At 40.4% G+C, this 72,089-nt stretch overlaps 1 protein-coding gene and 2 long non-coding RNA genes across 10 annotated transcripts; 2 read left to right on the top strand and 1 right to left on the bottom strand.

The window, feature by feature from the left end:
• Positions 1-31,523: 31,523 nt before the first annotated feature.
• Positions 31,524-70,180, bottom strand: phactr4a (phosphatase and actin regulator 4a). Of its 8 annotated transcripts, none has more exons than XM_008421319.2 (15): positions 69,809-70,180; positions 61,136-61,177; positions 50,161-50,328; positions 49,998-50,078; positions 48,790-49,896; positions 47,751-48,353; positions 41,383-41,517; positions 40,469-40,988; positions 39,478-39,710; positions 36,676-36,847; positions 36,437-36,492; positions 34,536-34,597; positions 34,315-34,452; positions 33,180-33,256; positions 31,524-32,213 (listed from the first exon to the last, which is right to left on the bottom strand). In XM_008421319.2, exons 2-15 carry the CDS (start codon positions 61,146-61,148, stop codon positions 32,198-32,200), a joined length of 3,381 nt encoding a protein of 1,126 aa, XP_008419541.2. In that variant the 5' UTR covers positions 61,149-61,177; positions 69,809-70,180; the 3' UTR covers positions 31,524-32,197. The 8 variants fall into 8 exon arrangements, with proteins under 8 accessions (XP_008419541.2, XP_008419543.2, XP_008419542.2 ...); XM_008421321.2 differs by having other exon boundaries at positions 69,825-70,180; XM_008421320.2 differs by lacking the exon at positions 69,809-70,180 and adding an exon at positions 68,791-68,878.
• Positions 36,960-38,923, top strand: LOC145553607 (uncharacterized). The gene is made up of 3 exons (XR_014089662.1): positions 36,960-37,160; positions 37,470-37,640; positions 38,171-38,923. It is a non-coding gene; the product is annotated as an uncharacterized LOC145553607 (long non-coding RNA).
• Positions 40,950-45,305, top strand: LOC103471984 (uncharacterized). The gene is made up of 2 exons (XR_534779.3): positions 40,950-41,087; positions 45,066-45,305. It is a non-coding gene; the product is annotated as an uncharacterized LOC103471984 (long non-coding RNA).
• Positions 70,181-72,089: the final 1,909 nt, after the last annotated feature.

Below are 72,089 nucleotides of genomic sequence, written 5' to 3'. Positions count from 1 at the left end.
AAAGGTTGAAAAAGGTTATTATTTTGGAGAAAATCTCATCGACATCAATATTTCCACTAAATAAGAGGCAAAAAAAAATAGTTTGGTAAAGGAAAAGCCTCTCAGACTCTGAGCCCGACAGCACCACACTATTTTTTTATATTAGATAATTAATTTAATTTCACATAATTATCACAGTAAAAGCCATTTGTTTGTTAAATACTTAATGAAACATATTTACCATGTTTGATGTTTGTTGAATAATGACTTAGACTCACAAAGAACGAGGAAATTAGTCCAAGTTTGTCGTTTATTGAACGTTCAGAAATTACAACGGCTGTGATGCACCAAGACAAAGGGAAAAAAAAGGTAAAACAGCCCGAACAGGTGATCAACTCAAAACTCCATCCCAATTTACTCTAGCTCTCTTTCATTTAAGCACACCCGTTGCCATGGCAACCTCACACGACAGACATCCACACACACGACAAAACATTACGGGGAAGCATTTCACCGCTACGCATGCTTCCTCAGAGATCGCGTCACAAGGTAACCTTTGAAGCGATCTGAAGCTAAGTTCCGTGTTAGCTACCGTATTTTCCGCACTATAAGTCGCACCTAAAAACCTTCAACTTCCTCAAAAGCCGACAGTGCGTCTTATAATCCGGTGCGCTTTATATATGGACCAGTACTGAGGTCTAGCAACTACGCTAAGCAGCCGCCGATTTCATTTTCCCCGTAGAAGAAGAAGCGCGCAGTGCATGCTGGGATAGTTGTCAAAAAACTGGTTTGTTAATAAAGTTTGACTGACCTATCTACCTACAGACATGATAATCAGGTCTCTGCAGGTCATGTAGCACCACGTTCTCCACGAACATGCTGTGCGCGAACTGTCACCATCGTCTGGCCACGCCCCGGCCCAGTCACCGAAGGCTCTCCTCGCCGACCGGAGTCGGACTGTTTTGTTGACATTCTTTATGTCAACAAAGTAGCTTTAGACATTCATCCGGGTGCTTCGACCAGGGTTACAAAGAGACCAGCCCCTATACATTACCAGATTGTTTTACACCAGCTGTTAAATCTTGTCAAAATGGTCAAAAGGTTAAACAGACACACAGAGAAACTAGCTGTGTTCTAAATTATAGAGAACTACAAGCTAAGTTATTTTAATTCAACTGAGTGTATAATGTTTTCAATAGAAATATCCTAGATAAGATTACGCTAATTGGACCATGGATATAATTTGAAGTGAATTTCCTTATTTGAAACACCATTAATTTGACCTAATATTGAACATATGGTTTTTACAACTAGCTTATTTTAAATATATTTTCTTAACAACACGTTTTGTTGATTTTTGTTGTTCTTTCATAAAGTTATGAACGTTTTGTCAGAGGAGGATGTGCTGGTCTCAGCGTCTGGCTGCGTTCAGTTTGTCACCTAATGCCGAGATCGACTCAAAACCTTCGACGATCAACATGGTGCACCGCTGCTCTAGCAAAGCACAAAGAGTTCAGAAACAATATGAAATGGGGAAAAAGTTATTTATTAACTGATTAAGTTGTGTTTTAGATCGTTCTTGAAAAACTAATCAGTCGTGACTGATTAGTGGGTGAACTCACGGCTGCACAGGGAACCCATTGATGTTTTACAGCCGCTCCCCTCTCTGGCAGGTACTGCGTACCCCCGCTAAATCTTTTAGGGGTACGCAGTACCCTACCCTACCCCTTACTGTCACCCCTGTATATTATATATAGCCTATATACTTTTTTTAGTCACGAGTAATCTAACGCGTTGCTATTTCCAATCCAGCAGTCAGACTACAGTTCGAAATCACTTTGCGTTACTATTTCTTTTGTAATTGAATGTTATTTCCTCTACTCGTCTTGTCGAGTGATCGCCGTTTCTATGCGGCAGTATCAGCAGCAACAGAAATGTAAACAATGGGGGGACTAGGGAGATGTGCATTTTGTTGGTGGAAAAACAGGAACTATTTTGAGTTTCTGTCACCAAGTCCGATTATTATAAACGGCTTTGGGCTTATTTTGTTTCTAAAGTCGCTTGCAAATTAATGAGTCGCGGTTGTGCTTTTTGGGCTCGTTTGTGAACGTGAAGGTGCTCATTTGGGCTTGGAATAAGCAGATACACTCAGAATTTGTCTGTCATCCAGGACGTTTACGTCAGACTCTCCCTGTCCATCATTTCCCGGATGGTTATGTGTATTTGTTGTATGTTACATTGTGATCTTTATTGTTGTGTGTATAAAGTTATGGCCTTCCCTGTCTGGCTCTGCCGACTCCCGCTCACATGTGATAGCCCTGTCATGTGGGCGGGGGTCAGGGGAGCAGCAGGACAAGACCGGAAGAGGAGGGAGTTTGGGGGTGTTAGCAGGAAGCTAGTTCAGGGGAGCGCAACGGTTTGTTGGAGGTGTGAGCTGCGGCCTCAGAAATAGCGGCTCGTTTCTAATTACTAATAAACCCATTTGGCGGGACTACATCTGTGGTGTGCTGGCGTCATTACAATATAATTCCTTTGAACAACGTCGAGCTTCGCGTTGCGCTCCAGAAAAATGCAAACATCGAGAATAATATGAATAAAACAATAAAACGGCCACGAATGGAAGAGTCCGTAAAGTTGTCAACTAAATTAATTATATATTAATATTAAGATAAGTGTCACAAATCTGTGCAGAAGGATATCCGAGTTGTGGAGCGGCAGGAGCTCTGTGCGCTGCGCTCTGACAACAAATGCAGAACCTGGAGGCTGGGCAGGGGGTGCGGCCTTTAAAATCCTCTTAGAGTTTCCAGACAATAGTGGTACACACAAATTACAAACAAATGTTTACTTTTGTAACCATTAAACAATCTCCATTCAGTTCAGACTATAAGTGAGACACATATAGTTGATAAAATAACCTGCAATTAAGTTTGGAAAAGCTCAAAGTAATTTTCACAGATGGTGGATCGTTTTAGCAGCTGCTGAAAGTAACTAAAAACGTTACTTTAATGTAACTTAGATACTTTCCAAATCAAGTAATCAAGTTACTTTTTAAAGGAATATCAGTAATCCGATAAAGTTACTTTTTTTCAAAGTATCTATGCCATCACTATACATACATACATACATACATAAAAGGATGTAAACACACACGCACACACACACACACACACACACACACACACACACACATATATATATAAAGCCGTAAGGAAGGAGGCAGAGGACTAGTGAGTGTGAGAGTCACTGTCCATGATGAAACATCCACGATCCATAAATACATCAAGGACAAAGCCTCTAGGATGAGTGCTCAGCGAATGTCTCAGGCAATGGGGAACAGAGGACGAGGTGCTGGAGGTACATCATGGGAGGACAAGCCCCTACATGGTTGTACCACCGACAAATAACTGAAGGGCTGATATCAGGAAATCCTACCAATGGCTGGAAAAAGCTGGACTCAAGGACAACACAGAGGCTCTCATTCTAGCTGCACAGGAACAGGCCCTAAACACCAGAGCAATAGAGGCTCAGATCTACCACACCAGACAAGACCCAAGTGTAGGTTGGCAAGAGGCCCCTGAGACAGTCCAGCACACAACACAGGGTGCAAGATGCTGGCAGGGAAAGCAAACATGGAACGACATAACCAAGTGGCAGCATAGTGTACAGAACATCTGCAGAATATGGACTAGAACCCGAGATCGAAGTGGGAACACCCCCAAAGGTAGAAAACGACCGAGCTAAGATCCTGTGGACTTCCAGATCCAGACAGACAGGAAGGTAATAGCGAACCAACCGGACATGTGGTGGTGGATAAAGAACAGAGGAAAGCCGTTGTGGTGGATGTACAATACCAAGTGATTACAACATCAGGAAAAAGGAGCAAGAGAAACTGGAGAAAGACCAGGGCCTCAGAGAGGAACTGGAAAAGACCTGGAAGGTGAAGACCACAGTGGTGCCTGTGGTCATCGGGGCCCTCGGGGCAGTCACCCCCAAACTGGAGCAGTGGCTAAAACAGATCCCAGGAACAACATCAGACATCTCAGTCCAGAAATGTGCAGTTCTAGGCACATGCAAGATACTGGAGGAGAACCTGAAGCTCCCAGGCCTCTGGTAGAGGACCTGAGCTCAGAGGATGTAAGAAACCACCCGCGGAGGGTGAGAAGGGATTTATATATATATATACACACACACACACACACACACACTCCTGATCAAAATCAAAAAAGTGCAAGAATTTGCATTTTGCACTATTGGATCTTAAGAAGGTTCTAAGTAGAGCTTCACAATGTTAAAAGAGAAATCAGCATAAGGAACAAATACTTTTGAGCGGGGAATTAATTAAAAACTGCATTTACATTCAAACATGATTTTTTTCAGCTGATCAAAAGTTTAAGACCATAGCTCAAAAAAAAAACCCAAACCCCCAAAACAGAACTCAAAGTGTCAAACAAAAGGACTCAGTAAGGAGTAGCTCCACCATTCTTGTTGATGACTTCAAACAATCGTCTAGGCTTGATGTTTGAGCAAAAAGTTTGAGCACCCCTGTTCTAGTATATTTTCCCAATACAATTTATAAGTTATTGTAGATACACTGATAATATTTTGACAGTACATGTTTTACACAATATATTCATGTTATATATTGAAATATATTTCAAATATACGAATGAGTCACACTTTCCATATGTTGTAATATATATAGCAATATATAGCTTTTTTGGACATATGTTGGGAATCGGAATTCAGTATAACAAAAGTAGTGTGTACCAACCTCATGGTAAAGTGCTAGTGTGAACGACTGGAAAGTGGACTGAATATAACTCCAGTCCACTTGCAGATTTAGTTCCAGAGATTAGAAAACCTAAACTGATGTGATGATCAGGACTTCCCTTTGATTTATTCCATATTAGAGAGAAGAGTCATACTAGTGTCAGAGTTGACACCATGCGGCCTCAGGGATTCTCTGAGATGTCTCTGACAACGCAGCAGTTTTATGCTGAAGACAAGAAATCCCAGACATTGGAAACTGTCTGGCTCCCATGCACTGCAGAAAACAACACCTTGTCAGTGTGTATGCCAAACAGGTTCAATTAATGCACTTACAATAAAGACATAACATAGCATGGCTAGCAGATGTTACCTTATAATAACATTTCCATCACGGAGATTTTTTAAAAAAAACTTTAGGTGAACCATTTAATCTCCAACTTAATAATTAAGTTGGGTTTACTACATAGAACATCATGTTTCTCAAAAAAGAAAAGGAAATCTAGCCTTGACAGAACAGGAATTGAACATTTCCAGTAATGAATAAGGTCATTTCATACCTCAAAGTCAAGAACGATTGATTATCAGAGCCAGGACTTCATTTTGACATAAGTGGGGGTTTTTCACTTTAACCCAAATATTACCAATGCCTGGTACCTGTACAGAATGTACTAATAAATGACAGTTCCATCCAGACACGCTCAAGAATGCCAGACCATCACCATTAAAATGTAGACTGGTGTCTAAGGCAGTGGTGTTTAAAGCTGGTCCTCAAGGGTCGCCATCCTGCATGTTCTAGTTCTCTGCCTGATGGTAGTAAAAAAACTCCTTGCAACTCTATGTTTTCTTAGGGCTTCTAATGAGCTATGTGATCCAGGTGTGTTAACCAGGGAGAGAACTAAAACATGCAGGGTGCCTGGTGTCCAAAGGCGATCAACTTTGGATGTCTTGTTGAGTTCGGGACACGGCATTGCATTTAAAACACTCATACAGAAAAATACAGAAAAGACCCATCCTGGCCTTAAACACAGAGACACAGGGAAACACCTTCACACCTAATGGATGCCTCTGCGGTTATTAGTTCAAGGTAAAAGTTCTACTTTTTCGTGAACGGAACATTACTTCTAAAGATAGCAATTTTTCCAATCTGAAACTGAAGTGGCGATCTTTCAATATTACCTTTCATGCCCATGGCTTTCATATGCTGTTGGTGGATATATAAAGACACATACAGCCCACTTTGCTTGAATCAAACTGTAGATGCTGCAGTTATGTGATCTGATTCTAAACATACCAATGCACCTGTTTCAAGCCTCTTAAAGAGGATGCTCCTCTGTGGATTTAGCCCGTCTCATTGTCTTTCTCCTCTGTCACTTCCCATCAAGCTATAATACCGTATGATAAGAGGCTGTTTATTCTGTAGCTGGTTTTTAATCACGCGTGTTGCTATGGAATTCGGTATGTCGTAGTGTCAAAAAAAAAATACAAGATCGTGAATAAAATTCCTGGAAAGTTATATTTTTTCCAATAAGTTAAATAATTGCCAGTGGAACTAGTACTTTTCATCAATATATGCTTAAAACTATCTCCTGGATCCTGTTGAAAAGATACTTGGAAATGAGTTTTGTCTTATTATGCAAATATCTTAGTACACTAAGATATAGAAACTAGATCAATTATACTTGGTAAAATTTTGTGTTTTTGCAACCTCCGTCAATATCACCACCAGAATTATTTTCTATAGAGAATCTATGGATGCTGTGCAGTGAATTGATTGTAGATTATGTTTCATTGTTTATGTCTTTACAATCATCAAAAGCATGCAAGAAAAGTATGTGGACAATCCCTGGCTTGCTGATTATACCATACGAAACACAAAACCATTATAAATGTTTCATTAAGATAAACCAGAACTCAAAGAAAAGAAATGGAAAGGACATTAAAAATGCAGCTATAGTTGTGGTAGTTAGTTACTCTGTCTCGGTTTAGGAGATTTTGTCAGGTCATTGGTTCCATCTATCCCTGTCTCTGTTCCTCATGTAGTTCTTTTTTTTTCAATAACAAAAAATGTAATATATTCATCCAAAAGTTCTACAAGAATAGAAGTATAAAATCAGACACACGAACAAGGAATGTATGTACTTTACACTTCTTTCATACTAGAATAATTTTTTACTCGAATTTTAGTAAAAATAACCATAAAAAATTACTTAAGTATAAAAAAGTATTTCATTAGATACATATTCATGTGCTGATTAACAGTGAATATACTTATACCTGCTTATCGATGCATCGTACCATTGCGGGGCTGATGCCCATCTTTAGTAGTCACTGGACGAGAGGTGGCATACATCCTGGACAGGTCACCATATTTGTTCTTTCTTTAGGTGAGCAAACTCCAGGTGGGTAGAGTAGCCAGAATTTTAACTGAAGCTAGAGAAGCATTGCTTCAAAACAATATTACCAAGAACTATAAAGCTTGGTCTGCAGGATCAGGCCCAATCGAATGCATTATACCTACAATTTTGGTCGGCTAATGTGTGGTCTCTCAGGTTTTGAAAATCATCCGACCATCTAAAATTGTTTAGTGTGAACTGCTGTCGATCACTGCTCTCCAGTCACCATGGAAACCCTTGACACTTCAAATTGGGCAGGTGGGGGAAACAAATGTGTCCACTATAACACATTTTATTGGCTGAGAGGTTGCCAGGAGACGGTGCTTTTTTGTGCCAAGCTTGAGCACAAGTGTGCAGAGAGGATTTAGAACAGTTGTCAAAGGTTACCATAGCACGACAATCCTATGATGTCACAATACATGTTGTGATGTCACCACAGAACTTCACTTAAAGTTCAGTTGACTAGTTCTTTAGCTTGTCAGAAAGCACAAGGTCGAGTGGAGACTGCTTCTTCAGAAAACACTGTTATCAATTTTCAGCATATTTCCGAAACGGATATTGAGAGAAATGGAGACTCAGACAAAGGAAATCTTTGAGCAAGAGACCCATTGCCAAGAAGATGGACAGAAGAACAAGGAAAATCAGGATGCCTGGATTCAAGATACCCAAAGCGGAAAGTCTTTGGAGGAGGAAATTAATAGATTAAAGACTCTTTTGGACGAAGAACGAGCCAAATTCAACAAGGAACATGATAGAGCAAATAATTTGGAAGAAGAACTGCTCAAACTCAAGCTGGAAAAATGTGAGTTTAATCAAAATGACATTCGCCTCTGCAGTGAGGCAAAAAAAGGATGGAATACCAGTGAAGACATGGAAAATAAAGCCCTCCAAGATCAACTAAGAACTTCTCAAGATAAAGCGGCACTTTTACAACAAGAGATCCAGGATAATACGGCTTTGTACCAAGAAGTTCTGGCTAAGCTCCAAAATGATGTTGTCAATCTCTCAGAACAGGTGGCAACATTGCAAGAAGAGCTGGAGATGGAAAGATCAGCCAATTCTCAAAATGCAAACAAAATGTTTTGTCAGATCAGAAGAGGTGACAGCACAGCTCAGATTACAGAGCTGAAGAAAGAAATTACGTTGCTGAGAAAGACGACTTCAGAGAAGGAGAGGCAGCTACAGGAAGAGCTGCACAAGATGACAGAGTCCTCTCAAGATCTAAAGAGAAATTATGAAACTTCTGTTAATGTTCTGGTGCAGCAAACAGAGACATTAAAGAAAAAGCTCAGAGACAATGAAAAAGCTCATTCTGAAATGCTGACGATGAACCAGGTACTTCAAGCCGGTCTGGAAGCTGAGAACGAGGCTCTTAGACAACAACTGACATCCCAGCAAAACGCCACCATACAGACCGAGACACGTCTCCAGAGTGAGCTGGAACAAATCAAAGAGGTGAGTCTGGAAATGGTCCAGAAATATGAAGCTGATATTTTGGCCCTCAGGGAAGAAATACAAACGATGGAGCAGGAGCACAGAGACGAAAGATATCGACATGCAGAGATTGAGATACGTAATGGAAAGAGAGCCAAATTCCTTCATGCTGAGAAAAACATGTTGCAGAAGGAACTGGACGAAGTGAAACGGAAACTCTTTTTAGATGAAGTAGAGCATAAAAAAGAGATGGATTCTTTGACAGCTGAAATGGAACGTCAACTTCAATGTAATTATAAGCTCTCTGAGGAGCTAAAACAGAAAGAACAGGAGAATGACGAAGCAAAGGCTCCCCTACCAGAAAAGAAGCCTTTACTAAAAAACTCCGACATGCGCTAGGTTTGAGGAAACCAGAAAGATGGAAGAAAAGGGAGGTTGAAGAAAATGAGTAATGCTTGATTTATGCTAAGGGCCAAGACAATGAAACTACTCACTATAATGAATGGATGAAGATTTGCAATTCACTACCAAGGACCACATCATAAAGGTAAAAGTTTAAAGATTTATTGAAGAAGGGATGAAGGATGAGAGAATGAGGGGATGAAGGGATGAAGGGAAGTGAAAAGGTGAAGACTCAGTGTTAGGAGGGAGGGGGGGGGCGGGGGGTATTTGGGAAAATAACTCCTCTTTATTTTCCTGAGCCCGCAGAGGCGAAACGTAACGGACGTAACGGGGGGGGGGGGGGGGGGCGGGGGGTATTTGGGAAAATAACTCCTCTTTATTTCCTGAGCCCGCAGAGGCGAAACGTAACGGACTGAGAAGAAAGAGTGAGCCAAGTACTCACTGGAAAATTAGAGGTGTGGTCTGGATGTGGTCCTGCTCCTGAACTTAAGTCAACATATTGACTCCATTTCACTAGAACTAGAAGATATAAGTTTAAAGATTTTAAAAAAGAAGGCGTGATGCACATGTTGTGGGTTCTCTCCGGGTACTCCGGCTTCCTCCCACAGTCCAAAAATATGACTGTCAGGTTAATTGGATTCTCTAAATTCTCCTTAAGTCTGTGTTTATATGAGTGTTTGTCTTTGTTTGAGGGACTGGTGACCTGTCCTGGGTGTACCCTGCCTCTCGCCCGTTGACCACTAGAGATGGACACCAGCACAGATCTCAATGGGATAAGAGTGTAAAAAAATGGATGGATGGGACAAAGGGATGAAATTAGATAAATATATTTAATTAGAGGTCTGGATGTGGTCCTGCTCTTGAACGTAAGTTAACATATTAACTTAATTTCTCTAGAACTAGAACTAGGAGATATAAGTTTAAAGATTTTAAAAAAGAAGGCATGATGCACAGTGGTGCAGTTGGTAGAACTGTGGAAGGTCCTGTGTTCAATTCCAGGGCTTTTTCTGCATGGAGTTTGCATGTTCTCCCTGTGCATGGTGGGTTCTCTCCGGGTACTCCGGCTTCCTCCCACAATCCAAAAACATGACTGTCAGGTTAATTTGTCTCTAAATTCTCCTTAGGTCTGTGTGTGTGAGTGTGTGTGTGCTGTGTGTCTCTGTGTTGCCCTGCGATGGACTGACGACATGTCCAGGGTGACCCCGCCTCTCGCCTGTTGACAGCTGGAGATAGGCACCAGAAGGATGGATGGGATAAAGGGATTAGGGAATGAAGGGATGAGGGGATGAAAGAATGAAGGGATGAAGGGAATAAAGGGATGAGGAGATGAAAGGATGAAGGGATGAAGGGATTGATGGAATAAAGGGATGAGGGGATGAAAGGATGAAGGGATGCAGGGATGAAGGGATTAGGGAATGAAGGGATGAGGGGATGAAAGGATGAAAGGATGCAGGGATGAAGGGATTGAGGGATAAGGGCATGAAGGGATGAGGGAATAAAGGCATGAGGGGATGAAAGGATGAAGGGATGAAGGGAATAAAGGAATGAGGGGATGAAAGGATGAAGGGATGCAGGGATGAAGGGATTAGGGAATGAAGGGATGAGGGGATGAAAGGATGAAGGGATGAATGGATTGAGGGATAAGGGCATGAAGGGACGAGGGAATAAAGGGATGAGGGGATGAAAGGATGAAGGGATGAAGGGAATAAAGGGATGAGAGGATGAAGGGAAGAAGGGATGAAGGGATTGAGGGAATAAAGGGATGAGGGGATGAAAGGATGAAGGGATGAAGGAAATAAAGGGATGAGGGGATGAAAGGATGAAGAGAATAAAGGGATGAAGGGATGAAAGGATGAAGGGATGAATGGATTGAGGGAATAAAGGGATGGGGGATGAAAGGATGAAGGGAATAAAGGGATGAGGGAATGAAAGGATGAAGGGAATAAAGGGATGAGGGAATGAAAGGATGAAGGGATGAACGGAATAAAGGGATGAGGGAATGAAAGGATGAAGGGATGAAGGGAATAAAGGGATGAGGGGATGAAAGGATGAAGGGATGAATGGATTGAGGGAATAAAAGGATGGGGGGATGAAAGGATGAAGGGAATAAAGGGATGAGGGAATGAAAGGATGAAGGGATGAAGGGAATAAAGGGATGAGGGGATGAAAGGATGAAGGGATGAAGGTACGATCTAAACCAGTGGTGTCCAAAGTGGGTCCTTGAGGGCCGGCATCCTGCATGATTTAGTTCTCTCCCTGTTGGTAGTAACAACCTCCTCAGCAAATCAATGTTCTTCTTAGGCCTCTAATGAGCCATCATTTGATGCAGGTGTGTTAAACCAGGGAGAGAACTAAAACATGCAGGATGCCGGCCCTCCAGGACCCACTTTGGACACCACTGATCTAAATCCTAGTGGTGTTCTGCTGGTGGACCTCTGTGCTCATCATGGATTCTCCATAAAGAACATCGTGTTCAGTCATAATGGTTGAACATGATGTCATATGTGCTCTTGACAACAGGACACCCCAGGCTGCAGGTGGATGACTGACATTTTTATGTTTTCATCTGACCTGTGGCCACAAGTCTTGGACAATTGGAGCATTGCAAAACAGAAATTAAGGACTCTTTAACAGTCCATAAAGCAATTGTACTAACTTTAAATATATCACCAAAACAAATAAAGAGAGGTGAATATGATTTAATAGCTAACCTAACTTCATGGTGTTTTTCAGGAATCCCAACATAATTTTATGGTTGGAAGCGATACAGTTGATAATATAACACTTGTCTCACTGCTCAGATTAAATATCAGAAAATAGTTTCATTCTCTTTCTTGACTTCCATGACGTTTTTCATTCACTTGATCAGGGGCCTTCAACTCCAGGACACAAGACCTGATATTCTGCAACCAGGGGTGAAAGTAGTTTTAAATTATTGGGGGTACAATGACAAATAAAAAATAAAAAAATAAAAAAAATAAATATGCTTTGGAGTTTCTGTGCTGATTAATTTTTTTGCGAAGCGGTAAAAGCTGGGTAGCTCTTGAATTGCTACAAAATAAAACTGCATTTCCTTCAGCCCACTGGCTGCAATGTTGACTCCTTGAGATGCCATGAGACCTAAATTCTGAACATCATGGTATGGAGTCATCTCAGTTTTTCATGTCTGGCATATAACCATTCATTTTAGCTTTTAAACTGGTTATATTGTTCCTGTGTCCAGACAGAGGGATGATCAGTAGCCCAGCATCATGAACTGTTTGTTCTGAAGATCCTGCAGCTTCCACTTCTCTTCCTAACATGGCGCCTCCTCACCCTGACTCTCATACTGACAGGAGGAACCACAGAGCTCTGTTAGGTTAAAGCTCATCTTCTGAAGTTGGGATATTTTTCCTCCAACAGGTTCCAGAGGAATCACCTCAAACCAGATGTTGGACTGGATTTTATTTCACTGTCAATGTTAGAGCCTGTGAATGTTAGAGCCTCATTTTAAACAGTGGAGCTATAAAGGTTGAAAAAGGTTATTATTTTGGAGAAAATCTCATCAACATCAATATTTCCACTAAATAAGAGGCAAAAAAAATAGTTTGGTAAAGGAAAAGCCTCTCAGACTCTGAGCCCGACAGCACCACACTATTTTTTTTATATTAGATAATTAATTTAATTTTACATAATTATCACAGTAAAAGCCATTTGTTTGTTAAATACTTAATGAAATATATTTACCATGTTTGATGTTTGTTGTAAATGACTTAGACTCACAAAGAACGAGGAAATTAGTCCAAGTTTGTCGTTTATTGAACGTTCAGAAATTACAACGGCTGTGATGCACCAAGACAAAGGGAAAAAAAAGGTAAAACAGCCCGAACAGGTGATCAACTCAAAACTCCACCCCAATTTACTCTAGCTCTCTTTCATTTAAGCACACCCGTTGCCATGGCAACCTCACACGACAGACATCCACACACACGACAAAACATTACGGGGAAGCATTTCACCGCTACGCATGCTTCCTCAGAGATCGCGTCACAAGGTAACCTTTGAAGCGATCTGAAGCTAAGTTCCGTGTTAGCTACCGTATTTTCCGCTTTATAAGTCGCACCTAAAAACCTTCAATTTCCTCAAAAGCCGACAGTGCGTCTTATAATCCGGTGCGCTTTATATATGGACCAGTACTGAGGTCTAGCAACTACGCTAAGCAGCCGCCGATTTCATTTTCCCCGTAGAAGAAGAAGCGCGCAGTGCATGCTGGGATAGTTGTCAAAAAACTGGTTTGTTAATAAAGTTTGACTGACCTATCTACCTACAGACATGATAATCAGGTCTCTGCAGGTCATGTAGCACCACGTTCTCCACGAACATGCTGTGCGCGAACTGTCACCATCGTCTGGCCACGCCCCGGCCCAGTCACCGAAGGCTCTCCTCGCCGACCGGAGTCGGACTGTTTTGTTGACATTCTTTATGTCAACAAAGTAGCTTTAGACATTCATCCGGGGTGCTTCGACCAGGGTTACAAAGAGACCAGCCCCTATACATTACCAGATTGTTTTACACCAGCTGTTAAATCTTGTCAAAATGGTCAAAAGGTTAAACAGACACACAGAGAAACTAGCTGTGTTCTAAATTATAGAGAACTACAAGCTAAGTTATTTTAATTCAACTGAGTGTATAATGTTTTCAATAGAAATATCCTAGATAAGATTACGCTAATTGGACCATGGATATAATTTGAAGTGAATTTCCTTATTTGAAACACCATTAATTTGACCTAATATTGAACATATGGTTTTTACAACTAGCTTATTTTAAATATATTTTCTTAACAACACGTTTTGTTGATTTTTGTTGTTCTTTCATAAAGTTATGAACGTTTTGTCAGAGGAGGATGTGCTGGTCTCAGCGTCTGGCTGCGTTCAGTTTGTCACCTAATGCCGAGATCGACTCAAAACCTTCGACGATCAACATGGTGCACCGCTGCTCTAGCAAAGCACAAAGAGTTCAGAAACAATATGAAATGGGGAAAAAGTTATTTATTAACTGATTAAGTTGTGTTTTAGATCGTTCTTGAAAAACTAATCAGTCGTGACTGATTAGTGGGTGAACTCACGGCTGCACAGGGAACCCATTGATGTTTTACAGCCGCTCCCCTCTCTGGCAGGTACTGCGTACCCCCGCTAAATCTTTTAGGGGTACGCAGTACCCTACCCTACCCCTTACTGTCACCCCTGTATATTTATATATAGCCTATATACTTTTTTTAGTCACGAGTAATCTAACGCGTTGCTATTTCCAATCCAGCAGTCAGACTACAGTTCGAAATCACTTTGCGTTACTATTTTCTTTTGTAATTGAATGTTATTTCCTCTACTCGTCTTGTCGAGTGATCGCCGTTTCTATGCGACAGTATCAGCAGCGACAGAAATGTAAACAATGGAGGGAGAAGCGAGATGAGCATTTCGTTGCTGGAAAAACAGGAACTATTTTGAGTTTCTGACGCCAAGTCCGATGATTATAAGCGGCTTTGGGCTTATTTTGTTTCTAAAGTCGCTTGCAAATTTAATGAGTCGCGGGTTGTGCTTTTTGGGGCTCGTTTGTGAACGTGAAGGTGCTCATTTGGGCTTGGAAATAAGCAGATACACTCAGAATTTGTCTGTCATCCAGGACGTTTACGTCAGACTCTCCCTGTCCATCATTTCCCGGATGGTTATGTGTATTTGTTGTATGTTACATTGTGATCTTTATTGTTGTGTGTATAAAGTTATGGCCTTCCCCTGTCTGGCTCTGCCGACTCCCGCTCACATGTGATAGCCCTGTCATGTGGGCGGGGGGTCAGGGGAGCAGCAGGACAAGACCGGAAGAGGAGGGAGTTCGGGGGTGTTAGCAGGAAGCTAGTTCAGGGGAGCGCAACGGTTTGTTGGAGGTGTGAGCTGCGGCCTCAGAAATAGCGGCTCGTTTCTAATTACTAATAAACCCATTTGGCGGGACTACATCTGTGGTGTGCTGGCGTCATTACAATATAATTCCTTTGAACAACGTCGAGCTTCGCGTTGCGCTCCAGAAAAATGCAAACATCGAGAATAATATGAATAAAACAATAAAACGGCCACGAATGGAAGAGTCCGTAAAGTTGTGCAACTAAATGTAATTATAATAATTAATATTAAGATAAGTGTCACAAATCTGTGCAGAAGGATATCCGAGTTGTGGAGCGGCAGGAGCTCTGTGCGCTGCGCTCTGACAACAAATGCAGAACCTGGAGGCTGGGGCAGGGGGGTGCGGCCTTTAAAATCCTTCTTAGAGTTTTCCAGACAATAGTGGTACACACAAATTACAAACAAATGTTTTACTTTTGTAACCATTAAACAATCTCCCATTCAGTTCAGACTTATAAGTGGAGACACATATAGTTGATAAAATAACCTGCAATTAAGTTTTGGAAAAGCTCAAAGTAATTTTCACAGATGGTGGATCGTTTTTAGCAGCTGCTGAAAGTAACTAAAAACGTTACTTTTAATGTAACTTAGATACTTTTCCAAATCAAGTAATCAAGTTACTTTTTAAAGGAATAATCAGTAATCCGATTAAAGTTACTTTTTTTCAAAGTATCTATGCCATCACTATACATACATACATACATAAGAAGGATGTAAACACACAAGCACACACACACGCACACACACACACACACACACACACATATATATATAAAGCCGTAAGGAAGGAGGCAGAGGACTAGTGAGTGTGAGAGTCACTGTCCATGATGAAACATCCACGATCCATAAATACATCAAGGACAAAGCCTCTAAGGATGATGTGCTCAGCGAATGTCTCAGGCAATGGGGAACAGAGGACGAGGTGCTGGAGGTACCATCATGGGAGGACAAGCCCCTACATGGGTTGTACCACCGACAAATAACTGAAGGGGCTGATATCAGGAAATCCTACCAATGGCTGGAAAAAGCTGGACTCAAGGACAACACAGAGGCTCTCATCCTGGCTGCACAGGAACAAGCCCTAAACACCAGAGCAATAGAGGCTCAGATCTACCACACCAGACAAGACCCAAGGTGTAGGTTGTGCAAGGAGGCCCCTGAGACAGTCCAGCACACAACAGCAGGGTGCAAGATGCTGGCAGGGAAAGCAAACATGGAACGACATAACCAAGTGGCAGGCATAGTGTACAGGAACATCTGCAGAATATGGACTAGAAGCCCCGAGATCGAAGTGGGGAACACCCCCAAAGGTGGTAGAAAACGACCGAGCTAAGATCCTGTGGGACTTCCAGATCCAGACAGACAGGAAGGTAATAGCGAACCAACCGGACATTGTGGTGGTGGATAAAGAACAGAGGAAAGCCGTTGTGGTGGATGTAGCAATACCAAGTGATTACAACATCAGGAAAAAGGAGCAAGAGAAACTGGAGAAAGACCAGGGCCTCAGAGAGGAACTGGAAAAGACCTGGAAGGTGAAGACCACAGTGGTGCCTGTGGTCATCGGGGCCCTCGGGGCAGTCACCCCCAAACTGGAGCAGTGGCTAAAACAGATCCCAGGAACAACATCAGACATCTCAGTCCAGAAATGTGCAGTTCTAGGCACATGCAAGATACTGGAGGAGAACCTGAAGCTCCCAGGCCTCTGGTAGAGGACCTGAGCTCAGAGGATGTAAGAAACCACCCGCGGAGGGTGAGAAGGGATTTATATATATATATACACACACACACACACACACACACTCCTGATCAAAATCAAAAAAGTGCAAGAATTTGCATTTTGCACTATTGGATCTTAAGAAGGTTCTAAGTAGAGCTTCACAATGTTAAAAGAAGAAATCAGCATAAGGAACAAATACTTTTGAGCGGGGAATTAATTAAAAACTGCATTTACATTCAAACATGATTTTTTTCAGCTGATCAAAAGTTTAAGACCATAGCTCAAAAAAAAAACCCAAACCCCCCAAAACAGAAATCAAAGTGTCAAAAAAAAGGACTCAGTAATGAGTAGCTCCACCATTCTTGTTGATGACTTCAAACAATCGTCTAGGCTTGATGTTTGAGCAAAAAGTTTGAGCACCCCTGTTCTAGTATATTTTTTCCCAATACAATTTATAAGTTATTGTAGATACACTGAGTAATATTTTGACAGTACATGTTTTACACAATATATATTCATGTTATATATTGAAATATATTTCAAAATATACGAATGAGTCACACTTTCCATATGTTGTAATATATATAGCAATATATAGCTTTTTTTGGACATATGTTGGGAATCGGAATTCAGTATAACAAAAGTAGTGTGTACCAACCTCACTGGTAAAGTGCTAGTGTGAACGACTGGAAAGTGGACTGAATATAACTCCAGTCCACTTGCAGATTTAGTTCCCAGAGATTAGAAAACCTAAACCGATGTGATGATCAGGACTTCCCTTTGATTTATTCCATATTAGAGTGAAGAGTCATACTAGTGTCAGAGTTGACACCATGCGGCCTCAGGGATTCTCTGAGATGTCTCTGACAACGCAGCAGTTTTATGCTGAAGACAAGAAATCCCAGACATTGGAAACAGTCTGGCTCCCATGCAGCTGCAGAAAACAACACCTTGTCAGTGTGTATGCCAAACAGGTTCAATTAATGCACTTACAATAAAGACATAACATAGCATGGCTAGCAGATGTTACCTTATAATAACATTTTCCATCACAGGAGATTTTTTAAAAAAAACTTTAGGTGAACCATTTAATCTCCAACTTAATAATTAAAGTTGGGTTTACTACATAGAACATCATGTTTCTCAAAAAAGAAAAGGAAATCTAGCCTTGACAGAACAGGAATTGAAACATTTCCAGTAATGAATAAGGTCATTTCATACCTCAAAGTCAAGAACGTATTGATTATCAGAGCCAGGACTTCATTTTGACATAAGTGGGGGGTTTTTTCACTTTAACCCAAATATTACCAATGCCTGGTACCTGTACAGAATGTACTAATAAATGACAGTTCCATCCAGATACGCTCAAGAATGCCAGGACCATCACCATTAAAATGTAGACTGGTGTCTAAGGCAGCGGTGTTTAAAGCTGGTCCTCAAGGGTCGCCATCCTGCATGTTCTAGTTCTCTGCCTGATGGTAGTAAAAAAACTCCTTAGCAACTCTATGTTTTTCTTAGGGCTTCTAATGAGCTATGTGATCCAGGTGTGTTAAACCAGGGAGAGAACTAAAACATGCAGGGTGCCTGGTGTCCAAAGGCGATCAACTTTGGATGTCTTGTTGAGTTCGGGACACGGCATTGCATTTAAAACACTCATACAGAAAAAATACAGAAAAGACCCATCCTGGCCTTTAACACAGAGACACAGGGAAACACCTTCACACCTAATGGATGCCTCTGCGGTTTATTAAGTTCAAGGTAAAAGTTCTACTTTTTCGTGAACGGAACATTACTTTCTAAAGATAGCAATTTTTCCAATCTGAAACTGAAGTGGCGATTCTTTCAATATTACCTTTCATGCCCATGGCTTTCATATGCTGTTGGTGGGATATATATAAGACACATACAGCCCACTTTGCTTGAATCAAACTGTAGACGCTGCAGTTATGTGATCTGATTCTAAACATACCAATGCACCTGTTTCAAGCCTCTTAAAGAGGATGCTCCTCTGTGGATTTAGCCCGTCTCATTGTCTTTCTCCTCTGTCACTTCCCATCAAAGCTATAATACCGTATGATAAGAGGCTGTTTATGCTGTAGCTGGGTTTTTAATCAGGCGTGTTGCTATGGAATTCGGTATGTCGTAGTGTCAAAAAAAAATAAAAATACAAGATCGTGAATAAAATTCCTGGAAAGTTATATTTTTTCCAATAAGTTAAATAATTGCCAGTGGAACTAGTACTTTTTCATCAATATTGGCTTAAAACAATCTCCTGGATCCTGTTGAAAAGATACTTGGAAATGAGTTTTGTCTTATTATGCAAATATCTTAGTACACTAAGATATAGAAACTAGATCAAATATACTTGGTAAAATTTTGTGTTTTTGCAGCCTCCGTCAATATGACCACCAGAATTATTTTCTATAGAGAATCTATGGATGCTGTGCAGTGAATTGATTATAGATTATGTTTCATTGTTTTATGTCTTTACAATCATCAAAAGCATGCAAGAAAAGTATGTGGACAATCCCTGGCTTGCTGATTATACCATACGAAAACACAAAACCATTATAAGTGTTTCATTAAGATAAACCAGAACTCAAAGAAAAGAAATGGAAAGGACATTAAAAATGCAGCTATAGTTGTGGTAGTTAGTTACTCTGTCTCGGTTTAGGAGATTTTGTCAGGTCATTGGTTCCATCTATCCCTGTCTCTGTTCCTCATGTAGTTCTTTTTTTTTCAATGACAAACAAAAAAATTTAATATATTCATCCAAAAGTTATACAAGAATAGAAGTATAAAATCAGACACACAAACAAGGAATGTATGTACTTTACACTTCTTTCATACTAGAATAATTTTTTACTCGAGTTTTAGTAAAAATAACCATAAAAAATTACTTAAGTATAAAAAAGTATTTCATTAGATACATATTCATGTGCTGATTAACAGTGAATATACTTATACCTGCTTATCGATGCATCGTACCATTGCGGGGCTGATGCCCATCTTTAGTAGTCACTGGACGAGAGGTGGCATACATCCTGGACAGGTCACCATATTTGTTCTTTCTTTAGGTGAGCAAACTCCAGGTGGGTAGAGTAGCCAGAATTTTAACTGAAGCATTGCTTCAAAACAATATTACCAAGAACTATAAAGCTTGGTCTGCAGGATCAGGCCCAATCGAATGCATTATACCTACAATTTTGGTCGGCTAATGTGTGGTCTCTCAGGTTTTGAAAATCGTCCGACCATCTAAAATGGTTTAGCGTGAACTGCTGTCGATCACTGCTCTCCAGTCACCATGGAAACCCTTGACACTTCAAATTTGGGCAGGTGGGGGAAACAAATGCGTCCACTATAACACATTTTATTGGCTGAGAGGTTGCCAGGAGACGGTGCTTTTTTGTTCCAAGCTTGAGCACAAGTGAGCAGAGAGGTTTTAGAACAGTTGTCAAAGGTTACCATAGCACGACAATCCTATGATGTCACAAGACATGTTGTGATGTCACCACAGAACTTCACTTAAAGTTCAGTTGACTAGTTCTTTAGCTTGTCAGAAAGCACAAGGTCGAGTGGAGACTGCTTCTTCAGAAAACACTGTTATCAATTTTCAGCATATTTTCGAAACGGATATTGAGAGAAATGGAGACTCAGACAAAGGAAATCTTTGAACAAGAGACCCATTGCCAAGAAGATGGACAGAAGAACAAGGAAAATCAGGATGTCTGGATTCAAGATACCCAAAGCGGAAAGTCTTTGGAGGAGGAAATTAATAGATTAAAGACTCTTTTGGACGAAGAACGAGCCAAATTCAACAAGGAACATGATAGAGCAAATAATTTGGAAGAAGAACTGCTCAAACTCAAGCTGGAAAAATGTGAGTTTAATGAAAATGACATTGGCCTCTGCAGTGAGACAAAAAGAGGATGGAATACCAGTGAAGACATGGAAAATAAAGCCCTCCAAGATCAACTAAGAACTTCTCAAGATAAAGCGGCACTTTTACAACAAGAGATCCAGGAAAATACGGCTTTGTACCAAGAAGTTCTGGCTAAGCTCCAAAATGATGTTGTCAATCTCTCAGAACAGGTGGCAACATTGCAAGAAGAGCTAGAGATGGAAAGATCAGCCAATTCTCAAAATGCAAACAAAATGTTTTTTCAGATCAGAAGAGGTGACAGCACAGCTCAGATTACAGAGCTGAAGAAAGAAATTGCGTTGCTGAGAAAGACGACTTCAGAGAAGGAGAGGCAGCTACAGGAAGAGCTGCACAAGATGACAGAGTCCTCTCAAGATCTAAAGAGCAATTATCAAACTTCTGTTAATGTTCTGGTGCAGCAAACAGAGACATTAAAGAAAAAGCTCAGAGACAATGAAAAAGCTCATTCTGAAATGCTGACGATGAACCAGGTACTTCATGCAGGTCTGGAAGCTGAGAACGAGGCTCTTAGACAACAACTGACATCCCAGCAAAACGCCACCATAGAGACCGAGACACGTCTCCAGAGTGAGCTGGAACAAATCAAAGAGGTGAGTCTGGAAATGGTCCAGAAATATGAAGCTGATATTTTGGCCCTCAGGGAAGAAATACAAACGATGGAGCAGGAGCACAGAGACGAAAGATATCGGCATGCAGAGATTGAGATACGTAATGGAAAGAGAGCCAAATTCCTTCATGCTGAGAAAAACATGTTGCAGAAGGAACTGGACGAAGTGAAACGGAAACTCTTTTTAGATGAAGTAGAGCATAAAAAAGAGATGGATTCTTTGACAGCTGAAATGGAACGTCAACTTCAATGTAATTATAAGCTCTCTGAGGAGCTAAAACAGAAAGAACAGGAGAATGACGAAGCAAAGGCTCCCCTACCAGAAAAGAAGCCTTTACTAAAAAAACTCCGACATGCGCTGGGTTTGAGGAAACCAGAAAGATGGAAGAAAAGGGAGGTTGAAGAAAATGAGTAATGCTTGATTTATGCTAAGGGCCAAGACAATGAAACTACTCACTATAATGAATGGATGAAGATTTGCAATTCACTACCAAGGACCACATCATAAAGGTAAAAATTTAAAGATTTATTGAAGAAGGGATGAAGGGATGAGAGAATGAGGGGATGAAGGGATGAAGGGAAGTGAAAAGGTGAAGACTCAGTGTTTGGAGGGAGGGGGGGGGCGGGGGGTATTTGGGAAAATAACTCCTCTTTATTTTCCTGAGCCCGCAGAGGTAGAGGGTTGGCGAAACGTAACGGACTGAGAAGAAAGAGTGAGCCAAGTACCCACTGGAAAATTAGAGGTGTGGTCTGGATGTGGTCCTGCTCCTGAACTTATCAACATATTGACTCCATTTCACTAGAACTAGAAGATATAAGTTTAAAGATTTTAAAAAAGAAGGCGTGATGCACATGTTGTGGGTTCTCTCCGGGTACTCCGGCTTCCTCCCACAGTCCACAAATATGACTGTCAGGTTAATTGGATTCTCTAAATTCTCCTTAAGTCTGTGTTTATATGAGTGTTTGTCTTTGTTTGAGGAACTGGTGACCTGTCCTGGGTGTACCCTGCCTCTCGCCCGTTGACCACTAGAGATGGACACCAGCACAGATCTCAATGGGATAAGAGTGTAAAAAAATGGATGGATGGGACAAAGGGATGAAATTAGATAAATATATTTAATTAGAGGTCTGGATGTGGTCCTGCTCTTGAACGTAAGTTAACATATTAACTTAATTTCACTAGAACTAGAACTAGAAGATATAAGTTTAAAGATTTTAAAAAAGAAGGCATGATGCACAGTGGTGCAGTTGGTAGAACTGTGGAAGGTCCTGTGTTCAATTCCAGGGCTTTTTCTGCATGGAGTTTGCATGTTCTCCCTGTGCATGGTGGGTTCTCTCCGGGTACTCCGGCTTCCTCCCACAATCCAAAAACATGACTGTCAGGTTAATTTGTCTCTAAATTCTCCTTAGGTCTGTGTGTGTGAGTGTGTGTGTGCTGTGTGTCTCTGTGTTGCCCTGCGATGGACTGACGACCTGTCCAGGGTGACCCCGCCTCTCGCCTGTTGACAGCTGGAGATAGGCACCAGAAGGATGGATGGGATAAAGGGATTAGGGAATGAAGGGATGAGGGGATGAAAGGATGAAGGGATGAAGGGAATAAAGGGAAGAGGGGATGAAAGGATGAAGGGATGAAGGGATTGAGGGAATAAAGGGATGAGGGGATGAAAGGATGAAGGGATGCAGGGATGAAGGGATTAGGGAATGAAGGGATGAGGGGATGAAAGGATGAAGGGATGAAGGGATTGAGGGAATAAAGGGATGAGGGGATGAAAGGATGAAGGGATGCAGGGATGAAGGGATTAGGGAATGAAGGGATGAGGGGATGAAAGGATGCAGGGATGAAGGGATTGAGGGATAAGGGCATGAAGGGATGAGGGAATAAAGGGATGAGGGGATGAAAGGATGAAGGGATGAAGGGAATAAAGGGATGAGGGGATGAAAGGATGAAGGGATGAAGGGAATAAAGGGATGAGGGGATGAAAGGATGAAGGGATGAAGGGAATAAAGGGATGAGGGGATGAAAGGATGAAGGGATTGAGGGAATAAAGGGATGAGGGGATGAAGGGATGCAGGGATGAAGGGATTAGGGAATGAAGGGATGAGGGGATGAAAGGATGAAGGGATGAATGGATTGAGGGATAAGGGCATGAAGGGATGAGGGAATAAAGGGATGAGGGGATGAAAGGATGAAGGGATGAAGGGAATAAAGGGATGAGAGGATGAAGGGATGAAGGGATTGAGGGAATAAAGGGATGAGGGGATGAAAGGATGAAGGGATGCATGGATGAAGGGATTAGGGAATGAAGGGATGAGGGGATGAAAGGATGAAGGGATGAAGGAAATAAAGGGATGAGGGGATGAAAGGATGAAGAGAATAAAGGGATGAGGGGATGAAAGCATGAAGAGAATAAAGGGATGAAGGGATGAAAGGATGAAGGGATGAATGGATTGAGGGAATAAAGGGATGGGGGGATGAAGGGAATAAAGGGATGAGGGAATGAAAGGATGAAGGGAATAAAGGGATGAGGGGATGAAAGGATGAAGGGATGAAGGTACGATCTAAACCAGTGGTGTCCAAAGTGGGTCCTTGAGGGCCGGCATCCTGCATGATTTAGTTCTCTCCCTGTTGGTAGTAACAACCTCCTCAGCAAATCAATGTTCTTCTTAGGCCTCTAATGAGCCATCATTTGATGCAGGTGTGTTAAACCAGGGAGAGAACTAAAACATGCAGGATGCCGGCCCTCCAGGACCCACTTTGGACACCACTGATCTAAATCCTAGTGGTGTTCTGCTGGTGGACCTCTGTGCTCATCATGGATTCTCCATAAAGAACATCGTGTTCAGTCATAATGGTTGAACATGATGTCATATGTGCTCTTGACAACAGGACACCCCAGGCTGCAGGTGGATGACTGACATTTTTATGTTTTCATCTGACCTGTGGCCACAAGTCTTGGACAATTGGAGCATTGCAAAACAGAAATTATGGACTCTTTAACAGTCCATAAAGCAATTGTACTAACTTTAAATATATCACCAAAACAAATAAAGAGAGGTGAATATGATTTAATAGCTAACCTAACTTCATGGTGTTTTTCAGGAATCCCAACATAATTTTATGGTTGGAAGCGATGCAGTTGATAATATAACACTTGTCTCACTGCTCAGATTAAATATCAGAAAATAGTTTCATTCTCTTTCTTGACTTCCATGACGTTTTTCATTCACTTGATCAGGGGCCTTCAACTCCAGGACACAAGACCTGATATTCTGCAACCAGGGGTGAAAGTAGTTTTAAATTATTGGGGGTACAATGACAAATAAAAAATAAAAAAATAAAAAAAATAAATATGCTTTGGAGTTTCTGTGCTGATTAATTTTTTTGCGAAACGGTAAAAGCTGGGTAGCTCTTGAATTGCTACAAAATAAAACTGCATTTCCTTCAGCCCACTGGCTGCAATGTTGACTCCTTGAGATGCCATGAGACCTAAATTCTGAACATCATGGCATGGAGTCATCTCAGTTTTTCATGTCTGGCATATAACCATTCATTTTAGCTTTTAAAGTGGTTATATTGTTCCTGTGTCCAGACAGAGGGATGATCAGTAGCCCAGCATCATGAACAGTTTGTTCTGAAGATCCTGCAGCTTCCACTTCTCTTCCTAACATGGCGCCTCCTCACCCTGACTCTCATACTGACAGGAGGAACCACAGAGCTCTGTTAGGTTAAAGCTCATCTTCTGAAGTTGGGATATTTTTCCTCCAACAGGTTCCAGAGGAATCACCTCAAACCAGATGTTGGACTGGATTTTATTTCACTGTCAATGTTAGAGCCTCATTTTAAACAGTGGAGCTATAAAGGTTGAAAAAGGTTATTATTTTGGAGAAAATCTCATCAACATCAATATTTCCACTAAATAAGAGGCAAAAAAAATAGTTTGGTAAAGGAAAAGCCTCTCAGACTCTGAGCCCGACAGCACCACACTATTTTTTTTATATTAGATAATTAATTTAATTTTACATAATTATCACAGTAAAAGCCATTTGTTTGTTAAATACTTAATGAAATATATTTACCATGTTTGATGTTTGTTGTAAATGACTTAGACTCACAAAGAACGAGGAAATTAGTCCAAGTTTGTCGTTTATTGAACGTTCAGAAATTACAACGGCTGTGATGCACCAAGACAAAGGGAAAAAAAAGGTAAAACAGCCCGAACAGGTGATCAACTCAAAACTCCACCCCAATTTACTCTAGCTCTCTTTTATTTAAGCACACCCGTTGCCATGGCAACCTCACACGACAGACATCCACACACACACACGACAAAACATTACGGGGAAGCATTTCACCGCTACGCATTTTTCCTCAGAGATCGCGTCACAAGGTAACCTTTGAAGCGATCTGAAGCTAAGTTCCGTGTTAGCTACCGTATTTTCCGCTTTATAAGTCGCACCTAAAAACCTTCAATTTCCTCAAAAGCCGACAGTGCGTCTTATAATCCGGTGCGCATTATATATGGACCAGTACTGAGGTCTAGCAACTACAGGTCTAGCAACTACAGGTCTAGCAACTACGCTAAGCAGCCGCCGATTTCATTTTCCCCGTAGAAGAAGAAGCGCGCAGTGCATGCTGGGATAGTTGTCAAAAAACTGGTTTGTTAATAAAGTTTGACTGACCTATCTACCTACAGACATGATAATCAGGTCTCTGCAGGTCATGTAGCACCACGTTCTCCACGAACATGCTGTGCGCGAACTGTCACCATCGTCTGGCCACGCCCCGGCCCAGTCACCGAAGGCTCTCCTCGCCGACCGGAGTCGGACTGTTTTGTTGACATTCTTTATGTCAACAAAGTAGCTTTAGACATTCATCCGGGGTGCTTCGACCAGGGTTACAAAGAGACCAGCCCCTATACATTACCAGATTGTTTTACACCAGCTGTTAAATCTTGTCAAAATGGTCAAAAGGTTAAACAGACACACAGAGAAACTAGCTGTGTTCTAAATTATAGAGAACTACAAGCTAAGTTATTTTAATTCAACTGAGTGTATAATGTTTTCAATAGAAATATCCTAGATAAGATTACGCTAATTGGACCATGGATATAATTTGAAGTGAATTTCCTTATTTGAAACACCATTAATTTGACCTAATATTGAACATATGGTTTTTACAACTAGCTTATTTTAAATATATTTTCTTAACAACACGTTTTGTTGATTTTTGTTGTTCTTTCATAAAGTTATGAACGTTTTGTCAGAGGAGGATGTGCTGGTCTCAGCGTCTGGCTGCGTTCAGTTTGTCACCTAATGCCGAGATCGACTCAAAACCTTCGACGATCGACATGTTGCACCGCTGCTCTAGCAAAGCACAAAGAGTTCAGAAACAATATGAAATGGGGAAAAAGTTATTTATTAACTGATTAAGTTGTGTTTTAGATCGTTCTTGAAAAACTAATCAGTCTTGACTGATTAGTGGGTGAACTCACGGCTGCACAGGGAACCCATTGATGTTTTACAGCCGCTCCCCTCTCTGGCAGGTACTGCGTACCCCCGCTAAATCTTTTAGGGGTACGCAGTACCCTACCCTACCCCCTTACTGTCACCCCTGTATATTTATATATAGCCTATATAATTTTTTTAGTCACGAGTAATCTAACGCGTTGCTATTTCCAATCCAGCAGTCAGACTACAGTTCGAAATCACTTTGCGTTACTATTTTCTTTTGTAATTGAATGTTATTTCCTCTACTCGTCTTGTCGAGTGATCGCCGTTTCTATGCAACAGTATCAGCAGCGACAGAAATGTAAACAATGGAGGGAGAAGCGAGATGAGCATTTCGTTGCTGGAAAAACAGGAACTATTTTGAGTTTCTGACGCCAAGTCCGATGATTATAAGCGGCTTTGGGCTTATTTTGTTTCTAAAGTCGCTTGCAAATTTAATGAGTCACGGGTTGTGCTTTTTGGGGCTCGTTTTTGAACGTGAAGGTGCTCATTTGGGCTTGGAAATGAGCAGATACCCTCAGAATTTGTCTGTCATCCAGGACGTTTACGTCAGACTCTCCCTGTCCATCATTTCCCGGATGGTTATGTGTATTTGTTGTATGTTACATTGTGATCTTTATTGTTGTGTGTATAAAGTTATGGCCTTCCCCTGTCTGGCTCTGCCGACTCCCGCTCACATGTGATAGCCCTGTCATGTGGGCAGGGGGTCAGGGGAGCAGCAGGACAAGACCGGAAGAGGAGGGAGTTCGGAGGTGTTAGCAGGAAGCTAGTTCAGGGGAGCGCAACGGTTTGTTGGAGGTGTGAGCTGCGGCCTCAGAAATAGCGGCTCGTTTCTAATTACTAATAAACCCATTTGGCGGGACGACATCTGTGGTGTGCTGGCGTCATTACAATATAATTCCTTTGAACAACGTCGAGCTTCGCGTTGCATTTTCATCCAGAAAAATGCAAACATCGAGAATAATATGAATAAAACAATAAAACGGCCACGAATGGAAGTGTTCGTAAAGTTGTGCAACTAAATGTAATTATAATAATTAATATTAAGATAAGTGTCACAAATCTGTGCAGAAGGATATCCGAGTTGTGGAGCGGCAGGAGCTCTGTGCGCTGCGCTCTGACAACAAATGCAGAACCTGGAGGCTGGGGCAGGGGGGTGCGGCCTTTAAAATCCTTCTTAGAGTTTTCCAGACAATAGTGGTACACACAAATTACAAACAAATGTTGTACTTTTGTAACCATTAAACAATCTCCCATTCAGTTCAGACTTATAAGTGGAGACACATATAGTTGATGTTACCATTATAAAATAACCTGCAATTAAGTTTTGGAAAAGCTCAAAGTAATTTTCACAGATGGTGGATCGTTTTTAGCAGCTGCTGAAAGTAACTAAAAACGTTACTTTTAATGTAACTTAGATACTTTTCCAAATCAAGTAATCAAGTTACTTTTTAAAGGAATAATCAGTAATCCGATTAAAGTTACTTTTTTTCAAAGTATCTATGCCATCACTATACATACATACATACATAAGAAGGATGTAAACACACACACACACACACACACACACACACACACACACACACACACACACACACACACACACATATATATATATATACAAGCCGTAAGGAAGGAGGCAGAGGACTAGTGAGTGTGAGAGTCACTGTCCATGATGAAACATCCAAGATCCATAAATACATCAAGGACAAAGCCTCTAAGGATGATGTGCTCAGCGAATGTCTCAGACAATGGGGAACAGAGGATGAGGTGCTGGAGGTACCGTCATGGGAGGACAAGCCCCTACATGGGATTTACCACCGACAAATAACTGAAGTGGCTGATATCAGGAAATCCTACCAATGGCTGGAAAAAGCTGGACTCAAGGAGAACACAGAGGCTCTCATCCTGGCTGCACAGGAACAAGCCCTAAACACCAGAGCAATAGAGGCTCAGATCTACCACACCAGACAAGACCCAAGGTGTAGGTTGTGCATGGAGGCCCCTGAGACAGTCCAGCACATAACAGCAGGGTGCAAGATGCTGGCAGGGAAAGCATACATGGAACGACATAACCTGGGGGGTGTTCCCCCCACCACCTTTGGGGGGAACACCCCCAAAGGTGGTGGAAAACGACCGAGCTAAGATCCTGTGGGACTTCCAGATCCAGACAGACAGGAAGGTAATAGCGAACCAACCGGACATTGTGGTGGATAAAGAACAGACGAAAGCCGTTGTGGTGGATGTAGCAATACCAAGTGATTACAACATCAGGAAAAAGGAGCAAGAGAAACTGGAGAAAGACCAGGGCCTCAGAGAGGAACTGGAAAAGACCTGGAAGGTGAAGACCACAGTGGTGCCTGTGGTCATCGGGGCCCTCGGGGCAGTCACCCCCAAACTGGAGCAGTGGCTAAAACAGATCCCAGGAACAACATCAGACATCTCAGTCCAGAAATGTGCAGTTCTAGGCACATGCAAGATACTGGAGGAGAACCTGAAGCTCCCAGGCCTCTGGTAGAGGACCTGAGCTCAGAGGATGTAAGAAACCACCCGCGGAGGGTGAGAAGGGATTTTTATATTTATATATATATATATATATGTATATATACTTTTGAGCGGGGAATTAATTGAAAACTGCATTTACATTCAAACATGATTTTTTCAGCTGATCAAAAGTTTAAGACCATAGCTCAAAAAAACCCCAAAACAGAAATCAAAGTGTCAAAAAAAAGGACTCAGTAATGAGCAGCTCCACCATTCTTGTTGATGACTTCAAACAATCGTCTAGGCTTGATGCCAGTGTTTCCAGGAGGCCAGTGGGATCGTTGCTCCAAGTGTTGAAGATGGCTCCACGAAGGGCATCCACTCTCTGGAACTGGTGTCCATTTTTGTAAACTTTCCTTGCCGTCCATCCCCAAATGTTCTCAATTGGGTTTAGATCCGGGGAACATGCAGGATGGTCTAAAAGAGTGATGTTATTCTCTTGGAAGAACTCCTTTGTCAGGCGGGCATTGTGAACTGCAGCATTGTCCTGTTGAAAATCCCAATCATTGCCACACAGACGAGGCCCCTCAGTCATGAGGGATGCCCGCTGCAACATCTCCACATAGCCAGCTGCTGTTTGACGCCCCTACATAACCTGAAGCTCCATTGTTCCATTGAAGGAAAACGCACCCCAAATCATGATGGCGCCCCCACCACTGTGCCGTGTAGAAAACATCTCGGGTGGGATCTCCTTGTCATGCCAGTAACGTTGGAAGTCATCAGGACCATCAAGGTTACATTTTTTCTCATCAGAGAAGACAACTTTCTTCCACCTTTCAATGCCCCATGTTTGGTGCACCTTGCAAAGTCCAAACGGGTAATTTTGTGGCGTTGAAGACATGTTTTGTTTCTGAAGCCCTTCTCTCGCAGATGCCGTCTGATGGTTATTGGGCTGCAGTCAGCAACAGTAATGGCCTTAATTTGGGTAGAGGATCGTCCCGTGTCTTGACGTACAGCCAATCGGATCCTGCGGCTCAGAGCTGGTGAAATTTTTTTGGGTCTACCACTTGACTTTTTTGTTCCATAACCCTCAGGATCATTTAAAAAATGCAAAATGACTGTCTTACTGCGTCCAACCTCAGCAGCGATGACACGTTGTGAGCCTTGCTTATGCAGCTCAACAATCCTACCACGTTCAAAGTCAGTGTGCTTTATTTGCTTTTGCCATCAGGAGGTCTTGACAGTGTAAAGACTTGACAGAAAATTACATGGAATCCAGATTTTTGCACAGCTTTTGGCTTTTAAAGACTATGGTCTTAAACTTTTGATCAGCTGAAAAAAATCATGTTTGAGTGTAAATACAGTTTTCAATTAATTCCCCGCTCAGAAGTTCTTGTCTCTTGCACTGATTTTTTCCTTTAACATTGTGAAGCTCTACTTAGAACCGTAAGATCCAAAAGTGCAAAATGCAAATTCTTGCACTTTTTCGACTGGTCTTAAGATTTTGATCAGGAGTACATATATATATATATATATATGTCTATTTTTGCCATGAATGTTTTCTATCTCTGCTACGCTACATGTCAGAAGATTTCAAGTGCACTGCGCCATGCAAAAGTAGTCAGGCTCCTTGAACGCTTTCCTTTTAGACACTTTAAAATCACAATCTCCCTCCGACTTATTTTATGTGGTAGTTCAACACAAAGTTGAAAGTTCTCAGACTTTGATATATATATATATATATATATATATATGAGTATTTTTTGTTGACTCTGAATAATAAATACTTTGATAAGGTAAAAGGAAAAAAAAGAAAATCAATAGTTTCCAAAAAGACCGTTTTCCAAAACATTTGCCCGACAGTGCCCTATTTTGCCCACCAGGGTGCAATGTTTTGCGATTTATTTCCACCTATGTGGCTGGATTTTTGTAGCATTTCTATCGTCACTGTGGAAAGCTGTTATAAAGGCTTACATTTTAAAAAAATATTTTTCCTTCGTGTTTTGTTGTTGACTCCTTTAATGGAATAAGTCGAAGCACCAACTCAAGAAAATATTGATTTTCCACATAACTGATAAAATTCATATAAAATCCAGCTGTTCTGTCTCCTGTCTCTACACAGAATAAAGTATAGAAATATAAATACCTTTCTAATGTCCCACTTTTATTTTTCTGCATGTTTACAGATCAAGAACTTTCTGAAACTGAATACTGTGAAGCCCTCTTACTTCCAACAGTTTGGTTGGTGATATTCCTTCATACAACACTGCCCTCATATGGCCAAGCCCAGGTAACCGCATATTCCAAAAATACACCAGAGAATCGAAAGAAATGGCAACAGATACAAGAAGCATTCATAAATCATTGCTTTTTTTATTTTCTAATCAGATCGATCAGTTATTCAGTGTTTGCAGACGACACAGCTTACAGTTTCCGTACCTTTAATGCTCAGAAATGACATCAGAGAAACACTAAACAATTAAAACATGTCAGCATTTCCAGTCAGTAGTTTACAATATAAAGTTTATTTAATCTACATTATTGTTCCATACAGCTGCATCCGGCTCTGGAGCAGCATATATAAAGTACCATAAAACAGGCAGGAAGAGAAAAATATGTACATTTTCCTGCTTTCAAAAATCTCAAACATAAACAGTATTAAAGTCTGTTAAGTTTTTATTCAACCCCGTTAGGAAGCATAAGGTGCTTTTATCAAAAATCATCTAGTGATATGGGATTGTGATCAACAAAAACAGTCAATCAGAGGCTAGTTCTGAACCAGTCTCATGTTTGCCCTCAGCCTGGTAGAGCATTAAGGCTCATGGTGAGGGACCCCTCTGGTTCAGTCACTGAGCCGTTCCAACACCCACCAGGCCCACAAGGCCCACCTTGTCCTGCAGACTCCGCCACAGTCCAACAACATCCTGAGATGCTTCAGGTGCGTTGGCGCCACCTTCTGGTTACAGGAGGAAGTGGAACAAGCTGCTGCTGTTTCTTCCCAAGTGCTTTGCATGATGATGTGAGCAGCTAGGGCCGGTGGTATCTGCAGGACGGCACACATGGAAACAGCTGTAAACATGAGGCTTCCTCCAAAATCATCCACTGATTCAGTGAATTTTATGTGACAGAAAGCAGATCATCACTGTGACATGGAAGAAAAATCACTCATGATTTAGATCTGAGGTGTACAATTCTTTTCTCACATAGGCCAAAATATGTCAAGAGAAAATGACTAGTGGGCCCAAAAAGATGAGATGAAAACACTAGGCTGTGAGAAATAAAGAAACAAAATACTAACTTTTCATTTTACCTACACAATAATAAACCAAGTTACATAACTTTGATTAAGTGTGTAAAACAGTATTTATTTTATTAGAAAGGGATGTGTAAATTATTGTAGACCCAAAATGTTAAGTGTTTTGCAGCTATGCCTCATTAAAAAAAGGGATTTATTTTGTAAATTATTAAAGCTCTCAACTGAAATTCATAAAATTTTTTTTATCAATTTTAAGCAATAAAAACAAGATTTAGACCACTTGTACGTAGCCAAATTTGATCAGTCCATTAAAATTAGATCTGGATGCAGCAAAGCTCAATTGATGTGATACATAAAGCCTGCTTATCAGGTACTTTTGCTGTAGTCAATATTTCTATTGTAAGATTATAATCCACCTGTAACTAAATGAAGTCTCCATTAGCATCAACCACTTGTCCTGAAGGGAAGTTTGAGTCGCTGCACAAAGTCATTCCCTTTGGACACTCCTGATTTAGAGCATTTTAAGTTAAATCTCTTAACCTAGCATCTACATTGGCCTGCAGATGCTAAAACCATGTACTGTGTTCCCTCCACTTTGCAATGATTAACTACTTTGTGCTGCGCTGTCGCATCTAATCCTAATAAAACACTAGGCTGTGTAAAAAGGTGAAAAAGTTCACATGGGTATGAATACTTTAGCCAGGCCAACAGTACTGATACTCCAGTGAACGTGGGTGTGTGCGGCGGCCTCACCGGGTGTAGATCCTGCTGTCTTCATGGACCGCCATCTCTGTGCTCTTGAACTCGTTGAGCTCCTTGCGGATGGCGGCCTGGAGGGAACACACAGGATCAGAACCTTCTGGACATGATTCTGAACACTTGTTTTTCACAATGCAGGTTTCAGCAAGTCAAATTTAAGACTTTTTAAGACCTTTATGATGTCACATTGAATAAACTTTAAGACCAAAAAACTTAATATATAAGGAATAGAAGGATGATCCTGCAATCAAGCATCACACAAACCCCTGTAATGCCAAACTTCAAAGTTGTTTTTTGTACAGAATGCAAAAAGCCTCATTTGACTTGTCAATAGAGGTGAGAAAGTAGTGAAAACAAACATTATCCAGCTAACTGGGGATAAGTTTGCACTTATCCATGATGGACACAAAAAAGCTAGGTGGCAAGGGTTTTTAGCAGCTAGCAGTAGCTTCAACCACCTCGAGTCACTGAACGCAGATGTCTGCGGCTCAAACGTTTGTCTGACAGAAAAGCCCCCTGGAAAAAAACTAACAATAATCCTGCTATGACAAAGTTTAAGACCTATGATTACTATATTTAAGGCCAACTTGCATTTTCTACAAGCCCTTCATTTTAGATACATGAAGTTTTAAATATTTTTAAGGATGCATGGACAGTCTGATATGTGGACCAGAAACTGTCCCAAAAGCAGGGAGCAAACTACGGCGCATGGCATTCTGGGTAAATACAATCAAAACAAACCCACTAGTCTAGCGCTAGCAGGAGAAATGGGTCATGGTCTATCAAAAGAGAAATCCTCCAACCACTACAATCTGACACTACTCCATTTTGTTTCCATTTGTGAAAAAGGCAGTTTTGCTCAGTTTCTTCTTCAAGGGTCTTGTTTCATTTCCTTCGAGGATTCTTGGTGCAGCGCCCCCACAATCGAGGTGGGGGAACAGGTTGCTCAAAGGGTTTGGATTAACTCAGAGCAGTGAGAGAAAGAACCACAGCAGCTGGAAATGGAATAAATGTAGTTTTGGTCCCAATGGAACCGAGGCTACGGGACTATCAGGTGGCTGTTTCCTGAACACCTGGCCACCACACGAGGCTTCTCTCAGGTACTGGCTGTGGGCAGACAGAGTCTCACCTTGTCAGCAGGAGTGAGTTTGGTCCACGGCTTGTCGGCTCTCCGGTCGTAGTCCTCGGCGTGGGTGGACTCCACATACTCGTGGAAACGCAGGATCTTCCTGGCCTGCAGCTCAGCCACCGTGGGTCTCTGAGACAGCTGAACACAGAAGAACAAGGAGGTTTTAAGGCTCGAGTTCAGGAGAATACCCGCTAAACATACGATTGCTGAACATCCCCCACCTTTCTGGTGAGCCTCCGTTTGATCTCGGATCGCTCCAGCCGTCGATCCGTTTCGTTCTTGGCTGTGGGAAGGGAAGACGTTTCATGAGAGGGGAAAACAGAGCAGCCAGTCAGGTAGGCTTCACCTGAGCTGCTGTCTGCCCGCTGCCATAATGGAGCTCTTTAAGCACTGCCAAGCTCTGCACAAGGAGCCATGTTGTTCTGATCCCAGCTTAACGGACACCGAGGCTGAGCTCACTCTGACTTGGAGCAGGACTCTGATGACTAAAACCGTATCTGAAGTAGTTTGATTTTACAGAAGCATCTTCCAACAGCTTTAAATGTTCTCCTAAACATGATCAGAGATGCGTATTATTTCAGCACCAACCTCCCTGTGGGAAAAACAGCACTTTCCTTTCAGCTGTGTTTCTCCACAGCCTGTCTGTGCCTGTTCTGACTGGAGCTCTACCTGATGCTACCTGACATCACACAGCTCAAGTCTGTTCAACTTTAAATACCTTGTTTCCCACCCAGCATCAACTCCAGGCAAGAGAAGCAACTTTTAATCAGTGGAATGATGCTGGAGTTCAGCGCAACGATGCTAAAAAAAAAACACAATAGTGTCAAGTAGGATTGCTCTAAGTTATTTCACCTATATTAAATCTTAATATTGGAATATATTTTAACAAAAGACACTAGTAATTTCCTTTTGTAGTAGTTCAAACATCAAATACAACTCAATGTGAACAGCCAATCAGCAGAAAGAAAAGGAGATGGCACTCCTGGATTGGCTGCTTTGCAAACAGCAGCCAGTAGCGTGACAAGCAGTATTCCTCTGAGGCATTTCAGATTCTCAAGCTGCAATTTCTTTCAAATATTTTAGTTATACTCCGAGAAAAAAATCTGAATAAATTGGGATTGACTTTCCTCAGAAAAATCTGTAAATCTGGAGTCATGAATAAGAGGAGGTCCACACAACCACACACCTGTGTGATGACGGGAGTCCAGGGCGTTCAAATATAACTTGTACACTTCATTGTCTATCTATCACTACAACTCAAATGGATTTAAGCATTTGTGTAGTATTAAAAGTCAATGCAGTCTGACTACAAACTTCTAAAAACAACACTGACGTTTCAAGTGGCTTTCTTGTTTTAAACACATTTTATTTACAAAACTCAAAACATCAAATTATTGACAGTAAATTGAAACCTTCTTTGTCAGCTGAATGAAATTGTATTCATTTTTTGACAAAAACAGTGAAAACAGCAACTTGTGACATTAGAAACTGATTTATGTATGTGCAGATACTGGAGTGTCTGCAGGTTTCAACAAGTCACATTCAAGACATCTTAAGATTTTCATTTCAGAAACATGAATTTCAGCCTTCTTAAATGTCTGTGGACTCCCTGGTTACATCCTAACCCTCTGGCAAAGAACACAGCTCATTTTGACTCGCCTTCACTTAGTAACAACCTTCATATCAAAGAGTGTCATCAGTCACTACTTAGACCAGTGTTTCTCAATCCTGGTCCTCAGGCCCCCCTGTCCTGCATGTTTTAGGTATTTTCCTTCTGCCACACACCTGAATTCTGTCTCTGGTTGATTAACAGGCTTCTGCAGCACTTGATGGTCATGCAATCATTTGAATCAGCTGTTCTGGAAGAGAGGCACATCTAAAACATGCAGAGCAGGGGGGCAGTGAGGACCAGGGCTGAGGAACACAGACTTAGAAGAACTAATAAATTCACTGATTGAAAGAAATATGATATTTTCATATTTAATATTACCAAAAGAATGGTAATGAAGGGTAAACTGGGAGGAAAAAATGAAACTATGAAACTTAAGAAGTCATTGAGGAACTGATCTTTTCCTGCAGATGACATGCAACTAATGTGAAGGACAGACAAAGTGAGTCTCACCTTGAAGAATGTTTCTCTGCTCCAGCTCTTCCACTGTTGGTCTCTGACTCAGCCGCCTGAAGATAAGCAACACATTTATCAGTCAGTTCTACAGGAAGTGAGTTTATCTGTCAAGTCAGTGAAGAATGCAACATTAGTGCAGTGCATCTCTGAGGTGGGGGAAGGAGAGTAGAATAACAAATGGAATCAGGGAAAAGAACTTCCCTGTCTTGTGGCAGGTATGTGTGTGTGTGTTTTACCGTGTGAGCGTAGTGCCGATCCTGTTCCTCACAGCCACCCACTGCTCCCTGTTGTTCCAGGTCATCCCCTCCTGGTTCTCCTGGCCTTCCCTCTGTTCTCGCTCATGCTTCTCCTGCCTCTCCAGCTTCAGAGCCAGTGTGTCTTTTCTCTTCACACGACTCGCCAGCCCACCTGTCAGACACCAGACTCCAGTATTAATACAGGCAGGGGTGGAGACCGGGCATGGCTGTTACAGGACTATATATAGGGGCTTACTGCCCCTTTCTTTAAAGGGGCACATAGTGTCATTTTATAGCACAAACAAGTAACTACATTGCCTTCAGTTGTTACAAATATGAACTTAAATTAAATTTTACTTTAAATTGGGCCTCTGTCTCTTTAGAAATGCTTCTTTTTTTTTTTTTTACTTAACCTTTATTTCACCACATTGAGATTTAAAATCTCTTTAAAAAGAAGCCGAAGTTTGATACCGAATACATATGAGGTATGTGTCTTATTAACTTTACATTTTCTTTGAGAAAATAACATTGACTGTGTTCTCTTTCTCTGTAATGTTAGCTATGAGGAATTCAAGCCAATCCTGTAAGTTAATGTTAGCTAAAGTTATTAAACTTCATTACTGTAACGTTAGCCCTTAAACATATTTTAAAGACAGGCAAATAGTTTTTTCCCTCCAATTTTAATCTAGCAAATTAAAAGCCAATATGTTAGTCAAAGTTATCCTTTATGTGCATTATTTAGCAACTTGGCTGATGTGACACAGTGCTTGTGTTCTTTGCTTTGGGAACTTTAGCCACACGAAGACCCAGGCTAGCCAAAGGACACATGGTGGGGGGGGACAAAGTTGGCTAATGAAGACATGCTACGAGTGTGGAGGATGATAATAAGGACCAGCCACCAGAGAAAGAAGTTCCTATTTGACCAAAGAGAAATAAGTAGATGAAATATTCCCCAAGAAAATTAGGTAAGTCGTTTTTGTGATAATATTTTCACCATGTGAAGTGGGGTGGGACAGCCAGGTAAGTGGGGAATGGGGAGCAGGAATCAACATTCACCATTTGAGTTAATAAGTTACGTTTTAGACAACTAAAAACTGGTGTTAAATCTTTTTATTTATTTAGAAGCTTCTTGCAAACAACCATAAGTTACGAGTTTCTGGTTAGAAATAATTTAGAATGCTCATTAAGTAAAAAGATACACTCACGTGCCTAAAACTATACATTAAATGATGCATTCTGAATAACAGTGGCAGTCTGTCTGAACTTCTGCCAGATAAATATTTGATCAGAATAATTTTGTTCAGCTCCAGTTATTATGCTACTTGTATTAAGAAATAATTGTATTGCACTTTATAACAACCAGTCATGTTAACTAGGCATTTGTCTGCCAGTCTTCCATTCTGACAGTGTGCAGCAAGGGACATTTTTGGAATGGTATTTAAATAAATGCTAGAATATGATGACATTGTTTTTTGTTTTTGTTCTTTTTTTTAAGTGACCACAATGAATTGAGTCTCTTCTGGACTATGAGAATGTCCAGAAGAGATTCACCAAGTTTGAATTCATGAAAAGGCTTTCACCATGATTAACTATTGCAAGAACAGCTGTAATTTCTGAGCATTTCTGGACACCTTCAAAGAGCTGCTTCCAGGAAATGAAAACAAGAAGAAGATCTCCTGTTTTCAGAGCATTACAGGAAGACTATTACGAAGGAGATGGCTGACATAATCAAAGCAAAAAATGTTACTGTTGAAAGAACCTATTTTCTGAAGTTAAAGAATAAGTAATCCTGTTTTAGTTTTTCAATCAGTATTTCAGAGTAACAATATACTGACCAGACGTTAAATCCTCTGTTATCTTAGAACAAGTTATCTTTTGTTTTATTCCAATGTACAAAGGGTTTGTTCTACAGTTATGATGGTAGTTAAAAGTAGTCCAGTATGTTTCACTTCATTTGAGGTAAGACTTAATATCAATGACTCTGTTAGCATAGCATTTGACACTGTAATACTAAATTACATCTTTATAATTGTTGCTACTAGTTTCAATTTACTTGAGGTAAAAGTTGACATTAATGACACCGTAATGACACTTAATGACTTCGTCATAACTGTTATTTGTTTCACTTTACTTAATGACATATTCATAACTGTTGCTACTTGTTCCACTTTAGTTGATGTAAAAGAAATTGTTAATGAGTCTGTTATTAAATCATTTGACAGTGTAATAAAGCTTAATGAAATCTTTATTGCTTGTCCTACTTGTTTTCCTTTATTTCAGGGAGTGGAAATATTAATCAATGTTTTATTAAAGCTTTTGCTAGTGTAATAATTAAATCATTATGACTACTATTATGACAAATTTATGTTAGATCATGATTTTTTGGTTAATGACAAGTTGTCATAACAAAGACAATTTTGTCTAGGTTAATGACAAGTTGTCATAATGACATTTTGTCTAGAATAATGTCAAGTTGTCATAACGAAGACATTTTGAATAAAGTCAACTTTATGTTAAAAGTGTCATTATTTACCGAATGACACTTTATGACAACAGTCATAAATATTCACGAAGACTTACTGATGTTCCTGACGGGTGTTATGTCATGTTTATGACAGTGTCATGACAGCCTTATTCACCCCCCTTCAAATAAAGTGTTACCGGATTTTTTTAAAAATATGCTTGAAAGAATCAATGCAACACTCCAGGTATGTTTTTAATGAGGAAATAACATAAGATGGTCAGCTCAATGAAGATGATTTAACATGATGCTGCCCCTTTAAATGCAACAGTGCAGCTTACTTGCAGGGCCTTCTTCGTCGTCCTCCTCTTCCTCGTCGTCTCTGTAGTTGATGGGCCCATCGGAGTCGGAGTCATCCTCGTCCTCGTGGCCGCCCTGTTCAGGTATAACTGTGACCCTGGGGTCTCCAATCAGGCCCCTCCTGCTGCGGGGTTCAAGCTCCGGCTGCTGGGGGGTCCGCTGAGCTTTCATCTTCTGCAGCTCTTCCTCCATGTCAAAGTCATCATCCTCTGGCCTGGAAAGACAACGGCATCACATGATGAAGATCGTTTCCATTCCCTTTCCACTCTGATGGATTTCACATACTAGAATTGAAACTTATTGTTATTTAGTAATTGATTATTCTGACAACTAATCAATCATATGAAAAAAAACTGTCACATTCTGCAGATTTTTCATTTAACTATATAAGCCTTTCTATTCACAAGAACTCCATAACCACTGCCTGTCTTTACTGATTTACATGCTAACAACTTCAGTAAATAAAGTGACAAGTCCTTAATACAAGACCAAACAATGTTTGGGCACTTTAATTAGAATGAAACAACTTAAGTTCAAAAACATTATTTTTACATTATGTGTATTTTTTTATGTGTGCCTTTTCCTGGTGTTTAGACATTGCTAAAAATGTCATCCAATAACACATAATTACCTAATGATATTTTAAAATTTCCTGTGAACTTCACACATTTTTAACTCACAAACACAGTGGGTTGCTGGATGACATTCAGCAACCCACTAATGTCCCTACCACTGGACTGAACTGGTTTTCTGGGGGAAACCCTAAATTATTCTTATTTATTATTGAGAGAGTGAAATAAAAAAAAATAATAAGAATGAAATGGAAAATGACCATTTTAATTTGACTCAGAAAAACGTCCAGTTTCTGCAATAAATGTCTTTACTGTTTAAAAATCCATTCAAATAAAAAACCCAGAACCGTTTCAAACCCAGATCTTCATCTGGGTACCAGTGAGATAGACGGTTACTTACAGTCTGAGAGGTTCGATGAAGACGGGGAGGGAGTGACGCGAGTTCTGCTGTTCCTCTTCAGGGAACTCTGGGTGAAGCTCAAAGAGCGCTGAGTAGGCCTTCTGCAATCTCTCAGGGTTGGGCTGGGCTGCACCAGGACTGATAAGAGCTCTCTTGATGAGGATGTGCAGCGGGACGGCCGGAGGCTGGCCGGGCGGCTCCGTGGTGGGGGTGGGGAGGTCCGTCTGGGTAACGGGAACGGCCCCGGCATGTGAGGTAGGAGGTGGAGGGAGCACCTTCACCCTGGGAGGAGATGGGGGTATGTGGGTTGGCAGTGGGAGCACAGCCTCCGCCGTCCTGTCCTCACTGCTTCCACCTTTAGGAGCAGCAGGAGGCGCCGTGGGGTTAACAGAGGGCGGCTCTGGAACCTGAGTGAGGAGGGGGGGGTCTACAGAGTAGTGCTTGATGGCGGTCATCCTTATGGGTGGGGTTGGTGGGGAGCGTTTAGCAGGAGCAATGACGGTGGCCTGAGAAAACTCAGCTGTGGAGGAAAAGAAGCAAAGAAAAACAAAAACTTATTAAAGTGTGAAGAAGTAAAGGAAACCATTCAGGATGTGAAGATGCAGAAGCAACTGGTGAGGTTAGTTCAACGACGACAAGCAACTGCTGAACTAACAGCTGAGTCAGTAGGTGATGATCGTTCAAGAGCTACACAGTTAACAGCTCGTCATGGTTACAGCTCAATTAACTAGGACATTCACTTCATTCTAGCGTTTTCCATGCAAGGCCATTCTTTATGTAGAAAACATTAGTTCAACCAGAGGGCGCGGGGGGGAAGCTGAATTATCAGCGGGTGCATGTATGGAGTTAACACTCAGATGACGGGATGGGGTCAACGGGCTCTGGCGAGCCGCTCGGGCGTCCGGCTCCGGTACCTGAGCAGGTCCGGTCAGCCCTGTGGCGCAGGTACACGGGCAGAGAGAGGTAGAGGCCCGCCCGGCTCTGCTCGAGTCCTGAGCCCCTCCAGGGGCACGGCTGCCTGACCTGAGGCGCCCTGTTCAGGGAGGAAGCTGGCAGAAATGAGTGGAGACGTCAGGGATGGGGCTGGCTTACATTCCATGCTGGGAGATAAACATGAAAACCAGCAGCAGAGGATGGGAAACACTCTGTGTGTCAGAGAACCACACTTATCTCATGCTATCCCCAAGTGAAACCTGCTGAAACTCAAATTTAAGAAGTTTTAAGACTTTTAAGAATTTAAGACCTGTATTGTAACAGGAATGTACAAAAGAATATCCCATATTTTATTTGATATATATTTGTAAGTAAGCCTGGATGATATGAACATACAGTTTTATCCCAATATTTTGTAGTACATTTTTAATTATAACAATTTATTGTTTCTTTTGTAGGTAACTTGTATGATGGTGACTTGTGAGATTAACTGTAGATCTTTTTACATTCAAATTTTACTTAAAAGACAATTAGATTTCCTCTTAGTATTTTTCTCATTTGTCACCATGTAGTCTTCTGTGTCTCTATACTTGTTTGGTTCCATGCTCTGCTCATTTTTCTTTCAGTTGTATTTCCCTGTAATTTTATGTCATGGCTTTGCTGACATAAAATTCTTCACTAGGCCAGACTCCTGTTTGACCATCGTGTTTAATCCACAAAACATTCGACTTCAGAGTTTGTGTCACACCAAACGCTGCTCTTAGATCAGTCCTAGCAGTCAGGGGCGTAAATCCCATCTCATTATTGGGAGGGACCATAAACAGGGACATTTTTAAGAGCAATTTTGGGGGGGTTGGCAAAGTTGCAGTAAAATGTAACGTAAAATGCGGTTTACATTTTTTTGTGTGTGTATTCAAGCTGCAGGACCAAAAATGACTAGTAAGTAGCAATGAATAACAAAAGTGTTTTTCTCAGTAAACAACTTGCTGAGACCCGTAGAAGTCAAACCAAGATTCAAATGTTGCTTAGATATGAGTTTGGTTCATCTAATCTCTGCTACCCCTTCACAAAAATTTAAGGCTCTGACTAAAAAGTTTTAATAAGAAACTCCACTTAATAAAATTCCTCACAAATATTAATTTATTGCAGTGGTTCTCAATACAAGTCATGTGTTATTTAAATTATAACTTAAGTTGTTTAAAGTTTTTTTTATTTTATTTGGGGTGGGGGAGGGAGGGTTCATGTCCTGGATGGCTGAGAACCTATAAATATGTATAAGCTGAATATCTGGGAAGTATCATAACTTAAACTTAAAGGTCAGCACCAGAGTTTTCTAGAAAAATATTCAGATTTTATTTTGTGGTTTTAAAGGCTCTATGTTGAAGATGGTAAGAAATAAAGACATATTTTATTTATTTATTTTTTTTACTGCTCTCTGTATGGGAGCTCTCGGCTATATACAGAGCATACAGAGCTGTCGGCTAGTGGTAATGCTCAGCTGCTCCCTCCCATTCAAACTCTTCTTATTAAAGTAATAGTTAGAAAGCTAAATATAACTGAAATATTGGCTACCCTCGACAGAAAAATGAGCCAAGTCTATGAAAGCAATGTAGCAGTTTTGCTAGTTTTGATTTCAAAGCCATAAGGTGGCAGTTTATCATGATTCAGCCAACGTAATGAAATAACGAACTGTGGACTGATTTTTATTGTCAATGTGTTTCTTCCTATTGAGCAGTGAAAGTAAATAAAACATGTTACATGTCTTTTGCTTAAAGTATTTCCTTACTGGAGGGTTTTTGGTTAGTGCTGCAGAGCCGCAGCCAACACCTAGCTCCTCACTTCAGCAGCTCTAAGCTTTAATGGAGCTTGTGCCATTTAGCAGCGCTGCTGTTGCTCCACCTACAAGTTCGATGAACCATCGTTCTAACAGTAGTGGGGGGGACCTAAAAATTTTGTATTATTTTTTCTTAGACTGCGATAGACTGGCGACCTGTCCAGGGTGTACCCCGCCTCTCGCCCGGAACGTTAGCTGGAGATAGGCACCAGCAACTCTCCCGACCCCACCAAGGGACAAGGGTGTTAGAAAATGGATGGATGGATGGATTTTTTTCTTAGATGAATGGCAGATTTACTTTTTTGTTTCTAATGCCTTTTTTATATTGATAGTTTAAAAAGTAGGGTTTCTTTCATGATTTATTTGGGGGGGGTGGGGGGGGGGGTTCTAGACTTTTCCAAGATTGAGTGGTCCGGAACCCCTCAACCCCCCCGTGATTTAAGCCTATTCTAGCAGTAGCATCACTGTGTGTTTTTGGGAACTTTGGTCATGTCAGGAGAGGAAAGCTTGGTATCTTTGTGCTTTATACTTCTCTACAATTTTTATCTCTACCGAGTCGGTAGTTAGGGTTGGTAACAGAATTGAGACAGTGGTGAAGTTGAACACCATCCAGTCGACCGGCAACAAATTTGCAATTACCCCACAATAGATGGAGAAAAGAGAAAAAAAAACATAGCTAACTAGTAAGGGTGAATTAGCAGCTAGTTAGTGATAACTTTAACCACAAGTCCCACATCGCAACAAAGATGTCTGCAGGTGACTCAAACTTTTGCCTGATGGAAAAGTCTTGCAAAAAAAATCTACAAAGAATATACAAGATTATTGTCATATGAGGGGCAAATATAAGACCTGAGATTAAAGTATTCAAGGCCAACTTTCCTTTTATGTTATTTGTTTTGTAAAGTGTAAGACCTTTGAATAAGACAATCTCAATGACTGTTATTTTGTATTATTTGTATATCATCATTCCTGTGTATTATTTGGTTTAATTTATTCTAATCTGATATTACCTATGTTGAAGGCGTTTCTTTGTAATATTTGTTCATAATAAAGTTACGTTTTGAAAAGGGAAAAAACAGTAATTAATTTTTTTAAAGACATTTTAAGGCCTTACTTTTAGATACATTAATTCAAGACAGTTAAAGTTGAGCAGACGGCAAGCTGACAGTAACACTCCAACAGGCTGTTATTGTCACCCTGTGGGTCTCAACCCACTGTGCTTTGTCTCACACTGATTTATTACAGATCATCCCCTGATCCTTCCAACCCCGGTTCAGATCTGAACAGGGCCTTTGGATGAGGTGGAGCACCTTCATGACACAACAAAACGCATCCAGTTGCCTTTTATTGAAACACTCAGAGAGAAAGTAATGCTACAGTCTCAACCAGCACAGCTTACTTGCTATTTGTAACCATGTGAAATTGCAACTGCTGCTAGCAAATGGCAGAGGAATGTGTCACTGCGACAGAGGCTTCGTGAGTTTCAAACCGACAACAATGGGCTGGGCTGCAAGAGCGAGCAGCTGGGGCAAGCAATATTAAAAATAAGACAGCAGTCAGTTTCCATCTGCCCTCCAGAACAACTCTATTGGTGTAAAACAAGCTGGAGCACGTAGCCTCAGACAGATGAATGAGAGCAGCAACAGCTCAGCCAGGTGTAGATGTTACAAAAGACGTTTTTGTCGTCTCTGTGTCAAGACGTCACCATAATCCATTTTTAAAATGATAGTGACCTATTCAATTGCATTTAATTTTCACTGGGTTCTACAAGGTAGACCTTAAGTTTCATACATAGGAGAATGTAAAATGTATATTTCTTTTATATTTCAGATACCCAAGAAGATGCGTTTGACAAAAGAGTAAAGAATTGGATGGCTGGATTGGGAAGCAGTCGCCTGGTTGCACGAAACTTTAACAGAAAACATGGAACAAGAATCACACACGACACTGTGGCAAAACTTATTTGCAAGTTTCAGAAAACTGGAAATGTTGCAGATCAACCATGAAGTGGTTCAAGACGTGCAACGATTACAGAGTCCCACAAAATAAAAACGTTTGTCCAATCTAAAATGTTTATTTTCTCTATGTATGGAAACTTACGACCCACCCTGAATATCAAACATTCATGGACCTATATTGATCACCTGCTTGTGCACAATCAAATATCTGATGTTGATCTGGAGGATGAATCTGCCCTCTGCTGTCACACTACAAACTAGAATTACAAGCACCTCTTCACCCAAAGCTTTGGAGTCAGGAAACATTTCTCAAAATAAAATCAATCAGAAGTCGGCAAAACTCTCCGAATGATGGGTAGCAGGAAGAAATTCCGCAGAATGTGCTCCTTCTGCTCCAAAGCCTTCATAACTCTTCCATGTTCTGGCAGCTCCCGGACAGCGAGATGTAGTTAGACAAATGGCTGTCAGATTTTTCTTTCACCATTTTATGCACCCTTATGTAAACAAAAGACATTTTGTTTACAAATATCTTTGTTAGCCTGGCTCTTTATTATTAAATTGAATATAATTTCAGATTTTTGTATAATTTTTGTCCAGGTTAACATAAGAAGTGAGCTACTGTCGTTACAGGTTGAGTTTCTAAGTTATAGAAAAGTAATTGTTAGAGATGCTCAAATATGACAAATTGGGCCAATTTTGATATGTTATACTGCTGTATTTACCAATATTTTATCTTTTTTTTAATTCAATTACTCGATTAATCGTCAGAATAATTGATAGAATACTTGATAACTAAAGCAATTGTTTACAACAGCCCTAATGTGAATAGTTTTGGTTCATCAGGATATTCTTATTTTAATTTGTCCCTCTGTCTAACTTTCTCCAAGTTACTCAATCATTTTTTTCGGTTTTCTACTTATTTTATTGAATTCAATTTTTTATTTATTTTTTGCCCCTCTCTGAACCAATCAGTCTAAATCTATATCTATGATCTGTATTGGGGTACTTACTCTATTGTGATGTATCTTACCTATTCACCTCTACCTAGGTCTGAACAACCTCTCAAGCAGGAGAAGTGTTAATAATCAAAATAAAAATCTAGCTTAAGCTTGTGCGAGACGCGGTGTAAAGTTGACTTTCCCGTTTAGGCGAGAATTTCCTAAAACTGCGGATTTGCAGCAGAGTGGCAATCCAAAAAGACAAATAAAGGTGAAAGAAATCAATTAAAACTAATTTTGTTATTGGGTTTTCTATAATTTATTATTTGATATAACTTTTTCATGTATACTTGTTTCTACATCCAAATCTATTTTTACATATTTACTCATTTTAAAGAATTCCTAAAATGCCATGCTGAAAGAGCTCAAGAAATAAACAGGAAACGTCTGAAGAATGTGGTGGAGCCAACGCAGCTCTGTGAGGAAGAACACTCCACGGTTCCCCCTGAGTATTTATCTCAGTCTGCAGATAACAGAAACCACAGTTTATGCTGACTGCAACCAAAGGAGGGCCGAGTAATTACTAAAAGAACTGTGCTGTTTCTGTCACAGACATTAGGTCTGTTTACTGAGCAGGTTAAAGAGCAACAGGATTTACTCATGAGCACATTCCACCACAGGATGCTTAATATTTACATTACACTGAAAATAGTCAATTTAGGTGTATTGTGCTGTCAAAAACTGTTTACTTTCAAGGAATATTTCCTCCACCACCTACAGTTTCATCAGTCATACCGAAACTAACCTTCAGTAACATTTTGTACAAATACAAATACAAGTTTTGTAAAGACACAGTTGAAACTAAAAGTTTACATACAACATTTCTTTCTCACCATTTGAAGTTAGATCAGACTAAGAACCAGGTAGACGTCTTTTTATTTGGTGTATTTAAACTTCTGGTCCCAACTATAAATGGATTTGAGACTCTTATCCTGTGTCATCTTTAATATTGTTAACAGTGCATTATGGTGTGTCTGTTTTAAAAATAGGAAACAGATAAAGACTCATGTTTTGTAACTGTTCTAAAACACTCAAAATGATTTCGGACAACTTTGGGAATGCTGAGAATGAAAACAAGCATGATGGGGTTTTGCTTTATCACATTTGTACTTTCGGTTTCTAGATCTCATCAGAGCACAAAGTCCAGATAATCAAAAACAGTGCAGTAGACATATTGGATAGCATGGGGTTCCTCAGAGTACAGATCTCTGATGAATTCAAGAAAACATCACTATACAAGATTTCAACAGTTTGCTAAATCAAGAAAACAGATATTTAGTTCAGCATCCAGTCAGACTTCCCTTACCATTTTTCCATGTGGTCAGTTTGGAAGTACAGAAAATGTTCTCTTACAATTTTGACAGATGTCCTTTCACCTACAAAGTCATAATATCTTAACTTTGCACACAAGTTGCAAAGAGGTTAAAGAGAAGCCAGGTAGTCCATGGCTTATGTTGAAGGTATAATCACATTTGGACTGTTAGACCAACTTCAAAAGAGGACACAAATACACAGAGACCAAAGCAACTCATTATAGAGAGGACAGAAAAGAAACTCACCAAGCGCTGCAGCAGTGCTGTTGCGGTTGGTGGGTTTAGGTGGAGGCATAGGAGGTTGCTTGAGGTGTGAAACAAAAGGTGACTGCTGAGCATGAGGAGAGACAGGAGGTTGCTGGACATGTGGAGGGACAGGAGGTTGTTGGACATGGGGAGGGACAGGAGGTTGCTGGACATAGGGAGGGACAGGAGGTTGCTGGACATGGGGAGGGACAGGGGGCTTCTGGACATGGAGAGGGACAGGGGGCTGCTGGACATGGAGAGGGACAGGGGGCTGCTTTGTGTGGGGTGGAACAGGGGGAGGCGAGTTCCCTGTGTTAGCTGCACCAGCTGCTGACACAGCACCAGCAAAAGGCAGTTGAGGTGGGTCATCTAGTACTATGAGAGAGACAGTTCTTGGGGGCTTGGCAATTGCAGCTTCAACAGAAGAGCTGGAGGAGATAGAAGATGAGGAAGAGGAGGAGAAGGACAGGGTCGAACTGGTGGACATGGAAAGATGACCAGTGAGAAATTTAGGGGGAACCAAAGCTCGCTTGGGTAGGGGTAGTTGCTGTTGGGCATCTTGCTCCAGGTAAGGGTCAGGGATCAATCGGACACCGGCAGACTCTGCAGAGGCGTGGACAGACACAAACATACACAGACAATCATTAAAGGAAAGATTGACAAGGCTTCAAACACTGAGCTTTGGGAAACTATGTAAACAGGAAGCACAAAAAGCGTTGACACACAAATCAAGACTGAGGCAAAAGCTGAAATGAGGGGACTGGCTTGTAGGATATTCATTAGAGGGGAGGTAACCTAAAGTACACCCATGGCGACAGATCAAAGCAGGATCTTCTTGATTTCTTTTGATTCAACAGTGCATTGTAAAAAGTACTCAGACCTTTTGAACTACTTTTGTACATTTTGTCACATTACAACTACATAGTTGACTTTTTAAGACTTTTGCAAATGTTTCAAGAGCCTTAATAATTAGCCCTACTGTGCAACTTCAAGCAACTTAAATAGGATAATTTTCTGAATCTTATGACAATTTCCTTACCTAAGCGGTCACGGAACTCAACTATTGGTTTATGTCTGGGTAGAGCGTCATCATCTGCGAAGATTTGCTGCATTGGAGGTCGCAAGTCCATGTCAGGGACTGGACGGACATCAGGCAACATTCTGTCCATTTTCTCACGTCCATCATCTCCCTGTTGCTTAATCCAGTCTTCCTGTTTGTCCCTGGTATCACCTCTCTCTACCTGAGCATATTTCCTGTCCCTATCTTCTCTTACTTTATCATCTTTTCTGTCGTCTCTAGTCTCCTTTCTTTCACGCTCAAGCCATCGCTCTTTGTTGTCTTTTCTTTCTCTGTCATCAAGTTCTCTCTTTTCCTTTTCATACTGCTCCCGATCCCTCCATTCTCTTTCATCACGATCTCTCTTTTCCCTGTCCTCCCTATTCTGATCTCTCTTCTCCCTCTCGTCCTGATCTCTCCTCTCCCTCTCGTCCCGATCCTTCCTCTGCCTCTCGTCCCGATCACGATCCCTTCTCTCATCCCGATCGCGGTCCCTCCTCCCCCTCTCGTCCCGATCTCGGTCCCTCCTCTCCCTCTCGTCAAGATCACGATCTCTCTTGTCCCTCTCGCCCCGATCATGATCTCTCCTGTCCTTCTCGTCTCGATCCCTCCTCTGCCTCTCGTCAAGATTACGATCCCGCCTCTCCTTCTCGTCCCGATCACGATCCCTCCTCTCCTTGTCGTCTTGATCCCTCCTCTCCTTGTCGTCCCGATCCTTCCTCTCCTTGTCATCTTGATCCCTCCTCTCCCTGTTGTCTCGATCCCTCCTCTCCTGAATGTCTTGGCCATCTTGGCCATCCCTCTTCTTGTCTTTACGGTATCTATCATCTTGTGTAGGGTCAGGCCCTTTTCTTTCATAGTCCAAGGGAATGCGGCTTTGTCTGTCAACATCCACGGGTAACTTTGCATATTGGTCCACATCCAGAGGCGCCCGGTTGTTGCGACGGTTTTCTCCTTGAGGATACCTAATGGGATCTGCTTTGATGTCAGCCTGTCGATTTCCAGTTTCTGGCACCCTATCGGCATCTATTGGTACAGGGTGCCCATTTTTAACTGGTGGATCTTTGAGGTCGATGTCATTGTTGCGCCCTTAACCACAAGCAGAGGGGGGCAAGTATATGAGCAAATAAAATTTTTTTGCAATCAACTTGGAATCACTTTGGAGATTAAACAGTTGTATGTAGACCTACCATTTTCAGGGATCTCTTTTAAAACTCCTCTAGCAATCAGCTCATTGCGAGATTTTCTGACAGAAATCTTTCTTTCCAATTCTGAAGAAGAAATACCATACAAATAAATTGTTTAATTTACCACACACAAGACACAAGTAACTACTGTATCTAGCAAGCATACCTTTAGATGTTTCAGAGAACTTCTCACTTGGCTTCTTCTTCTTAAATCTAAAGGGCTTGAGGAACTTTCCCATGGAAAATTTGCTTTTGCGCTTTGCTGGGGGTGCTCCTCCTCCAGAGTTTCCTTCTTCAGACCCTGATGTGCTCTTTTGCAAGTCAACCTTATCATCTACCAAGACAAAAACAAAAAAAGTATGTTTTTTTTAATTGTAGTGGCAAACAAAATAAATGTGACATGCCACAGCAAAACTGTGAAAAGACCAAGCAATTTCTGTAAAAATAGTGTTTGTGCAACATATACTAGTTGAAGTAAAGAAACCATTGCATGCTTTAAACAGCAGTTTCTGGGATTTTAAAATAGGAAAGTTTGTGTTAGAATTCAGCTTCTTCATTTTTTAATACAAAATCCCAACAGACTACTCTGGCACCCCAACCACCGATATTAGCATGTTTTCTGGGGGAAACCCTGTATAGCACTACATAATGTATTCAGTCAGTACAGTGACTAACTGCACACTGAAGCTGCAACTCATAAAATAAAAAACTGTTTATGTCTGCCTTTCTTTGGGCTTGGACCTACAATTCAAAGTTATAGGGCTTTATGCCCTCCATTTCAGGATGGGCTGCGTTTTCTAAGCTCAGTCTAAACTCTAATGTACACACGAAACGGAAAACATTGTCTAACATATTGTATTGTATTTATTAGGACTGAAACGATTCCTCAAATGAGGAGTACCTCGATTATTAAAATTCCTCGAGGAAAATTTACCTGCCTCGAAGCTTCGTTAATTTATGTTTTATTATTTAGTGCACCGTGTTCCAGTTGGAACATTATTTGTGCTGTGTTTGAGTTGTTGACTAAAGTTAAGTGTTAGCGGCATAACGTCCAATTTTCAAGTTCGGCCCGTGGGGATTTTATTGATTGATTTTTGGGGGACCAATAAGAATCCTTAAAATGAATGGCGCAATGCCTAGAATACGGCAACCTGTCTCCTCTGGGAGCTGCTGGTTGAAAGCGAACGGCTGGAAGAGCACTGCAGGAGTATTTATACAGGTGAGCGGATAGACTGAACACGGCGGGCAGCTGAGTAGTTGATGCTTGTTGTGCAAGTGTAGCTTTACGGACAAACCGCACAACAAATTTCATATCATCCCGGTCTGAACAAACGGGTGGCGGAGCACATTGTGGCGGTACGTAGCTGGTAGATGAGTTTCTGAGTGTGACGAACGAAGGTGCTGTAAATATCCCGTATTGCTCCCAACCCCGTTCTTACTTTTGTCCCCTAGTCTACTGGTCGTCTTCCCCCCCACTTATGTTCGTCTGTCCGCTGGTCTATTTCCTCTCCTCTACCCCCCCATCTTACGTTTGTTCGTTCGCTCGCTCCCTCGTCTGCCCCCCACCCCGCCACTCCAGGCGACATTTCCCATATTCTCAAACCTAAAGCTCGACAGGTATGGGGCAAGTGAGAATTCATCTATTAAACTGACTGAAGATGAATACATAAACTAAAAGCTGGAGTATAGACATTTTTCACATTACAGAAGCTCACAGCCTAATTGGAAAATGTAACAAAAGCTCAAGACAAAATACCCATTTTTGTCTTCAGAAGTTTAGTCACTATTGGTGTGCAAAGTAAATGATGAGCTTTTGTCAAAACACCCGGTTAGTTAATAAGATAAAGAAACAATTTTTTTTGAAATGTCTTCATTTTTTTTCATTTCTATGTGTTTAAGATTATTAGAAAGTTTAGAATCAACACTTTCAGAATCTGTACAAAAACTCAAAACAACCTGGGGAGACTTATTCCTGGTTTTGTCATGGCCAGTCACAAATGTTTACAGCTCCTTCCCCTTACTGGAATAAAATTAATATTTGTCATACACTATATGACAAATATTTATTTCTGTTGTGATTATAACAAGATAAAATATGAGAAGTATTGTATCTACAATTACATTTTTATAACAACTGTCCAAGTGAGTACAGCTATGGTAGTTCAAGAATTCAATCTGGAGTTCATGGTTAGAGAAGAGGTCTTGAATAAAACTAGTGTGGAATCTCTCCATCGGTTGTCTAAAAGAAAACAATGTAGCATAGGTTTGTGTAGCAACAAGAAAACAAGATTTCACATTTAGCCAAGACTTCAGCTGCTAATTACCCTTATTACTATGTTTTCAATTGCCATTATTATTTCTTTAAAATAAGCTTAAGAAAAATAATTCAACAAAAAGAACCAGATTAAACGCAGGTTAAAGCAAGAAGGGACATGAATGTTACGGTAAGTATGACAAAAAAAAATTCTAAAGATGGTCTTTGGCTTAATTAGAACCGTAATCAAGCATGTGGGTGTGAAACCACTGCTTAATAGCTCTGTGTAACACAGAACAAGGCAGTGCATACTGAGTCACAGCTCCAGAGTGGAAATCCCTACTGGGCTTGTTACTGCACGATTGGGTAAAATCCCACAACAAAATGACCTTGAACTGTTGAGCAGCTACAATCAAATCTGTATTTGTTACTTTTAAAGTAACAAACACAATTTCTTAATCAGGATTTCGTCCAGTGTATTACAAGTATGCAAATTTTATTCATTTATTTTATTTGCCCAAAAACCTAACAAAAATACAAATGAGTTTAAAGAGCATCTGTCAGTGGTAATTCCTACTACAAATTTGAGTGAGAGTTGACATTCTCCATCTGGTGTCAGGATTGTTACTCTAACTTTTTTATTCACTTTGGGAAAACAGATCATTTCAGTTTTCATTAGTAGAGAAGCTCATCCACTTCTATATTGAATAATTATATAAAAAAAACTCAAGATCCATAATAATCATTTTTACTTTAATGCGACTTTTTTGATATCATGAAACTAAGGCTAGTGAAGGACTGCAGATCCGTGATGGACTAAAACATTTAAGTGAATCTGTTCCACCCTGTTATGGCAGCTTGAGAAGTCTTGGCCTACACTGTACAAACTTATGATTGAGTCAATATTTGGCCTTAAACTTAAACAAGAAGCATACAGATATATAGATCTTAGGTAGATCAAGAAACAGCGACTGTTTTGTCAATAGTAGATTATTTGTAAACTGTGATCATGTGGATTCAGAAATCAGATCAATTACAACTTTTGCCAATTGATCAAGCCATAAAAATTATTATTTCTCATTATGTTTTCAGAACATAAAATTGTGCTGGTACCCTCAGTGATAAATAAATAAAACAATAAAACATATAATATCTGCTGCTGAAGTCTCAACTGGTCTTTATGGTTTAGCAAATGGGTATGAGTGTGTCTGCAGGGAGGCAGAGAGGATGGAAGGTGGACAGATGTTTCACAGCGCTTGGGAAAAAGCTTTTCCTTAGTTTGTAGTCTTTATACACCTGTACTGTTTCCCAGATGGCAGTGGTACAAACAGTTTGTGTCCTGGCTGTTTGAGATTAGCAGCAATACAGCTGACCTTCCTTTGCAGTTTGCCAGCTTATATCAAGTCCAAGTTCAGTAACTGACCCCCAACAATCCACTGGGCAGTTTTCACTACCTGGGCCAAATCAAGTTACCATAACATCCACCAGACAATATTAACAACAAGAATCATGGCCGTTTGTCTGCCCTACTATCCCAAATGTAAAAGTGTGGAGTTTGATTAACTCTCTTGGAATTTTAGTTAGATCTATGCACTTTAATTAGACAAGACAACACTACTGTCAGAAACAAGCATCACTAGTGCAACAAAGGATGTAGGAAAGCTGCCGTGGTTACTATTGGTGGAGGTTCTATTACACTTGTTTCTCTTTCACACACCACGACAAAAGAGCATAACATCCTAAACTCTTTAAAATACCACAATCCAGTGGAGTCTAATAGAAAACTAAAAATGGGTGGTCCCCGATTATGTCAATGGGAATGATTGAAAACATAAGTCTATACAAAAACATGGTCACTCCATCCCTAGATCTCAATCCTTTAGAAAACTTGAGGGCTGAACTGAAGAGAAAAAGAACATAAGAGAGAACACAGGACTCTAGAACAGTGGTGTCCAAAGTTTGTCCATAATCATGACACAAGATGTGTTTCCATTGCATGTGTGCTCAAACCTTTGCCTATGTTCTGCTAATGTCAAAAAAACACATAAAGCTACAAATACTGTTTTTCCTCCAAAGACCGACCCCACAGTGTCAAAAGCAAAGAATGTAGGAAAGCTGCCATGGTTCCCTACATGGCAGCTTTCTAACTCATCTGAGCTCAGATGAGTTAGTTCTAATAATCTGCTTGCATAAACCATCTCTGTTCAAAATAGAACATGCCCCTTCTCCTGTCAACACTCAGCCATTTAAACGCAACGTGCGATAAAACATCAACAGTGCACAGACCAGCTGGCACTTATCTAACTCCCTGCTGGCCTACGGTCAGGCTCCGACTGACTCATGCCAATCACATGACATGCTGAAACCAAATATGCAGAATAGCAAACCAAAGTCAAAAATACACCGGCAGTTGGTTAGCAAATATGTAACCAGGACAATGTTGTAGAGTAACAGTGAAGTTTCACAATCCTTTTCAACTTCCACACCGTCAGGAAATATACAAGTGGAATATTACTAGTCGACAAAAATCATAGAATCTGCTTTATTTAGAGCAGAAGTGTAGACGTATAAAAACAGGTGAAGTAAACATATGAGAATGGTGGAACAGTGCAGGTCCCTTAACTGCTGCTCTAACATCTGCTGCTAAAAGGACCGAGAGTGGTGTGCAAACAAGAGAGAGGTTTGTGTGGTTTGTGGATTTCACAATCACCACATTCCATCGGCATGCATTCTTCTCCACCTGCCTGTACCTGCCACCCTCTCGCTCCCCCTGCGTTACAAACACCTGCTTGTCTTTAACCTCTCGATGGCTCTTAGATCTGCAAAGATGAATAAAAACAAATACCTGACCGCTTGTTTCCTGTCCTGCTCCATTTACGTCCCATCACTTTCTCAGACTTACCAGCTTGGCCTGTGGCCGGTTGCTGGGCCACGGTCTCGCTGCTTGCATTTTGTCCCATGCTAGGGCCTCTGTCCCCACCGGCCGGCCAGGCACTGCCTCCCCTGAGGCCCCGTGGCAGGAGAGGAGAATTTTACTCCAACTCACTCTTCTCCAAGGCACACCAAACTACTGTAACTACTGTCTTGACTGCTCACTCGAGGCGTTTAGTCTCTTGGCTGTAGAGTCCAGCACCTCCCCCTTTCTTCAGCTTGAGTTACTTGTTCTCTCCCTCCCTCCCTGCTTCCTTCGTCTCCTTGCTTTAAAACACAAACATGCTCCCTCTCTCAGCATTTAAGTCCCTCCCTTCATGGAGATCTGGCTTTATAAATAAGGTACACAGGAAAGGTAGACCGACAGAGATGGAAGTCATTTCTAAAAATGGATTTCTCAGGGGCAAAGTTCAAAGCAGGCAGGCTTTGAGGTTCGACTGGTCTGACCACCAGGCCTTGTGGGATTTGCAACATATTGACCTCTCCCCACCCCTTTTCCATGCCACATGTTCTCTGCTGTTAGCACCCTCTCACTGAAAGACAATAAAGAATGGGGTCGGACCCTGCAGGCTGATGTAATCTGAGACGCACAAGGTGAGCCAGACTGAGGTGGAGCGCAGTGACAGAGAACAGGAAGTGACACAATGTAGGTGTACTGTGACTCTGAGGATTATCCTTATAAACCGAGTGTAAAATAATGACTGGAGGCCTTATGTTAGCAACCTGAGTATGAGATGAGATGAAACTCCTACTATGTGATAACTAGAGATGCAATATTAATACCTATATCGGTCCTGATATTGAAAAAAAATTATAGATTGTGTATCGGTGACAATGTGCCTGATCTATAAGGGCAGATTTATTCAGTCTATAATTCTATGCTTGGTGCTATGGGTGATGTCATGTTTTACTATTTATTTTACATTATATTTAGAATTCCTAATTGCACTTTGTGAAACATTTAAAAGAAGGTTTGTGGCAGTTTAATTTATACAAGATAGTTAACCTATTGTTTTAGTCAGTTTCAGTTTCTTTATTATTTATTTTACATCAGGTGTTCTGCTTCTAATTGCACAGACTGATCAAATTAAAGTTGTTTTGTTTGACCAAGCTTGTGCAGCTATTGGTGGGTTTAAGTGTGATGAACTGGTGTAGAGTAAGCACATTAATTTTTTATTTAGTACATTGATGTCTATGTTTTTTTTAAATAAATCTTTTAAGTCAATTCAGGGGTTTTTATGCATCGGATCACTATCAGCAGACATTAAACCTCAGATATGCGTCTCTGAATCGGTAGTGAGAGAAATGGATCCTCAAGATAATCTTGAATAAAAACATGACTGCTTCAGGATATTGAAAACTGTACATGACCTGAGTGGTTGTATTTTAATTAAAAACAAAGACTCAGTTATTACAATTTGAATAAAAGAAGACTTTTAAACAAGATAGATTATTTTACCTTTTGCAGTTTTGCACATAATGTTTGAGTTCTTTAAAAAAAATTGTGTGCAACACATTGTAACACACCTTGTAAAACTAATGTTCTATTAAATCACAGCAGTTTGTTTCATTTGTGAAACCGAATAACAATAAATGTTGACCACTGGCTACAGATTTGTTCAATTTCTTTCATTCACAGCATGAATATATACTTTTTGGGTTAACAAACATGGTTAAAATGGAATTCAGAAAAATAGGAATTTTATTTTCCTAAATTCCCAAATGGAATTTGGAAAATAAAAGATTTCATAGATTCCATCTATGGTCATGAGCTTTGGGTCATGACCGAAAGAACGAGATCACGGGTACAAGCGGCCGAAATGGGCTTCCTCCGCAGGGTCCCTGGGCTCTCCCTTAGAGATAGGGTGAGAAGCTCTGTCATCCGGGACGGACTCAGAGTAGAGCCGCTGCTCCTCCACGTCGAGGAGCCAGTTGAGGAGGCTCGGGCATCTGGTCAGGATGCCTCCTGGACGCCTCCCTGGTGAGGTGTTTCGGGCACGTCCCACCGGGAGGAGGCCTCGGGGAAGACCCAGGACACGCAGGAGGACTATGTCTCTTGGCTGGCCTGGGAACGCCTTGGGATTCCCCTGGAGGAGCTGGAAGAAGTGGCTGGGGAGAGGGAAGTCTGGGCCTCCCTTCTGAAGCTGCTGCCCCCGCGCCCCGACCCCGGATAAGCGGAAGAAAATGGATGGATGGATGGATGGATGGATGAAGATTTCATAGAACCCACAATGATCTCAACTAGCTGCTGTTTTGAAGGGCAGTTTTTCTTTTGTTATTTTTTTTTTGACAGAGACTTCTATATCCATTTTATTTGTCGTTTTGGTTTGCTTTGTTGGTTTTTTAAAATGTAATTTGCTAAAAGAACAGTAATGAAGACAAAACTGCACAAAAATTATATAATTTTTGCATTAAAGATGAAAAGAACCCTTTGTCCACAAATATGTTTGACCTGAAACTCCTGAAGTGGCAGTTTTAGCTACACCTGTTTCAAATTCTATTAAGAACAATCTCCTATTAAGTATAGTTGGCTATCCAATTATGTTTGGTTCTGGTTCTGTACTGATGCTCCGTCGAGGAGAGAGGGCTCACATTTTCACATGTTGAAAGTATTTTTTTTAGCTACAGATGTATCTTTTGCTACAAAAGACCAAGTGTTCACAAAAGGAATGCCGTTATTGCATTTTAGGCAATAGAATGCTCAGTTTTTAAAAGGATTTTTTGTTCCATCTTTTAATGCATTTCTTGTATCAAAAATATGCTGAATGTGCCAATTATATTTATCCGATTAATTGAGAATTAATTAATAATCACAACTAATAATCATTGGTACCACAGTGTCAAATGGCAGCAATTACCCAATCACTGAACCAGGACCATGTCCATCAGAGAAAATGGATTATATCAACACAGCAGTAGCAGTAAAAATAATTACTTTGTGAAATGCAGCATTTATTAATAAAAGATAAATTAAACTGTAAGTACACCTGATTATTTTATAGAAGCTAATAAAAGTGAGACCAACAGAGAAAACAGTACAGTACATTCTCTTATGGTTCTATTTATCATCTGAATCAAGTTATACTCTTGCTCCCTCTACAGGCCATTTAAGGTACTGTAATACAACAGCACGTCTTTGACTCATGTACGATCACAAGGCAGCAATCAAGACAACAGTCCAATAACACCAGGGTAAATACAGAGACATGATGAGCTTTTATTGTGTAATTTATGTTTCCATGGCTGGAAACCTGTTAGTTCTATTTAAAGAGGAGCAGCAGGCAGACATTTCAACAGGCTCCTCTCAACAAAGCCTGAACCTGGATCTGTGAGCTGCCTTACACAACTGTGTTTAGATCAGAAAGGTCCCATTTCACACAGAGCTGAAGAAGAAGTCCAGTTTATTTTTACTGCTTGGCCACACGTGCAAGCAGAGATGAGTTCCCTAAGCTGTCCTCAGTGAGGCCCTCTTAGTACTAAAGCACTCTTGGCACCGTGCCCTGCCTCCTCATGGTGCTTCTAGAGAAAACACAACGAACAACCAACCGGCAGCACTGACTTAGATCTTATACTCTTCAACTGCAACAGGCACAAGTCAAGAACATTCCACATGTGACATTCAGGAAACAGGTTTACTTACAAATATGTTGAGACTGCATAGCCATGTCAAACGTTGCACTACTGCTGCCTCTCCTGCACTGTGGCAGTGAGCCTCAGGTAATGTGAGTGTGCACAGATACTTAGAGCTTGTTAAATGATTGAGGTCAACAGTGAAATAGATTCAAGGCTGTGTGACTGTAAGGAAAACCAGCAGTGTTGCTACATGTAGGTGTGTGTGTTCAGGGTGAGGACCGATCAGGAGGTTTCAGTGATAAAAACCATGATGAGTCACACAGTCAACCCTTAAACCCTCACTCTATCGCTCACATCCCGTATTCTGCCCAGACACCTTGAAAACAGCAAGGAATCTCACAGCAGCAGCAATGAACAGCTTCCAATGCATGAAGATGCAAAGTGGCTTATTGTCAACTTATTAATAAACATCAAAACTCCATTATGTCTGCACTACATGCGGTGGAAAACCTTAATGACATTTTAAAACTAAAACATGATGAGTCAGATTACTCTGGACCACCTAAGGGTGGTGGTAGAGCAACTATTCATAACACCGAATACCATCGAACAAGCAGAGACAAAGCTTCCCTAGCAACCTAAAAAAAAGGAAGAGGTAACTTCAACTTTCAATTTAGGAAATTTGCAACCCGAGAACCAGAGCTTTCCAGAAACTAAAACTGATTGGCTGCGGACACTGCCTCTAGTTCCTGATGAAAGAGAACCTTTCTGATGGAGGGTTATCACCAATTTTAAGGTCAGAGCTAGAAACACCAACAACTCATGGTTAGTAAGCTCTAACCTAGTTAAACATTGGAACTGCTTTGGTGGAAAAGGATCCTACTATGGTCCCCTACTTTTCTTCTGCTTTGGAATCTCCATAGACAACAACTTTTACCTTTTACATCTAGAATCACACTTTTGGACAAGTCCAAACCCTTCTACACCCTTAACTTTCTTGCTTCATCGCTAAACAACTCAACTCAAGATGCTTGAGTTGATATACCCTGATATACTATAATGTTCTACACATCTCTTTTTTCATTACTCCAATTAACAATCCTAACATCTCCAGCTCAGCATCTTGTCCTTGGTACTGCCATTGTGCCAAAGGCAGTACCAGTTAAAATTCCTCCTTCCACTATAGAATCTTTCAGTAACAAATAAGACACTGCTGTCACTGTCTTCTTAACCTCTAATGTGCAATGGTCCTGACCTCACGTTCTTCAATTTATCCAATCTTAGTACCTCTGCTCTTTGCACTATAACATTGGATCTGTAGAGATAGTTTTTGGCAGGACATCCCAATTGTCCACGCTAATGATTCATTTCACCCCTCCCCCAAGCGATTTTGTACGCCGTTTTATTGTACAGCGTTTAGGAAAGCATTTTGACCACTAGTTGAACTCTCACTGCGTTGGCAGAATTAAACTCAAACGTGTATCAACGACATCAAGTCATACAAGTGCAACGACAAACATGATGAATGTGTCGTGCTTGTTGCAAGCAGTGCCCTTCTTGTGTCTTCCAATCATTGGGCAGTGTTGTGTGATGTCAGTAGCTCCACCCTGACTGTACATTGTCCTATACCTACAACAGAAGAGGGTCCAAAACTGACAATATGGGTCAGCTGCAAAGACCGCTAATACGATAAAAAACGACAACATAGAGTTCTGAATCGCAGACGTTAATCGTGAAAATTGTCATCAGCCAATTCTCTGCTACAACACACTAGAATAGGGGGTACACTTATTGCAGTTTTCTGGCCGTCCACCGATATTTTAAAAGCCTGACTTGTGGAGGAGGTAATTTAGCCGCTTTATTTAGGTGTGCTAGACCAATGATGCATCTTAAAAGGTTGCAGAACAAAGACCCTCAATGACTCAAACAGCTTTTAAAGAGGCCGAAGCCCAATGTCAAGGTGCTAAATTATGAAGTAAATGTTTTTAAAGTCCTATCTGATTACAACATTTTTATAACAACTGAAGGTAATATAATTACTTGATTGTGCTCTAAAATGCCACTATATGCCTGGAAAATACATAATACTGCTAACTTAAAGGCTCTCCAATATGCAATTGACAGAATGTTGTGTTTGGAATTTGTTGTTGAAAGTCTGAAACAAGCCAAGAATTTAGTAGTTTTATAAAGGTACAATATGTCGGAAGTGCATGCATTACTTGGAGCGATTGTGTGACCAGCAGAGAAACAAACAAAAAGCTGGCCTGACTCAACTCAACCTGACTACTTTTCTAAAGCTCTCATCTACATGTTAAGAGGTCACAGAAAATTTAAAACACACCTCAACATTTACAGTGCAGTAATATTTCAAAAGTTTTCTTACCAGGTTTTTCCATTACAGTTTCCAAAACTCTGCCGTTAGTACCTGAAACAGATAAACAGGATCAGTTTCAAACTTAATGCAGCTGTTCGCATGAAAACCTGAGATTATCAACTGCTATAAATTGTGTCATCGTCTATTATTTTGTGTTTTATTTTATAAAACACCTGACAATGACAAATAATCAATAGTATAAATTCAAACTAAATTGTAAGAAGCAGAATACAAAAAAGCAGACCTTTAAAAAAAAAAAAAAAAAAAAAAAAAAAGGTCTGCTTGTTTCCTTCAGTGATTCTTGGTGCAGCGTCACCACAGGTGAGAGGGAGGATCAATCTCCATGTTAAGAGATTGAACAGCCTCTATATGTAGCTCAGTACACCTCAACAACTTCTTTCTGCTTCTAGTTTATATGTCACAAAATGCTCTAGAGCAGTGTTTCTCAACCTTTTTTGGGCCACAGCCCCCACAGACCTTTATCCAGGTCCCTCACCACCCCCCACCAAAGAATTTGCAGGCTACTTTGCACTGACCATTATTTTATTGTTAATATTACTATCACTATTGTAGATGTTTTGACTTTTATGCTTGTTTCTGTATTTATCATCAAAAATAATTTCCCAGAGAACAAAAAAGTCATGGGAATAGAAATTATTTTCACAGGCGTCTATGAAAAATGCAATGATCATTCAAGTTAAAATTGGTAGGCCTAACAGCAGCCAATCAGTGGAAAAAATATTCTTATTTTGTGCCATTTTCTAGTTGTTAAATATTCCACAAAATGACCAGATAAAAGATTAACAACATGCCGGTTTAAACTTTGATCTATTTGCAAAATGACTGAGCTCTGCAACATTAAAACATGGATAGAACTGTAACTACATTAATCATAACTCTTCTTCTCTTCAGTGTTTGTCAGTTTCTGGTGGTGCAGCTCTGTGTTGCCTTCAGGAGAATGGGACATCAGAGTATCATCCATAAAATTTCACCCACATGGCATTTATTGTGCAAACCAGAGCTAGAAAAACTAAAGTTCCAGATCCTTTTAATGCCATACAAATATGAGACAGAAACATGGATTATATCTTTATATAGACCTGTCTATTGATTTATAGATTAATAGTTTTACTGGACAGAAATTACAAAGAACAAATCTGTTTCTTAATCAAATCCTAATGAGTCAAATTGAAAGTGTCATGGAGTCATCAGCCTCATGACATTAAAACTGACATGAAAAATAATATTGAAGAAATAAATATATCAAATCTAATTTAAAACATAAATAAGTGATCAGTTCTTTACTGTTATGGTCTGTAAGATATATTTATTCTCAGTACTAGATATGGTCTCAACAAACCCATGACATTTCAACAATATTATTTTACCTTTTATCTGGAAATAGTGTCTGTTTATTCTTGCCATACAATCCTCTGTATTAATTATTACTCAAAAGGTCGTGCCATACAGGTTTATTCCTCTGTATTTACTTTAGTTTCTTAGTTTATTCTTGCATTTTGTTCTGCATTCATTTCCATTTAATTTCTTTTGATTAGTATTATCCTCTCTTGGTTTATTGCTATGTCCACTTTAGTTTCGTTTCTGTTGCTAGATTTATTTTATCATTTATTGACGTTCACCATCACTAATTTTCACTCATTACCTGCTGCGCCGCCTAATCGTCATGTGTTTCACATCATGTGTTGATTTTTCACTGTTCAGCGCCGGATTCTCTGTTTTTATGCCATAATTCACATCTTTTTTTCTCTCTAATTCGTCGTTTTTTTTAAAGCCCCTAAGGTGCAGGGCGGTCGGGAAGCGTATTGATGGGGAAAAGGCAGACTGACATAAACCTTTTAAAACAACGGAAACAATTTCTGCATTCTGATTATTGAAATGTAAAAGTGCTGTAGTTCTGTTGTTCTATCACCCCCGTTTCATACCGGACCACTTATAGCACCGGTGTTAACGCTATAAAATGAACGCTCTCTATCGTGGCATCACCCATGGAGGGATTTCTTTATTTAAATTGGTTAATTTTTCAGAGGGATACAAAGTGAGGGTATCGTGATTTTAGCTACCAGTAACAAGAGAACGGAGCTGCGCCAAGAAGCTAACAGAAGCTAACAAACACTGAATAGAAGAAGAGCTGCTATCGATACAGTTGCCGCCAAGCATGGTTTAATGTTACACAATACAGTTTTACCAAGTTGCTCAAAGTCTAAACTGGCATTGTTGTGCATTTTAAGGTGTAAAGTTTACCTTAGACCAAACGCCCCCCAAAGGAATCCCAGCGCCCTCCTTTTGTAAGGATGTCCGCCAGCGCCCCCTGCTGTCCTCTGAACGCCCCCTGGGGGGCAGTACCGCCCACGTTGAGAACTGCTACTCTAGAGTATATCAGACAGATTATTTTCCATGTGAGCTCTTGAATGGTGTGTCCTGTAGCTTTAAGAGCCAGCACTAGCTAGGGGGTGTTTGTGGAAGACAAAGAGATCACAGGGACAAGGACAAACCAAACAGCTGACAACAACACAATTCTGGGTTTTTTTGTCCCAGTGAACACAACATGATAAGAGCTTTTAGGTTGCTCTTGTTTGTAATTGGGCAAAATCAGTGGGCTGGGCTACAATGTGACGACATCCAAGGTTGGTGGTTTCAGCGGTATCGACCTGCCCTTTGGCAGAGAACCAACTTTTAAACCCAGCCTGGGTGACTCACACACGACATGAATCTCTTACTACAAATAAAAAATAACAGGCTCACTGATCATCAAAACCCAACTATCTAGTCATCTTGGCAGTCAGGGATGGCTGTATTTTCCTAAGCATGTAAATGCACAACAAAAAAATCCATGACACTCGCAGTCGACGTCCTTGTTGGCATTGAGCTTTTGCAAAGTAAGCAGGTTATGAGAAACTGGATTTCGTTGTGGCGTTTCATCAAAATGGGGAGTGAAGACTTTTTCCAGGAAGTCGTCCGCTCCAATAACAGAGTCAACAACATCAAACCAGGCGGCTGCATAATTTCTGCTTCAGTCAGCGCTGCGTTGGAGCCGCCAACGCCTCTGGCTGGCAGCGTGGCTTCAGTCAAACCAGCTTGACAGGTTAAAATGTGCACAGCCTGTCCTTCATGCCTCTGTTCATCACAGCTCAAGTAAGGTATACAACGACATGTAAACAATGCTAATTCCTCCAATAATATTTCATTTTAAACAAAAACGTCCTAATAAATCGGAAGGTATGATATTAAACAACTGATTTTTATAACACTGACCAAAATGTGCTTATGTATTAGTCATTCTTCTCAATCAGCTGTAGAGAGAAGAGAAGTTGAGACAAAGTCAAACTCACTAATAATTCACCAGATAAAGTTCAGCCCGTCTGCAGCCCGGTTCGTTCTCAGGTGTCTTCCTCTGCGATGTTTCCAGCTTGCGGCTCAACAAACAATGAGCCAAGTTAATGTGCACCAGCCTGTTTGCGAATGCTCACTCCAAACAGGAAACCTCGACCTCACGGTGTGAAAGGGGACAAGCGTACGGGATCACGCCCCGTCAGCCCAACGTTTATGCTGAGGGCCTGAGCGGGACTTTGGCTGCTCTGGCTTCAAACCAGAGCCTCTATGTTGCCAGAGAAAAGTCAAGAACAAAATGTTTGTCAGTACACAAAAAAAAGCTTGGGAGCTGAGCATGGAGCTGAGAATAGCAGCCAGATTTTCAGGTTTGGTAACAGAATCCATCAGCAGTATTCCTGGCCTTTTTACAAGAGAAAAGGACACTGTGCACCGAGAGAACAGCTGACAGAATGACAGCGCAGAACAGAGACAGAGGACTGGAACCATGTCACAGTAGTTCTGCATTTCTGCTCACGGTTATTATAATTTCATAAACACCGAGTTAGCAACTATACATACCAGGTTTTCTACTAGAAAACCTGCCTTCTCCCAGTACTAACTGTAGAAATACACAACTCAGTCAGAAACAACCAATCAGGGTCAGGAGGAGGGTTTTAGTGCTGTCAATCACTCTCATGCTGGCCCGCTCCTGCTTGCTCTCTGCTATACTACACTTGGTTCACCACAGCATAGCTGGCCATGAATGCTGAGGCAAGTTAACATAGCCACTTATGATGGCGGATAAATGGTAAGTCGTTTTACCATCATTAGCACATTGAGCAGTGGTTGACTTACAGCACTAAGACCCTCATCAAAAGCTACTAACAGCTTTATATATTGTTGCGACATAAAAGGGAAACCTATAATCGAGGCACTGCGTTTAAAAACAGTCATTTTGATTAACCATCCATACCTAAAGACAGCTCAAGTCCAAACAACTCACCAAGTATCTTAATATAAACAGCATAAATGAAAACCTTAAACATCAGTCAGAACCTACCAAGTTCTGTCTTCAAACAGTCTTTTGCAAATAAAATATTGATAATGAGATGACCACTCAGGATCCAAATGACTCACTTTACCCAACAGGCACTGGGCCAACCAGCCGGATCAGATTGTTACAGTTCTGAAAGATGGGAACGGAGTGGCAGTTGTGAGCTCTTCTTTATTAATTGTACTTTTTAGCTGTGTTTTACACAGATGTAGAAAAAAGCTCCTCCTTTGACTGAGATGGAGAACAGGCACAAGGGGAGGAGCACAGCATTATCACATCATCTGAGGTGCCCAGGTTGGGACAGTGGAACATGTTTCAGCAACGTTATCTTTGCCAGAAAACAATCTGATCTCAAACAAGGCAAACAAAAAAATTATGAATGTAGCCGGCCTAGTGAAAAGGAACCGATTCCACAAGAACTAGTGCATTTGAGGAACCTTCAATCCCATCTCTGTAGAGGTGTTACAGAACGAAGTCAACAGAAGTACCAAAGCTGTACTTTCTACATGTTCAAACATGTCTGGAGCTCACTGAGGCAAAAGAGCAAGTCTTTAAAGTAGATAACAGAAAGGGGTACAGTGTTTCTCAGAGCTGTTTGTTTCCTTCTTCTGGACTTTAAACCAGGAGCATGCAGGATCTGGAAAAGTTAGCAGCCTTTTGGAAAGCTCTGTGTAATGGGATGGAGTCTAGACTATCTATGGAAAATACACAGACACCACTGCTTCAACAAAGATGCCAACTGTATTTACAATTGGGCGTACGCCGATAAATCAGCCTCAATTTCCTTCATTTTGGGAGATCGGTGATCAGCTGATACTTGCATGTGAAACCAATCTTATCCACCAATCTTTTCTACTTCAGCAAAAGTCTACATATCAGCCTCTGTCCTCTTTTGCTCTACTGTGAGAGAGGTTTGGCTAACAGGTGTTTGCAGCTAACAATAGTCACCCCACTGTTGCCAACTCAGCAATGTTCTTGCTATATGTAGCGATATCTCAGACAAAAAAAAATAAAAATCAGCAGCAAAAATTGGAATTGGCAAGTTAGGCTATGTTATCGGTGAACAGCCAGAAGAGTGCCATTGGTGCACCTCTATGCTATGGATCACATGTGTCAAACTCAAGGCCCTCCATAGCTATTTTGTGGACTCTAGATGACCACATCTAGATACACACAACTGTTCAAGATAACAGTTGTGTGCTTAAATATTATTTTAGCAGTCAAATCAAATCAGTTTTTATTTGTACAAGCCCAAATTACTACTGTGAAAAGATGTTCAGGATTATGTAATTTTAATAAGTATTCATTGAAAAAGAGAGATTATAACATTCTAACAGGTAGTTTTATCAATACGTTCTGACACAGCTGGCCCTTTGAGAACATTCACAATGTTGATGTGAAATGAAAATGAGTTTTACACCCCCGGTAAAGATCCTTTACCATAACATGAAACCTTGACATAACATGATTACGTTTTACATAATTGTGTAAAACATAATTATATTGTTTTAAACACACAAAGGGATTCCATTTTTTTAAATTTGATTTTCAGATAAAATACTTAATTAAATTATGTTTTACGATTTAGTGCTCTGCGTTCTGATGAGATGATTATTTGTGTTGCACAACACTCTCCCTTAAACCAATAAGCTGTTAACAAATGCTAAGTGTCATAAGCAGCTATGGAGAGAGACAGTGAGGGACAGAAGAAAAGAAAGAGACCTAAAATGTCAAAGTGTGCGATCAATTTAAACTCAAGACGTTTTTGCTCCCTTTGCTAAGGACTCAAACTTTTATCTGTAATTGTCAGTACAGAATCTGACATGTTTTACATGTACAGGAAATACATTTTAGCTAACATTATCTGTACTCAATGACCAAAGAACTGATGGAATGGAAAAAAATGGCTTGGAGATACCCATTTTATGAAAAAAAAGTCATATTTCACATTTGCAACTGAAAATTGAGTGTAATATAAAAGGTAGCATTAACTAATGCCTCAGTTTCTGTTTATTTTTTATTTTTTAAAAGTTAATGTAAAACATTTTATTTCTCATCTGTTCTTGTGCTTTAAAAAGCTTTTTCACATTTCAAACTTGAGTCTAAAAGTAATTTTTGAATTGTTTTGCATTTTAAGAAATGTTTTTTTATTCCCGTAACAAGGAACTGAATTGATTTTTACTACCATTTTTTCTTTCATCTTTCTTTTACTACCTTAAGTAGCTAGAATTTTTTTTCCCCATTTGATTACTAAAAATAATCAATAGATTACTAAAATACTTGTTTACGACAAACCTGGAAACATAGTGAGACTTTAAATTAGGAATTTGTTAAAGAAGAAAAAAAGACTACTAGCATCAGTGAAATTCATTCCCACAGATCAGACCACAGTCTCAAACTGTGTAGAGAATGTAACATATACAATATTGCTACATATTGATTATCAACCAGAACAGCAACACTCACATTGATCCAATATTTCCATATCGGTGCATCCCTACCTGTCGGTCAGACTCTTTACAACCCTTCAGAGATGTGATTTCTCGTTTGTTATTATTCTTATTGGCTGAAATGTCCAAGTTCACTGTGTTCCTTTATCCAGATTTTATTCACACAATCCCGTGAGTTCCTAGTCAGATCATTAGGACCCCCCCACCCCCTGGGAGCACTTCATGATTGAAAGAAACACAATCATCCATTGTGCTGAGGTCATTCTGCAGAGCTGGCATCACTTAATGAGCCGCTGAGCTGCAATTTGCATGATAAGAGAGAGAGACAGCCAGACGGAGAGAGAAACATAGAGAGAGAGAGAGAGAGAGAGAGAGAGAGAGAGAGAGAGAGAGAGAAAAAGAGAGAGAGAGAGAGAGAGATTTGCAGCGAGCCGCTGTCAACAAATAGTTGATGATGGCACACAGATCTGATTATATAACTCTCATGGTTCCACAACACTTACAAACTTCACTAAGAGTTTAACTAATTTCTTCTGAACATGTCCATTAACCTCCATTCAATTCAATGTGGATTTTCTACCAACTATAAACATCTTGTTTTAACAAATCTAGTTAACTTGTTGATATGTAGCATCAAAATTTACAAGATAGTCCTTTTAACAAAAAAATATCTCAAACTGTTTTGTGGAACACGGATATTTCCTCTTTCGCTGACGCTCCGATTCCTTCCCAACCTGTCAGGCCCGTTGTTCACAATGGACCCTCAATCTGGACAACGAAGTTCAATTTTAAAAACAGTGAACGTACAAAGTACCAGAAACACGACTGACCTGTCTATTTAGAACAAGCAGCTCCTTTTTGTCCTCCAGCTGTACGGTCGTCCCTACCGGGTGTGCTGCTGTTTTCAGGCACACAGTGCTTGTCAGAACAAGAACAAGGGGTTGACAAAGGAATGTCCTGGAATGCTTGGTAAAAGGGCAGACTTGTTCCTTCTACTTCACACCTTAATATTCCAGGCCATAAAAAGCCTCTGCTGGTATTCAAACATCGAGTACATGTCTGGAATCCAGTAGGATGAATCCAGGCGTTCATATCAAGGTGCACACTGACAACACACCGTTTAGCATCTGATTCAACCTCTAATCTGGAACCAAACAACAATGTCGTTTCCCTGTTTTTGAGGAACGTGAACTACATTTGATCAGCTTTAGTACAAAATATAAAACATAATAAAAGTGTATTATTCTACATTGATGAATTCATAATTTACACACCTGTGACCTGTAGAGAAGATACTTGATCCAATTTAATGTTGTCTATGAGTCAAGACAGTCTAGAAATCCCCACAATTTGTGCTTAAAAAGAAGATTAATTGGCTCTTTAATCTCAGACTGTGTATTAATGAGACTGTAAACAGTGTAGAATACTGCAGTGAAGGTTGGGTCAGATTTGACCAGATTTTCGCAAAAAGGCTGGAATAACTCTTTACCCTGCTTCCAATCAGACACGAACTTCAGCTAAGAGGTTAGATAACTTCTACACTTTATTTAGCTTTGCCCCAACAAACGCCAGTCAAATACTGAACGACACAGTTTGGAATAAACCATTACTCTACGAGTAGTGTTTCTGTTCCGACCTAACAAAACTTCGGTAGTTAGTACAGAGTGACTTATTACATCGATAAAGGTATCATGCTAATCCCTGACCGCTGGCAGCTAAAGCCGAGTAAGCCAGCAACAGGTGGCTACATCTTGTCCCACTACTGCTGCTGCTATGTGAGCTTAATATAAAGAGATCCCACTTCTCATCCCTGTTCACTGTGGAGTGTCGCGCGCAGCAGATACTCACCCTTTCTAGTACGTACTTTAAGTGTGTAGAGATGGACCCTCAAAACCCGGAGACGCGTTTCCCACCGGTGTCCTGGTTACTCCTGACACTCGTCGCTGCTGTCCATGACCCACAGGGAGCACAAGGCGGAACTAGCTCCCACGAATTAGGTTTCAGTCTAATTAAGTCACAAAACTAACTTTGAGTCCAGGAGGAAAAAAGTACAGCGTAAATACATCCAATGAATATTCCGCAAACGTCTTCCACGTACATTAAAATAAAGTATTTTCACTTTTTCTGTCGACAATATGTTGTCAATGGATACTTGGACGTTAACCTCCGAGGAAAGATTACATACTGAGGCGCATGCGTACTTCTGCCGGGGAAGTTGCTCCTGCACCTGACCTCCGAGCACGCGCCGCGGGCACGGGGGTAAACCTCAATAACCACGTGACCGGACATTTTACAGGAAATGACATTTTTCTCGGGTTAACTTTGTGTTAGAAGTGGTTAAAATCAGACATAATATAAGGATAAACGCCTCATGGACCGCTCTCGCCTATTGTCGCTGACGAGATTTAGGGCGGCCATCTTGGAGCGGTACACCGCTCCACTCAGTTTATGTGTTTAGCAGGCACAATGACGTATCAGCACATTTAATCGATCATAACACGCTTTTTTGTTACTGGAAACCATATTCAAACATCTATATAAGCTACATTTATGAACAATTGTATTATTTAAGTATGTTTTTAATACATAGTTCAGCATATTTAAATATGCTTAGTGGCTATAACAATAGAATAGGAATGAAATATAAACTGATATTGATGAATGATGAGCATATTAAAAAGCACACAGCCGTTCATAATTTATTTACTAAATTATTTAGTAATATCAATACATATTTATATAACTATACAAACACAAATAAATAATGATTAATACTGGCACAAAAAAATAATCATTAATACTGAATAATATATATTCAATACATGTTTATATGTATGTATATACATATATATATATATATATATATATATATATATATATATATATATATATATATATATATATATATATATATATATATATATATATATATACACTGCTCAAAAAAATAAAGGGAACACTTAAACAACACAATATAACTCCAAGTAAATCAAACTTCTGTGAAATCAAACTGTCCACTTAGGAAGCAACACTGATTGACAACGGGGACCCTCGTCGGGTCAATCAGTGTTGCTTCCTAAGTGGACAGTTTGATTTCACAGAAGTTTGATTTACTTGGAGTTATATTGTGTTGTTTAAGTGTTCCCTTTATTTTTTTGAGCAGTATATATATATATATATATATATATATATATATATATATATATATATATATATATATATATATATATATATATATATATATATACATGTTTTTCAGCCGACGAGTTATAGCTTCAGAGAGATTCAGCAGTCCAAAATCCGATGTGAGATTAATCCATGCTGCAATGAATCCGTTTTTCTTTAAAGATATCTCACATTTCTTCCTCACATCGTGTCTTTAGGAAACTTTCAAAACAAAAACAGAAGATTTGGGATGTATCTTACTAGTGAAAGAATTACATATAAATAATAGTCTTTACCACCTGTGTAAACTTTGCTGATGAATGTTATAACACATAATATAAGTTTTATAATACGTGTTACATTGTTTCATTTCTAATATAGGCTCTTGTGTCAGATAATCTAAGTCAATGTTAGAGAATAATTAATTTTTTGGGATTTACGGAATCTCAGTTACCCTTCATAGCGGGGCTGAACCCCATAGTACACCAAGCACTCTGAGGCATCTTCTGCTGTTTTGATTGAGCAAAGTAGAAGGGTATACTGCTCCAAGATGGCCGCCGTATTTCCTGCGCCGGAGCAGCCAATACGGGGTCTACTCTTATATTATGTCTATGGTTAAAATGGTTAAAGAGGGGTTCAAGTTTAGCTGCCAAAACGTTTAGCATTTTTTTCCTAAAGAATACACCAAGTTAAAAATAAATAACTTAAGCATAATACATATGATCCAGTGATTATCAAGACGTAATATTGTTTGAATTTAATCTTAAGCATACAGAAAAACACAAAATTCACACTCAATGTTTTATTACACAAAACAAAATGAATCGTGCTTGAAAATCTGGAATACTCTGAAAAGTATTCAAAACCCTCTTACTTTTTTCATATATTAAGTTACAACCACAAATTTAAGCATACTTTATTTGGGTTTTATAAAATAGACCATGACAAGTTGTGTTTTTGTGAA

The sequence above is a fragment of the Poecilia reticulata genome, chromosome 11 (assembly GCF_904066995.2).
Source record: "Poecilia reticulata chromosome 11, P_reticulata-male-v2, whole genome shotgun sequence".
NCBI classification, from domain to species: Eukaryota; Metazoa; Chordata; class Actinopteri; order Cyprinodontiformes; family Poeciliidae; genus Poecilia; species Poecilia reticulata.
This window is presented reverse-complemented; position numbering and strand designations above follow the sequence as displayed.

Coding starts and splice junctions, on each gene's coding strand:
- phactr4a (XM_008421318.3), bottom strand. CDS start 55,208: ATGGGACAAAATGCAAGCAGCGAGACCGTGGCCCAGCAACCGGCCACA. Junction 41,518..47,750: donor CAGCACTGCTGCAGCGCTTG/GTGAGTTTCTTT, acceptor CATTTCTGCCAG/CTTCCTCCCTGAACAGGGCG. Junction 34,453..34,535: donor AACGGAGGCTCACCAGAAAG/GTGGGGGATGTT, acceptor TTCTGTGTTCAG/CTGTCTCAGAGACCCACGGT.